General features: G+C 37.2%; 6 protein-coding genes and 1 long non-coding RNA gene across 13 annotated transcripts in view; 1 reads left to right on the top strand and 6 right to left on the bottom strand.

The window, feature by feature from the left end:
- The window catches only part of LOC147556228 (uncharacterized), a 7,377-nt gene extending 5,337 nt beyond the window's left edge, over positions 1–2,040 (top strand). For both annotated transcript variants that reach the window (XM_086664058.1, XM_086664057.1), the window contains exon 2: positions 1–2,040. This exon is cut by the window's left edge. In XM_086664058.1, the coding sequence (XP_086520184.1) occupies positions 1–1,698 (1,698 nt within the window). In that variant the 3' untranslated portion in view covers positions 1,699–2,040.
- A 353-nt stretch (positions 2,041–2,393) lies between these two features.
- PRPL28 (Ribosomal L28 family) lies at positions 2,394–4,644 on the bottom strand. The gene is made up of 2 exons (XM_086664059.1): positions 4,315–4,644; positions 2,394–2,735 (listed from the first exon to the last, which is right to left on the bottom strand). Exons 1-2 carry the CDS (start codon positions 4,535–4,537, stop codon positions 2,503–2,505), a joined length of 456 nt encoding a protein of 151 aa, XP_086520185.1. The 5' UTR covers positions 4,538–4,644; the 3' UTR covers positions 2,394–2,502.
- A 3,045-nt stretch (positions 4,645–7,689) lies between these two features.
- Positions 7,690–11,046, bottom strand: LOC147556230 (uncharacterized). Of its 2 annotated transcripts, none has more exons than XR_015235251.1 (9): positions 10,754–11,046; positions 10,020–10,083; positions 9,804–9,855; positions 9,648–9,703; positions 9,505–9,587; positions 8,962–9,181; positions 8,660–8,820; positions 8,196–8,274; positions 7,690–8,106 (listed from the first exon to the last, which is right to left on the bottom strand). It is a non-coding gene; the product is annotated as an uncharacterized LOC147556230 (long non-coding RNA). The 2 variants fall into 2 exon arrangements; XR_015235252.1 differs by lacking the exon at positions 10,754–11,046 and adding an exon at positions 10,210–10,256 and having other exon boundaries at positions 9,800–9,855.
- A 14,506-nt stretch (positions 11,047–25,552) lies between these two features.
- Positions 25,553–34,796, bottom strand: LOC147556231 (uncharacterized). Of its 2 annotated transcripts, none has more exons than XM_086664060.1 (25): positions 34,212–34,796; positions 33,742–33,926; positions 32,773–32,990; positions 31,306–31,411; positions 31,098–31,199; positions 30,799–30,858; positions 30,605–30,683; positions 30,357–30,504; positions 30,062–30,185; positions 29,736–29,916; positions 28,947–28,975; positions 28,692–28,840; positions 28,228–28,330; positions 28,041–28,133; positions 27,895–27,944; positions 27,688–27,811; positions 27,535–27,597; positions 27,350–27,409; positions 27,093–27,254; positions 26,937–27,010; positions 26,759–26,852; positions 26,537–26,673; positions 26,353–26,433; positions 26,118–26,223; positions 25,553–25,790 (listed from the first exon to the last, which is right to left on the bottom strand). In XM_086664060.1, the coding sequence occupies exons 2-25, from the start codon at positions 33,913–33,915 to the stop codon at positions 25,725–25,727; spliced, it is 2,583 nt and encodes an 860-aa protein (XP_086520186.1). In that variant the 5' UTR covers positions 33,916–33,926; positions 34,212–34,796; the 3' UTR covers positions 25,553–25,724. The 2 variants fall into 2 exon arrangements, with proteins under 2 accessions (XP_086520186.1, XP_086520187.1); XM_086664061.1 differs by having other exon boundaries at positions 33,742–33,931; positions 34,212–34,638.
- A 4,258-nt stretch (positions 34,797–39,054) lies between these two features.
- LOC147556232 (histone acetyltransferase subunit NuA4-domain protein) lies at positions 39,055–47,122 on the bottom strand. 2 transcript variants are annotated; one of them, XM_086664063.1, is made up of 9 exons: positions 46,782–47,114; positions 44,488–44,584; positions 43,725–43,867; positions 43,518–43,612; positions 41,829–41,929; positions 40,763–40,832; positions 39,649–39,676; positions 39,508–39,568; positions 39,055–39,405 (listed from the first exon to the last, which is right to left on the bottom strand). In XM_086664063.1, exons 3-9 carry the CDS (start codon positions 43,735–43,737, stop codon positions 39,294–39,296), a joined length of 480 nt encoding a protein of 159 aa, XP_086520189.1. In that variant the 5' UTR covers positions 43,738–43,867; positions 44,488–44,584; positions 46,782–47,114; the 3' UTR covers positions 39,055–39,293. The 2 variants fall into 2 exon arrangements, with proteins under 2 accessions (XP_086520189.1, XP_086520188.1); XM_086664062.1 differs by lacking the exon at positions 44,488–44,584 and having other exon boundaries at positions 46,782–47,122.
- A 1,191-nt stretch (positions 47,123–48,313) lies between these two features.
- ARPC2B (actin-related protein C2B) lies at positions 48,314–51,680 on the bottom strand. 2 transcript variants are annotated; one of them, XM_086661514.1, is made up of 10 exons: positions 51,538–51,680; positions 50,988–51,054; positions 50,452–50,644; positions 49,843–50,015; positions 49,581–49,658; positions 49,356–49,488; positions 49,009–49,100; positions 48,871–48,927; positions 48,717–48,774; positions 48,314–48,570 (listed from the first exon to the last, which is right to left on the bottom strand). In XM_086661514.1, exons 1-10 carry the CDS (start codon positions 51,597–51,599, stop codon positions 48,377–48,379), a joined length of 1,107 nt encoding a protein of 368 aa, XP_086517640.1. In that variant the 5' UTR covers positions 51,600–51,680; the 3' UTR covers positions 48,314–48,376. The 2 variants fall into 2 exon arrangements, with proteins under 2 accessions (XP_086517640.1, XP_086517639.1); XM_086661513.1 differs by having other exon boundaries at positions 49,581–49,661; positions 51,538–51,659.
- Positions 51,681–52,253: 573 nt separating this feature from the next.
- LOC147556234 (transcription factor GTE6-like) lies at positions 52,254–60,025 on the bottom strand. Of its 2 annotated transcripts, none has more exons than XM_086664064.1 (9): positions 59,573–60,025; positions 57,211–57,366; positions 56,521–56,736; positions 55,242–55,319; positions 54,823–55,047; positions 54,627–54,725; positions 54,284–54,342; positions 53,393–53,543; positions 52,254–52,641 (listed from the first exon to the last, which is right to left on the bottom strand). In XM_086664064.1, the coding sequence occupies exons 2-9, from the start codon at positions 57,364–57,366 to the stop codon at positions 52,447–52,449; spliced, it is 1,179 nt and encodes a 392-aa protein (XP_086520190.1). In that variant the 5' UTR covers positions 59,573–60,025; the 3' UTR covers positions 52,254–52,446. The 2 variants fall into 2 exon arrangements, with proteins under 2 accessions (XP_086520190.1, XP_086520191.1); XM_086664065.1 differs by having other exon boundaries at positions 57,211–58,994; positions 59,368–59,752.
- Between the last annotated feature and the right edge of the window lie 1,862 nt (positions 60,026–61,887).

A 61,887-nucleotide genomic window follows, 5' to 3' on the forward strand; every position in this document is an offset into this window, starting at 1 on the left:
TCAAGCAAAGGTGGCGCAACCGGTAGTGGATCCGCCAAAGGTGGTAGAGTTGGGGATGGATCCAACAAAGGTGCTGAAATCGGTGGTGGATTCAACTATGGTAGTGCATATGGTAAAAGTGGTGGTATCAGTGGTGAATCCGACAAAAGCAGTGGTGAATCCAGCAAAAACAATGGTGGATCAAGCAAAAATAGTGACACAGGGCATGAAGCAAACAAAGGTGGTGTAACTATTGGTGGATCTGGCAAAGGTTATGATACCGGCCATGGATCAAGCAAAAGTGGTGTAATCAGTGGTGGATCCAGCAAAAGTGGTGAAACCAGCCATGAATCAAGCAAAAGTAGTGAAACCAGCCATGAATCAAGCAAAAGTGATGAAACCAGCCATGAATCAAGCAAAAGTAGTGAAACCAACCATGAATCAAGCAAAAGTGGTGAAACCAGCCATGAATCAAGCAAAAGTGGCGTAACTGGTAGTGGATACGCCAAAGGTGGTGGTTTTGGAGATGGATCCAAAAAAGGTGTTGAAACCGGTGGTGGATTCAGCTATGGTGGTGCATATGGAAAAAATGGTGGATCAGATCAAAACAGTGAAACAGGACATAAATCAAACAAAGGTGGTGTAACCAGTGGTGGATCTGGCAAAGGTGCTGACACCAGCCATGGATCAAGCAAAAGTGGTGAAATCGGAGGTGGATATAATAAAGGTGGTGAAATTGGCGGAGGATTTAGCAAAAGTGGCGATATCAGTGGTGGATCTAGTAAAAGCGGTGCAATTGGTGGTGGATTAAGCAAAAACGATAAAACCAGCTCTGGATCAAACAAAGGTGGTGAAACCGACAATAAATCAAGCGAAGATGGTGTAACCGGTAGTGGATCCGACAAAAATGGTGGAAATGATGGTGGATCCAGTAAAGGTGGTGAAATCGGTGGTGGATATGGCAAAGGTGGTGATATTGGTGGTAAGTCCGATAAAAGTGGAGCAATCAGTAGTGGTTCAGGCAAAGGTACAGAAATTCATCATGGATCAAACACAGGTGATGGAGCCGGTGGTGGAACTAGCAAAAGTGGTGAACTTAGTGGTGGATATGACAAAAGTGGTAAGATTAGTGGCGGGTTCAACTATGGTGGTGAAATCGGCGGAGGATCCAACAAAGGTGGAGGATCTAACAAAGGTAGTGAAATTGGTGGAGGATTCAACAAAGGTGGTGAAATTGGCGGTGGATTCAACAAAGGTGGTGAAATCGGTGGTGGGATAAGCAAAAGTGGTGAAATTGGCGGTGGATTCAACAAAGGTGGTGAAATCGGTGGTGGGATAAGCAAAGGTGGTGAAATTGGCGGTGGATTAAACAAAGGTGGTGAAATTGGCAGTGGATTCAACAAAGGTGGTGAAATCGGTGGTGGGATAAGCAAAGGTGGTGAAATTGGCGGTGGATTCAGCAAAGGTGGTGAAATTGGTTGGGAATTCAAAAAAAGTGGTGAAATTGGTGGTGGGATCAACAAAGGTGGTGAAATTGGCTGGGGATACAAAAAAAGTGGTGAAATTGATGGCGGGATCAACAAAAGAGGTGAAATTGGTGGTGGATTCAGCTATGGTGGTGAAATCGGTGGTGGATATGGGGGCGGTGGAGGTTTTGGTATTGGAGGTGGAGGTGGAGGCTATTTTGGAGGAGGAAATGGGCAACCTGTGCAACCTTAAACTTGTTATGTTGCTTGCATGAAAATATCTAGGATATAGCATCATTTTTTGTCCGGAGTCCGACTGTTTTGCTAGTTGAGACTCATGTACATTATTATGAATTTTGATAAACCTAATCACTATAGAGTGAATGAATAAACTTGTTTCAATTATTTATACATGCATGTATTACTTTGAGCAGATTTGCATTAACTGCACAATGAAGTAGTCTTCAGATTTGTTGTAGTGAGAATTCTTGAATTCCATCGTTGAGAGATCTGAATTCAGGTAATTTGAGTGATTTTGGAAGATCCCTTTTGCACTGTTTCAATAGATTTTTAATATGATTATGAATTGTTTGTATATTTCCTCCAAGCTTAGCCTATGATGTGATCTTTTTGTTAATAACAATATTTCATAAATCTCTAGGTAGAATGAAGTTTCGACCATTGAGTCGAAGCTCTGTGGTTCAATTGGTCGATCAACTTTAAACATAACTCTTGGATAAAATAAATATGGGGCTCAGTCGAGTATTAGATACTCTCTCCCCTTAAGACGTTGTTCAACCCATATTTGTGCTAGACGGTCTTTCTTTCTGGATTAAGGCGTTAGGAAACTAGATAACTATGTAATAGAAAATTAGAAAAATTAAAATTCGAAGTAACCTAAAACTTAATCGAGTCAAGAAGGCGAAGGCCCTTGCCCATGTTAGGCCATTTGGGAGGAAGCTTTAACTTCTTTAGATTGAACATAATTGTCATCAACTACAAGCAAACAGTGTCAGGAAAGCAATTAAGATGAAAAGGAAGTCGAAATTCTAAACAATCATTCTTTGCGAAGATCAATTCCAGCCTTCTTGGCAACAGCATCTAACCCATTTTTCTCAATTGTTTTTAGCGCCTTTGTTGATAATCGGAGTTTGACATAACGATTTCCTGCTTCCCACCAAACCCTTTTGTATTGCAAGTTCACAAACTGCAATTTCTTTGTTTTATGGTTTGAGAAGGAAACCTTGTTCGCCTTGTTTGCTTTCTTCCCCGTGAAAGGACATACTCGACCTGTTACAACAACAAGCAACTCGTATCATATACTTAAATTAGTTCACCACTCAAAATCTTTCTGATGCTTCCAAGCAAAATGAGCGAACGAGTTAGGATCTGAAGCCTGGAAATGAAACCGTCCTCTAATTCGTCTTTCATCCTCCCATATCCACTACCTAATTACTGCATTGTGAGCGAAAAGGATTATGCCCATCAGTCAATACACTCTAATCCTTTGGAAGGCGTACAGGATGTTGGCTATAAGATAACATAGGCTCGTCTTTGATACTATCGACCTCTTGGGCGGGCTTCACACCTAGCCTAGTCAAGGAGAAAGTCCAGGGTGGTGAATGGCCCTGCGGAAATTGGCCGATTCGTCCTGGGTGGTGCCTAAGCCAAGGACTATTCAGTGGGTAATATTGAAGCAGATTTTGACTCTGGCACCCTTAAAAATGTGCTGGGATAGGTTACTGTACACTTAAGATTCGAATCTGTATACGAGTAATATGCTGATAATAATACACTGGATTGAAGTTTGACTTACTTCAAAGAGTATAACGCATTATATCGAACAACATATATGATCGAAAATATAGATTCTAAGAGGACAAATAACAGCATGTTTACAAGCCTAAGAAAAAAAAAAGAATGAAGTCAATGAACACTCTGTCATAAAACCATAAATACAACATTTAAACCCGTATGAATGATTATGACTACGACTATGTATGGAGGAATGCTATTAATTTAAAGATCAATCTTCCAACAACGTTAGTAACTAAGAAACTAGAAAATGAAAATCATACTAAGATTTAAACTATTGCAGAAATTTCATCAACGAAACACCCGAATAAATCTAAATAAAGAGTAGAGGAAAGTAAACGGGAGGCCAACCTTGTATACAACAACTACATAGTTTAAGTAATTCCGTCCGAAGCAGCATGGCCAGTTTTATGGTATCTCACTACCCATATTCGCAAACCAGTTCACAATTTATCTCCAATTGTTAGAACATCACCAAACATTTACTTTCGTCAATATGCATTTTATCCGAAACGACTACCCACATTAGTCAGCCCAAAATAGAGGATCAATTCATCAATCTCCCCGGTTTCCCTCCATTTACTACTACAACTAGACAATTACTAAATCATTTGGTAATTGTTTTTCTTTTCGTGTTTATAAGTTCATACGAGAATTTGCTTCATTAAATTCGAGACTTACAGTTAACATGATTATATTGAAGATTATAGTAGAAACTGTTAAGTTTGTGGTCATCCACCTCAAAACCAACCGGCAACGACCGGAGAGGACCTGGATATTAGATTCTAGGTTACTTGACCGCTCTTCTACTATGTGGGACTATTCTAATAGAAACACACATCTAGCAAAAAGAACTTCACTTTAAATGTCTAACTCTTACCCAAGTCATTTTGCATATTTTCTATCAGTAAACTGAGTCAAACAAGAAAACTATATCCTTCCACTACCAAGATTACAAACTTTTCTGGTTCAACAAGAACTTGGCTACCCAAAAACAATAAACAATGAAAACTAAATCAGTAGCATTTGAGTTAAGGGGAAGAAAGAAACTTACGAGCAACAATTGATAGAGGAAGAGGAGAAGAAATGGGTGTAGGGTAATTTCTGGAATTGAATTGATCAACGGATAAGGTAATGCCCTTCAATTGCGATGTTAAAAACCCTAATTCTGAAGAACCCTTGATTTTGAGAGACCCATTTGAAGATGTTTTAAGGTTGTGAAAGGGTAGAGAAGAATGGGTACTGAACAAGAGACTTGCTGATGCTGAAGATGCCATGGTTGGTTTGGTTTGGTTTCTTTACCGACTGACTGGCTCACTCGATTTCTCTCCTCTTTTCTCTCCTTTATCCTTAAAGGATAACCAAGGGTAGTAGTGTAACTTGCACACCACCGTTTTAACACCGCATGTTACACTAAATTTCGTAACGGTCCACAAAAGTACCCTTGCGGCTAGGGGTGGGAATCGGTCGGGCGCGGTCGGGCTCGGGCTACAAAGTGCCGGGCTCGGGCGGATCGGGCTCGGATAAGCCGAACCCGAGGTAGTGAGCCGGGCGGATCGGGCCGGGCGAATCATGGAATTGAAGTGCCCGTAGCCCGTCCGAGCCCGGCTGCCCGAGCGGGTTCCAACGGGCTCGGGTCGGACGGGCTCGGGTTTTTGAGATTTCTTTTTTTTTTTCCTTTTTTTTTTTTTTGAGAAGATTTTTTTATTAATTAACCCTAGATTACCTTCTTCATCTCTTTCTCTTTCTGTCTAGAAAACCCTAAGTAAATTTCATGAAGAAGCAAATCACAGTCACATCATTAGTTGTTAGTTTTATAATTGGTGTTATTTATTGTTTCATACTCATGAAGCTTAATCTCACAACTGGCCTTATTCCAAACCTAAATGTATTTGCTTCACTTTTTTTCATTGATAAAGAACATGAGATGTAGTTCCCCATTGAAGACACAGAGACAAAGATGTACGATTGAGCAACTCATCAACACCCACATCTTCACCCATCCCCATCAAGAAGAAAACGAAGAAGAAGAAGAAGAAGAAGAAGAACAACAACAACAACAAGATCTAACTCATCAACACCCACATCTTCACCTTCATCAACAAGAACAAGTGTTTCATGGATTTTATCAACTTCATCAACCAACATCACTAAATGGTGTTGAATAGATGAGAAGGAATAATGGTTATGGTGTAATGATGTTTGATGAGAAGGGGAGAGAGAGGAGGCGGCTAAGAGAGAGAGGCAGAGAGAGAATGTGATTAGGTTAATATTAGGGTTTCTTTGTTGAGGAGAGGAGGGTTTTTATAATAGATGAGGGTTTGTCGGGCGGGTTGACGCGGGCGGGTTGACGCGGGCGGGTTGACGCGGGCGGGTTGACGCGGGCGGGTTGACGCGGGCGGGTGTCGGACAAACCTAACGGGCCGGGACTCGGAATTGAGGGTCTGTCCGAGTCCCGGCCCAATAAGCCCGAGCCATCGGGCCGGGTATGCCCGGCTCGGGTAGGACTCGGGCTGCGGGTCAAAACGGTCCGGGCCGAACGGGCCGGACCCCGGGTTCCCGGACCGTTTTCCCAGCCCTACTTGCGGCCTTGCCAAGAAAAATAGAACAAGGAATCAAATTTCGACTTCATAAAAAAAAAAAAAAAAAAAAAAAAAAAAAAAGGAATCAAATTTCGAAATATTTCGGTCATTTGTATGCCTACCAAAATTTATTTTCCTTATTACTGGTGTTCTCTTTTGCTCGCTCTCTCACTGACGTTCTCTCTCTCTCTCTCTCTTTCTCTTCCTCTCTCTCTCTTTCACGGTATCTCTCTCTCTCGTGGTCTCTCTCTTATCGTCTCACGTTCTCTCTTCTATCTCTCTCTATCTCTTTCACAGTATCTCTCTCTCTCTCTCTCATGGTCTCTCTCTTATCGTCTCACGTTCTCTCTTCTATCTCTTTCTCACACTCTCCCTCTCTTTCAGGGTATGTCTCTCTCTCATGGTCTCTCTCTTATCTTCTCGCGTTCTCTCTTCTATCTTTCTCAATCTCTCTCTCACACTAATCTTGAAAGTATTATAAGCTTGAGAAAGGCTTCTCAAGATCTCAAAACCGAATATAAGAAAGTGTAAGAAACTCATTCGTTATTAAAGCTCTATTAGAGCTCTCGTGGTTGTTCAGACACGAAAAGTTTCGTGGTAAACCGACCACCGCCGACTGATCGCGAAATCTAAGGAGGGAGATAGTGATATCTATGGTTTAGGAGAGAGATTTATGAAAAGTTCGAGATCTACAGAGAGAAAGAGAGAGACAACGAGAGATATAGATCTAAAGAAAGTGAGGGAGAGATAGAGGTGGATCTAGGGGTGCGGCCGCACCCCTGGCTCCTCCCATTCTTCCTTTTTTTTTAATATTAGTAATAAAAATAAAACTTGTAGTAGAGTTAAACCTTTTCAACGAAGTTTACTACCTCTTCCATGTCCATTTTGGTTGGTCCTAGAATCAAATCCCTTTTTTCTTCTTCCCTTTATTTAAACTAGGTTCCCACCGCGCCCTACGGGTGCGGTAGATCCCTCTTGGCTAACGCCGTTGTGGTTTATTACGCCCCGATTTTACGAGTAAATTGTTTTTGAGCATTCTCGGAGTGCGCGTGTACTGCGGGATCTATGGTCACGCTATTGACATCACGTTGGGTCGAGCTTACCCAAGAATTGCATGCACAATGATGCCCATTTTCACACCTTTTGGTGTCATGTGTTTACTTGTCATCCAAAATCAGTACGTGATTTCATTCGAAATCAGTACATGATTTCGGATCACAGGTACTCGCGTGACCCCACATTGTTTGAAAATGGGCATCATTGTACATGCACTTCTTGGGTAAGCTCAACCCAACGTGATGTCAATAGCGTGACCATAGATCCCGCAGTACACACGCACTCTGAGAATGCTCAAAAACAATTTACTCGTAAAATCGGGGCGTAATAAACCACAACGGCGTTAGCCAAGAGGGATCTACCGCGCCCGTAGGGCGCGGTGGGAACCTAGTTTTCATGTAATTCAAGGTGGAAATCTAATTTTCAGTTATTTCATCGTAATTTTTTTAAAATTATAAGGAAATTGACGTAGTTTACTATGGATGTCTTTGTAATAATACCCACTGAGCTCTTTTGGGTGGACTCCCTGATTTATCGTAAAAATACAGCTAACATAAGGAATGGATGGTCACACTTATACCTTGAGTAACCGACGGGCTTGTTTTAGGGCTTAGGTGGAAACCTGGTTGTTCAAACAAAGTAAAAATGGTTTTGATGGTCTCTACAACCTTATATTTAGTATATCGTGATGTAAAATGTTATTTGTTGGGTGGACTCTTTGAGCTATCGTAAAAATACATTAAAAAAATACTTAATGAAGTTTTTTTTTGTTGAATTTATACTTAATGAAGTTGAAAGAAAAAAAAAAATCTTTTTACATATATTAGTTAACTTAAACTTGCTTTAACAACCTGGAACTTTTACAACCACAAATTTGTATTTACAACCAAAGACTACAGTGAAGCATTCTTCAAACACTTCTTGAGGATAATCATTTTGTATATTAGTAAACTTAAACTGCTTTTGCAACCTCAAACTTCTACAACGGAAAATTTGTTTTTACAACCAAAAACTTCAGTGAAGCATCTCTTCAAACATTTCTTGAGCATAATTCCACAAAATTTTCAGCATTTCTTCAAATACCTCATTGCAATGACAAATACAACTAAGGGGCTATACTGAGATTAAAGTGAAAGTTTATCATATCCCAGCAAGATGATCAAATCTCATAACACAAAAATCTTAAGCTGTAACCAAAAAGCCCCCAACTGCCCAACAGTAACCAAATCTTGTAAAGATCAAAATTGAATCAGTTCGACAATAATTAAAAGAGAGAGTGAGTCATGTTTATACTTACATCTGCATGTGTTTCATTTCTTTCTGTTGGACTCGGTTATTCACGATTTGAAGCCATTCACTTAAAGACTTTATGCCACCTAAAACATAAATATAGTAGAATCAGTCAGATATTTTGTTTGATTTCTGGTTGTCCAAACACTTTCTGTGCGAAATTCGACTTCAAGCATTTCTTCAAATACCTCCTTGCAATTACAGCCCACACAAAAAACTAATCAAGAAAAAAAATCATAAACCGGAATCCATCAAACATGATTCGAAGAGGATAAATAAACTAAAAAGAAATAGAAAGAAAAGTGGGATTTCTGAATTTTACAAAAAAAAATTTGCTACTTACTTTGGGTTATGATGACAAAGAAAATTGAATTTCAGAACTTTCAGACTTTCTACAATATGAAAATTAAAACTAAAGATGCATTCTTGAGAGAAAATTGACCAAAGATGCATTCTTGAGAGAAAATAAACCTTGAAACACAATATGACATTGGATTGAATCTTCTTGCTAGCAAAATATTCAAACATGAGAAGTACACGGTAAGTGTAATTGAGCTACGTATATCAACTTGCATCAAATCATAATGCAGAAAGGGTGTAGAATCCTATGCCACGAATCCAATGAGGAGTATCTGAACCATACCAAGGAGCAATTGTTATGGCGACATTTTGCTTCCACCCAAAAGAGACAGATAATGAGATATAGATGATCAAATTACAAGATAGAAAAACCATATAAGAACACAAAGACAAAAGAGAGGGAGATTATATACCTCAAGCTCGGACAAATCAAATCTATAAGATCAACCTGCTACTATGTCGTTTAAGACTTTCATATTTTGCTTCCACCCAAAATTGATCAATTTTGCTTTGTAGTAAAAGTGATAAGTTCCTGGATTCAATCGAGGCAGTCTGCTGCGAACCTGACTGCATGAAAACTTTCAGGAATGCTGAATGCCTTAAAGCCCATGTCAATCTTGCCACCACCATGTTCTGTGCACCATATGTGGTACTAAGCAGGTGAAGAAAAATTTCAAAAGGCATATGAGTATGCATGAAAATGCAGGTCCTTCTGATACTGGAAGGATAAAATGTAGTTTTGATGGCTGCCTTTGCACATTTTCAACAGTAAGATTCTAACTACTTTCCTAATAAGTTCATATATTATGCATTTGGGGTTTTTTGGATGATTGTTGATGACAGTAGTGATCAAAATGCGTGACAATTCTATGTAAAAAAAATGTGTGACAATTTGGTTTAAGAATTGAGTTTCAACATTCTTTGTCCCATGAGTAGTGTAAGTAAGTCGTCAATGCCTTATCTGTTTGTTTCTCGCCATGCAGAAGTCAAATCTCATTCAGCATGTGACGTCTGTTCACCTTCAGCTTCGACCATTTGCCTGCTACTATGTCGTTAAGACTTAGATTTCATTCACAATTGAAAAGTTTCATCTTCATACCTTATCTTCTTCAGAGGTACAACCGATTCAGTAGCCGTGTCTGTAATGAATCCATTCTGCATTAGAAAATTCACCAAGTTCAGACCTTAGTAGGAAACGTTTACATGTAAAACCCTAGAAGCGTATAACAGAATAAGAGTTCAGACAGTTACCTGCCTGAAACAACCTTAGCAATTTCAGTCCATCGATAGCCGAATAACTTTTGAGCCTGCACAAATATTTGTTGTTAGACTCAAAATCAATTGAAATGATCAGAACAACTTAAGATGTTCAAGAAAAGGAAATAATATTATAACTCTTGGAAAGTTGGAAATCATCAAAAGTTCTTAAAAAATGAAAACCATATTGAAAAGTTCTTATAGAATCAATTACCTCACAAAAGTTCTTCTGGTGACCATCCCCTTTTTTGAAATCTGAATTCAAGTATGTATACCACCTGCAGAAAACTTTGTTAAGAACTTATACATTATCGAACTTTTTTTAAATCTGAATACTTATGAATTTCTATCCTTAAAATTACTTGCGATTATCGTCCAACTGCACACAAAAATTCAACTTTTACCTTCTTGACCATCTGAAGAAAAAAACACCATTCAAAGTAACTAACTCCTAAAACATAAAAGAGATGTAAACATCAATACTTGTTCTCAAAGTATATCGTCTTCCTGTATTAATTTTTGATAAACCAAAGAGAAATTAAACAAATTAGTCTGAAACTAACAAAACAAAATTCCCCTCAAAGACATTCGTAGAAAACCTTATTTGCATACATTGAAACTACAATATTTAAAACAACAAACTGTAAAAATTAATATTTGAAAATTAGCCTAAAGGTCACCTTGGACAGACTCTTGAGAGAGAGAGGTTGCAAGCCTCTAACTCACAATAAGCATTTTCTCATACAATTTGTGTCCAACTAAAAGGTGAGAAATACAAACTAACTTGATATAGATTGAATGGAGATAAAGTATGCTAAAAACCTCTAACTCACATTCGATGTATATCAACCGAACCATAAAATTGTGCCATGTTTGAACTAAAAGTGAACACCTTATTAATGTGAAACTACAAAATTGAAAATGACTGATTTATATTTGTAGACTGACCTCAGAAACATTTCTTCAAACACCTCAACTACAACTTGATTTTGAGTGAGAATTCAATTTTGCCAATGAGAACCAAACTGGAAGTGAATCAAAGAGATGGAGATAGAGGGAGGGATGCACAGGAACTAAATTAAGGAGTGGGGAAAACTGAATTTAGAGAGAGAGAGAGAGAGAGAGATAAATGAAGTAGTAGTCGGTTAGAGCCTTGGAGGGAGAGAGCCGAAGTTCAAATTGGAACTTGTAAGGACAGAACGTGGGAAGAAAAAAAAATTGGTTTGTTAGATGACTAATATAACCTCGGCTAGGGTATTCAATTACTAAAACACTTAAACTGTATAGAGTTTGGAATATTTTCACCCGTCGGATGCAAAAACTGCTCAAAGAATGGACGACCAGACTTATACCCTGGATGACCGACTGAGCTGTTTTATTATATAGGATAGGATTTCTTCAAGTTTTTGTCTATTTATCTTTAGTTGCTTGTTTTACGGTTTTGCCCATCGATTATCGTCGTAATTTGTTTAGCTATCAATTAATATATGCTTTCAACTCATATGAATTTAAAGAATATTTTAAATTAAAATTTTAGTTCCACCCTTAGTTTAATAGACATTTGTGATACTCTATAATATATAGTATATATATGTGTTAATAACTTTCTTTTGTTAATCATTAGGTTTGTGAAGTTTTTTTTTTTGCTTTGGTACATATATACGCGCCCCCTGAGTCTAAATCCTGGATCCGCCACTAACAAGAGAAATCTACAGAAAGAGAGTGAGAGAGAGGTACAGACACTATTGAGTGGTATAATTTGTTACATTAACAAAGGAAATCGAGGATCAAACTTTGGTGGTAAAACTTCCCTTAAAGTCTTCAAAAATCATGCTTAAACTTGAAGAACAAAAAGGAATTTCCATTGTGAAGAGAATTTGAATTCAGTACATCTTATTATATCTAGAGATCGAGAGAGTTAAAATGGTGTTTCTTCCTGACTCAATGTCATAACTCATAACTCATAACTCATCTGGATCGAAAGGGCAAATCTCCGGCACACTGGATTTCATTTTATATTTCGAAAGAAATTAAACTTTCATGATGGGACAAGTTGACAGAATGGTCTAGATGACATAACGTTGGATCGTATCTCTAGCTGCAATCAAGTTAGCCACAGTCCAGATGCCTCATTCAGTAGAAAAATGCTAAGGTTCCACAATTATTCATGTTATAATAGTTTATACTAAACAGATTTGTTATAGCTCCCAATACAACACAAAAATCATTTTATTAAATTAAATTTATTTTCTTCTCTACTTTGATCATTTGTGTTAGAGAGTCAATTCCACTCGGTCACAACCGAGTGGGTCGGTCTCCGTTAGTCCTAATTCTATTAGGATTACTAGTCCTAGTTCTATTAGGATTACACTAGATAAAGATAGAGTTTTAGTTTTTCGATTTTACAAGACTCCTAAGTTGTAAACCTATAAATATGTATCTCTATAGACAATGTAATAATCAAGTTGTAAGTGTTAATAAACAAGGTATTTACCTATCTCTCTCTCTCACACGATCAACTCTTTATCACCATCATCACTCGGTTCACTCAAGCCTCACTGATGTGGCGTGAAAATGCCACATTTAGGTCACTTAACTTTGATGAGTTAGTTCTTTTCGAGTTTTATTTCTAATTATTTATGTGTTTTCATTGCTAGGTAGCTTATTTGAAGTTTGGTGTGTAATTCGGAATAAAGAGAGCGAATTATCACATTTTTATCTTATGCGACAAAAGGGAAGAAAAGAGCACCAGGGGTATTTTTGTCATTTTGGTCAAAATCAGAAGTCAAACAAGTGAAGTCAATGACGAGTCCGACGGTGAAAACGGAAGTCGATTCGGAGTTCGGACGGAGAAGTTGTGAATGAAAGAAGCCGAAGTTCGGTCTTGAAACAAGGATTCTATGAAGGCACTCCCTTGCTTTAGAAATAAGCCCAACCCAAGAGCCCAAAAAGGAAGAGAATAATAGAGATTTTATGGGCACCTTTTTGGTCCAAGTCAAAATGGCCCAAGACTTAGTCAAGTTTGACTAAGTCTAGGGTTGTGTAAACACAAGTTGGAGGGACACTATTCATCTTCTTCAAGCTTGGAAACTAAGAAAGAGAGAGAAGGTTGCTAGGGTTTGGGATTCTTTCTTCATCATCTTCAAGGGTTTAGAGAGTTAAGGAGTTTGAGAGCTAGAAAGAGAGAAGGAAGGAGGAGGATCCGGCCAAAGCATAGGCCGGCCAGCACACTAGGCCGGCCTAGCTTTGGCCGGCCGAGCTGCTGCTCGGGCAGCAACACGAGCAGCAGCTCGGGAGCAACACGGGAGCTACACGGGAGCGGCCGAGCAGCAGCCATTGGAGCACGGGAAGAACGTGTGAACAGCAGCAACCCGAGCTGCTTTGGAGCAGCTCGGGAGTGTTCCTAGCACGGGCAGCAGCACGGGACGCCTCCGGCCATGCACGAGATGCCTAAGCACGGCTCGGGTGGAAGCTTCCTAGCTCGGGATGGATGCCTTTGGCCCGGATCTAAGTCTTCATGGCCGGATTCCATGTTTTGGCCGGATTTCATCAACTCTTTGGCCGGACTTTTCATAGTTTCCGGTCACTTTCTTGATCCGAAACTTTAGGGCTTTTACTCCCCATCATCTTGGTTTGCTTCCTACATGGTTTGATTTGGTTTTGGTTGAAGATTTCTAGAGAGAGAAAGCTAGGGTTTAGCTTTAATGGAGGTTGTGTTCTAAATGGAGAAGATGATGGTGGTCGCTATGGGGAATCCAGAATTTTGCTAAGGGGAGATCGGCTGCACCTTAGAGACTCATATTTTCCGACGATCTTAGCCTCGAACCACATCGAAAAAGGGGGATTCTTTCATCATTTCCTTTCCATTTCTTATTCAATTACCATGTTTAGCTTACTTTAGTGTGTCGATTATGGGATGAAATGTGATGAATTTTATGACTATGTTTGTGATGATTTAATGGTTTGATAATAAATTGATGTTCTCTTATTTTGATTACTTGTTTCAATCGTTTTTCATGTGTCTTATCAAGTACTTCGCATAGTTAATCGATTAGGCAAGGTGATCGATGATTCGGTTTTATTCGTTTAGGAAGTTTATTTGACTAAGTATTATCTCCGGACATACGTAGTGCTTATGAACATCCACCTTAGGAATCGAGACTAGGTTTGTATCAATACATTCGATTAGACCGTAAATAGTTGTAGGTTCACCACAACGGATTCCCGGACCTTGACACTTTTCTCACTTATTTGTTGCCTCCCTACTCTTGTTCCTTCAACTCCTCTCTCGAATCTCTCTCGCCTGTTTACATTGATAATCTAGTTTGTTTTACTTGTTTTCTTCTTTTGTTACTTATTCGATTATAAAACTCCTCATTTACCTTTGTTTCCCTTTTCGTCTTAGTCTAAGTTAGCTAGTAATACTTAAGCCGACGAATAAGACCCTTCGATATCTAAACTACCTTCCTATCCTTGGATCGATCCCGGCTTTGCCGGATTACTACTTGATACCTCCGCTTGGGTGTGCAACCTTTTCGGGTGCATCAAGTTTTTGGCGCCGCTGCCGGGGATAGGTTGAGTAGTTTGGATATAGGTTGTTTGTTTTGTTAATTAGTTTAGGGTTCCTTGCTTACTTAGGCGTTTTTGTTTTCTTTTATTTTCTTAGTTTCTTGCTTTTTCTTGTTTTTTTTAGGTACCTGTTCTTCGAAAAGAGCTAAAAACAGACATTGGATTGGAGGAAAAGAAAGGAATCAAGAAGGGTAGGAAAGTGAGAAGCGGAACAAAGCAAGAGGCTTTCGCTAGTATTGTATTATATTCTCTCTTTCTTAGTTGTGTGTGATTAGTTGGAAAAGTGTTAGTTTCCATTCATAGCTTGTCTGTTATCATCATTGAACATAGTTGCATAGTATCGTCTCATTGGTACAAATGGCACATTATTTTAATGATTGGCCTTACGATGAGGATGGTGACTACATCAGTGATCCCCATGCCATTAATACTAGTCGACCATCTAGAAGTCTCCAAGACAATAGACATGCATATACGCACGACCCGACTAGTAATGGGAATATGCGATTTGAACCTGACCAACCTCGGATGACCATGGGTCAATACCGACAGATGTATAGAGACGGTCAGACTAGAGATGGATATGGTCTTAGGGATTATGAGCATGAGGGTAACCAATCCCGTAGGAGTCTTCGAGACTATCAACAAACATTTGGGTTGACCGCACCTTCATGTAGGAATTTGTCATTTGATGATGCCCGTAGTTGTATTACCAGTGATCGACCATGTCGAAGTCTTCGTGACTATCGACAAGCATATATGAATGGCTCATTTAGTGATGAAAATACCCGACTCGATGATTCCACTCAAAGAGTCGAGCCTATGTATCTACATGAGGGTAGTGAAGAAAGGACCATGGAGACCATTAACCCGGTTTGTGCTATATGTGGGAGCTTAAGCCATTTGACCGAGTATTGTCCCATGCCCCGTGTTCCGCGAGAGTCTTCATCTAGTTATACTCATATGCCTTATGACGAGGAGACTTCTCAAGATAGTCTCCAAGCATTTTTAGAGTACCAGACTAGATTTAATCGAGATGTAACTGAGATCACGGAATGGATGCTCAAAATTGTTGATAGAATTGAGTCGGAGCTTATCGTCGACGAGGAAGGGGTTTTCCCACCCCAAACTCAAGAGGAGACTAGGAATGATGGTGAGGGTAATACACCTAACCCTAGTCTTAATTTAAATGTCGAAGATGCTCCTGGTAGACCCTTTGAGCATGAATTGATCGATGACCCTTATTGCTCGCTACCTGGACCATTATCGTCTCACCATGATAGGATTACACTAGACTTCGATGTTCAGAATGATGGCTATATGAGCAAGTCTGGGAGTGACACTATTCTGAACTTTCTGAGCTTTGACACTTGTAAGGAGTCAGTCTTAGATGTCATGTTAGGAAGGCCTGATATTATAACTGACTGCGAGGCTCTAGATGCCTTTGAAGATATTGATGACGTAGTAGTTAGAGACATGTTGGATAGTTTTTCAGACCATTTACCTAAGGAAATCATGGACCTTAACTTGGTCCCCGAGCCTACTGCATTATCCTTAGAGCCTCGTCTGACCTTCCATACAATCTCAGACTCGATTGTTGATCCCTTTTGGGACATTTCAGACGTCTTCCCGAAGACATCTATAGACATAGTGGATGTTTTATCCACTAAGCTTGCAGATGATTTTATGCCTTCGACTGACCTCTTGACCCTACACTTGTATGTTGATCCTTTCGATGACTTGTTAGCCTTCACTCCTTGTATTTATGCCTACTTAGTGGATTGTGCACCCACTAAGTTTGGGGATGGCTTCTTTTCTTTTGTCGTCTCACGTGCACTTCTTTACGTTGATATTATTGTGAGACGATTAGCACCTGTATATATTTTTATTTGGGTTGATCCCCAAATCTTTCGTCTTTTGCTTTATGATCGTTGAACCGATTAAGATAGGTTTTGATGTTTGTGGGTATCATCTCTGGAAACCCTCCACGAGACAAAACTCGTGCTCTCGTGGATACGAGAGACTCAAAGGCTAGTTGCATAGCTTGATGCAATCGAGTGATCCCGCGTGAGTGGTCATTTTTATATGGTCATGCTTATGTTTCATTATTATTCTATTTATTGATGTGTTAGGAGCGTTTCTCAATTTGTATACTTTTGAGACGTGGTTCGTTCCAAGTTTGGGGATGGCGATGGACTTATCATCAACTTGGAACTCGAATACTTAAGTCTTGGTAGTATCACTTTTTATCTCCTTCGGCTATGGTAATATCCTTCCACTATTCTCTTTAACTTATTGTACCTCTTATCTTTTGGTGAGTATATGCTTAGTACATTGAGGACAATGTTAGTTTTAAGTTTGGGGATGGGGATACGACCATTTAGTCGCATGACATCATGACCTTAGATTTCAAAAGACAAGAGAGTTCAACAAATTCGACCAAATTTGAAATTTTTTGGGTAGATTTGGTATGATTCTAGTGATTTTCTTAAGTATGTTGATGCATGTGTGTCTTTCTCGATAAATCTTATGCATGCTCTTAGTCTTTTCATGAATGTTGAGTCCTTTGGTGTTGGTGTTTTATCATGTGAGTATCATCTTAAGGAAGAAGGAACACTTCTAAGTGACCTAAAATAGTCATTAGTGGAGACTTAAACCCATGTGAGATATCTGAGCCTTTTTATTGCCTTTGAGTGTACTCTTCCGCGCTAACTCCGAGTAGAATGAAGAGCTACTCAACTTCGCAACTTTCAAAAGAGCTTAGACGATCTCATGAGCTCAACTTCCTTAACCACTAGGAGTGACATCAGGATAGCGAATAAACCTTACTCTTTTAGTCCATGAAACCCGATAATAGTGTCAACTTTAGGGAAACGGATACTCCACCATCCATTCATCATACTACTCCCGAGAATGAAGGCATGAAAAGTAAAGAAGAAAGAATGTGAAAGCAAAGTGTGAAAGTAAAGGTGATTTGTTGAGAATACTAGTTTGTACTTTTGTGTTTGGTGTTTGGTTATGTGTGTAAGAAAAGAGAAAAGAGAAAGAAAAAAGAAAAGAAAAAAAAAGAAAAAAGAAAAAAGAAAAAAGAAAAAAGAAAAAAGAAAAAAGAAAAAAGAAAAAAGAAAAAAGAAAAAAGAAAAGAGAAAAGAAAAGAAAAATAAAAAGAAAGAAAGTTGTTTTTGTGTAAAGTTCATGTGAACTTTTGAGTGTTTATGTAAGTATTTGGAATAAATAAAGTATTCAAAGCAAAAAGTCAAGTTAAAGGTTGTTTGAGTGTTCTTTTATCATTGAAGGCGTCGACATTCTCGGGATTTCATCATCTTCCATTCCATCACTTGTATCCGTTTACCTTTAGGAGACATTATTAGAGGGTAGAGTGGGTGAGAAGGGTGAGTGAGCTTCCCCATTCCGTTAGTGGTTGTTTCCATCCCTAAGAGATCATTTCGTTTTAGAACTTGATATCCTCATTTAATTTTTGTATGTGTTGAGTTTACCTTATTCCATGCTCACACATGAGAGTGAACCATTAGATTCCATTTTGAGTGATTTCATGTTTAAGAGCGTATGACCGTGAGGCCAAAGTCGAGGCGAAATGTGCTATGATAGGAAACAAGGTTTTGTAACTTTAGCCTTGGATGATGCTCATGATGATGAGACATTTGCACTTGAGTATGAAACTATTAGTGAGGAGACTCTTAGCATGCTTTTGTGTTTATTGGTTTGGTTCATATGTTTGACATACTTAAGTCTCTCACTTGTTGATCATCACCTTATTTGCATCGATAGTTGAACCCTTATGTCTCTTGGAAATCTAGAACTTTGTGGGTGTATTAACTGGAAACCCTCACGAGACAAAACTCGTCCTTTAGGGGTAACCTAAGGGTTTAAAGGCTTGTTGCATATGCTAAATGCAACCGGGAGTCCTCCGAAGTGAGCTAGATTTACTTTATTGTCTTGTTTTGTTTGTTTGCTCGAGGACTAGCAAATTCTAAGTTTGGGGATGTTGATGTGGCGTGAAAATGCCACATTTAGGTCACTTAACTTTGATGAGTTAGTTCTTTTCGAGTTTTATTTCTAATTATTTATGTGTTTTCATTGCTAGGTAGCTTATTTGAAGTTTGGTGTGTAATTCGGAATAAAGAGAGCGAATTATCACATTTTTATCTTATGCGACAAAAGGGAAGAAAAGAGCACCAGGGGTATTTTTGTCATTTTGGTCAAAATCAGAAGTCAAACAAGTGAAGTCAATGACGAGTCCGACGGTGAAAACGGAAGTCGATTCGGAGTTCGGACGGAGAAGTTGTGAATGAAAGAAGCCGAAGTTCGGTCTTGAAACAAGGATTCTATGAAGGCACTCCCTTGCTTTAGAAATAAGCCCAACCCAAGAGCCCAAAAAGGAAGAGAATAATAGAGATTTTATGGGCACCTTTTTGGTCCAAGTCAAAATGGCCCAAGACTTAGTCAAGTTTGACTAAGTCTAGGGTTGTGTAAACACAAGTTGGAGGGACACTATTCATCTTCTTCAAGCTTGGAAACTAAGAAAGAGAGAGAAGGTTGCTAGGGTTTGGGATTCTTTCTTCATCATCTTCAAGGGTTTAGAGAGTTAAGGAGTTTGAGAGCTAGAAAGAGAGAAGGAAGGAGGAGGATCCGGCCAAAGCATAGGCCGGCCAGCACACTAGGCCGGCCTAGCTTTGGCCGGCCGAGCTGCTGCTCGGGCAGCAACACGAGCAGCAGCTCGGGAGCAACACGGGAGCTACACGGGAGCGGCCGAGCAGCAGCCATTGGAGCACGGGAAGAACGTGTGAACAGCAGCAACCCGAGCTGCTTTGGAGCAGCTCGGGAGTGTTCCTAGCACGGGCAGCAGCACGGGACGCCTCCGGCCATGCACGAGATGCCTAAGCACGGCTCGGGTGGAAGCTTCCTAGCTCGGGATGGATGCCTTTGGCCCGGATCTAAGTCTTCATGGCCGGATTCCATGTTTTGGCCGGATTTCATCAACTCTTTGGCCGGACTTTTCATAGTTTCCGGTCACTTTCTTGATCCGAAACTTTAGGGCTTTTACTCCCCATCATCTTGGTTTGCTTCCTACATGGTTTGATTTGGTTTTGGTTGAAGATTTCTAGAGAGAGAAAGCTAGGGTTTAGCTTTAATGGAGGTTGTGTTCTAAATGGAGAAGATGATGGTGGTCGCTATGGGGAATCCAGAATTTTGCTAAGGGGAGATCGGCTGCACCTTAGAGACTCATATTTTCCGACGATCTTAGCCTCGAACCACATCGAAAAAGGGGGATTCTTTCATCATTTCCTTTCCATTTCTTATTCAATTACCATGTTTAGCTTACTTTAGTGTGTCGATTATGGGATGAAATGTGATGAATTTTATGACTATGTTTGTGATGATTTAATGGTTTGATAATAAATTGATGTTCTCTTATTTTGATTACTTGTTTCAATCGTTTTTCATGTGTCTTATCAAGTACTTCGCATAGTTAATCGATTAGGCAAGGTGATCGATGATTCGGTTTTATTCGTTTAGGAAGTTTATTTGACTAAGTATTATCTCCGGACATACGTAGTGCTTATGAACATCCACCTTAGGAATCGAGACTAGGTTTGTATCAATACATTCGATTAGACCGTAAATAGTTGTAGGTTCACCACAACGGATTCCCGGACCTTGACACTTTTCTCACTTATTTGTTGCCTCCCTACTCTTGTTCCTTCAACTCCTCTCTCGAATCTCTCTCGCCTGTTTACATTGATAATCTAGTTTGTTTTACTTGTTTTCTTCTTTTGTTACTTATTCGATTATAAAACTCCTCATTTACCTTTGTTTCCCTTTTCGTCTTAGTCTAAGTTAGCTAGTAATACTTAAGCCGACGAATAAGACCCTTCGATATCTAAACTACCTTCCTATCCTTGGATCGATCCCGGCTTTGCCGGATTACTACTTGATACCTCCGCTTGGGTGTGCAACCTTTTCGGGTGCATCACTCACCATCATCATCTCTCTCGGTCATAACCGAGAGACGCCATCATCAACTCTCGGTCATACCCGAGAGTCTCAAGCAGTCAAGCTCGATCATAGCCGAGAGCTTATCATCATCATCTTCCTCGGGTTCAACCGAGAGCTTACCAAGTCACTTCGTCTCTCTCGGTTTTCACCCGAGTACTTCCTCCATAAACTCGGCTTCATCCGAGTTATCACACATAGGTATTTATCGTTTCACATGGTATAAGAGCCTTCAATTTTTTTTTTCTCTTGAATCATGACTACTCCCGAAGTCTCCGAAACTTCTCAAATTCATGCAACCACTAATAGTGGACCGTTTGAGGTTCATCACTCGGATTCTCCCACTACTATTATCATCACACCGCTTTTAACCGGTGATAACTATTCCTCATGGTCACGAGGAATGTCAAAAGCCTTACGAGCTAAAGGCAAACTCGGTTTTGTTGATGGAAGTATCGATAAACCTACCGATCCTAACGAACTAGAACAATGGGGACGATGTAACGACCTTGTTTCTAGTTGGCTTATTAATTCGGTTGATCCACCTCTTCGATCATCAATATTATATGATGAGACGGCTTATGATATATGGCATAATCTCTATGACCGTTTTCATCAACGGAATGCTCCAAAAATTTTCCAACTCAAGAGAGCAATTTCTTGTCTATTTCTTGTCTAAAACAAGACAATTTCGATGTTTCCACATACTTTACCAAACTCAAGGCTCTTCAAGATGAACTCAACTCTTTGCTAATTACCGAGCCTTGTACATGTGGTCATGGTCGATCCTTGGTTGAACGAACAAATCAAGATAGAGCTATGGAGTTTCTCCAAGGTCTTAATGACCGATTCTCCTCAATTCGGAGTCAAATTTTGTTGATTGAACCATTCCCTTCTATTCTTCGAATTCATTCTCTTATTAAACAAGAAGAGGTTCAACAAAACATTGTTTCTCCTATGAATATAGATAACAATGTTGCTGCCCTAGCCGTGGGTTCCAATGAATACAATCAAAATCGGTCTTATGGTTCCGATAAACAAAGACCCAAACGACAACGACCGTTTTGTGATCATTGTAAACTCCATGGCCATGATATTTCCACATGCTACAAACTCCATGGTTATCCACCAAACTACGGTCAACGTGGAAGACCACGTTCTCGGCAAGATTCGGCCACCAACTCGGTCACACATCAAAACGATGTGGGGGTGCCTACAGCAACATCTCTCACCCCGGAACAATATCAATCGGTTTTGGCATTGTTAGATCAACACAAACAGCCCACAACCTCTATCCGTCTCAACAAAGATCCACTCGTTAATCTCACCGGTAAGTATACTTCTTCTTCTTACCCTCCTTGGGTTATTGATTCCGGTGCCGCTAAACATATATGTTCGGTTTTATCCCGATTTTCTTCCTATTCTCTTGCTCCTCCGGATTTATTTGTTAGATTACCCGATGGATCAAGAGTTAAAGTACACCATATTGGTTCGGTCTATTTTTCCAATAGATTTTATTTACAAGATGTGCTTCATATTCAATCCTTTCAATTTAATCTCATATCTATATCTCAAATTTCTAAATCTCTTCGTTGTACCGTCTTATTTGACAATGACTTATGTCTTTTTCAGGACCGAACAACGAAGATGGAGATTGGGCATGGTAGTCTTCATGACGACCTTTACTTCCTTCGCACGGAGCGTCAAATTTTTTCCGTTTCCAATTTAGTCCAAGATAAATCTAGTCATGAGTCTTTTTCTTTATGGCATTGCCGTTTAGGCCATCCATCTTTTTCTCGTTTTCAATTTTTTAATTCAAGACTTCCATGTATGAATTTTAAATTTTTATCAAATAAAGTGTCGTGCGATGTTTGTCCACTTTCTAAGCAATGTCGATTGCCTTTTCCTACTAGCACTACTTCTTCCACTCATATATTTGAGTTAGTTCATGCCGATATATGGGGTCCTTTTCCGGTTCCCTCCACCTCCGGGTGTCGTTATTTTTTGACCCTTGTTGACGATTTTTCTCGTTGTACTTGGATATTTCTTCTAAATTCTAAATCGGATTCTACCATTCAAATTAGGAATTTTTCTAATTATGTTCACACACAATTTAATTGTGTGATTAAAACGATTAGATCGGGCAATGGTTCCGAGTTCATAAACCATTCTCTCCAAAGTTGGTTTCTTGAAAAAGGGATTATCCACCAACGAAGTTGTACTTATACCCCTCAACAAAACGGTGTTGTAGCGAAAACATCGCCATATTCTTGAAGTCGCTAGATCTTTACGACTTCAAGCTCACCTCCCTCTTTCGTTTTGGGGAGAATGCGTTCTAACCGCCGTCTATCTCATTAATAAATTACCCACACCAATCCTTGATGGGAAATCCCCTCATGAAATTCTCATGGGTGCTCCTCCGAATCTTTCACACTTACGTGTATTCGGATGCCTTTGCTATGCCCGTATCCCTTTGGTCAAAACCAAGATGGACGCCCGGTCCTCCGCCGGCATCTTTCTTGGCTACCCAAGTGGTCAAAAGGGTTACCGTATCTACGACATCTCTACTCAACGTATTTTCATCTCACGAGACGTTACATTCTTCGAAAACCGCTTTCCAATGGCTTCTCCACCTCCGGCACAAGCTCCTCTCGCCGACCCGTCTCCATCCCTCTCTATTGATGATGACGGAACTTTTAATTTTCCGGTGAATACCGAGCCTCCTCCCGATTCACCATCCGACAGCAGCAGGTTCACCGAAGAACCCACTGTCCCTGTCGTCCCGGTTTTGGATTCTGTTTCAGGGGTGCCTCCAGACACCCCTGCTGACACACCTTCGGGGGTGCCGACAGAACCCCCTGTCACCACTCCCGGTTCGGTCTCTTCTCTTGAACCGCCCGCGACCGGTGTTCCCACTTCCGGCGCTCCCGTCGTTGACTCCGGCAGACCGGTTCGGTCTCACCAACCTCCTAGTCATCTCAAAGACTATGTTTGCTCCAACACCACTACCGTCAAGTACCCACTTGAAAACTATTTTTCAATAAATTCCTTTTCAACTTCTCATCAAAAATTCCTTTCCTCGGTCTTGTCCTCGACCGAACCCACTTCCTTCACCCAAGCAATGAAATCTTCTCATTGGAAGGAGGCCATGGCTAAGGAAATTTCGGCCTTGGAAGAAAACAAAACATGGACTCTCACTAACTTACCACCCGGCAAGAAGCCTATTGGTTGTAAGTGGGTGTATAAAATAAAGTTCAAACCCGATGGCTCCATAGAACGCTATAAAGCTCGCTTAGTGGCTAAAGGCTATACTCAAATAGAGGGGTTGGACTACAATGATACTTTTGCTCCGGTTGCTAAACTAGTAACCGTTCGAGTTCTTCTCTCTCTCGCCGCCATTAAAGGCTGGTCTCTCCATCAGTTGGACGTTAACAATGCCTTCCTCCAAGGCGACCTCCATGAGGAGGTTTACATGAAACTTCCCCCCGGATTTTCATCTAAGGGGGGAGTCTCAAGTATGCCGCCTTCATAAATCTCTTTATGGTCTCAAACAGGCATCCCGTCAGTGGTTTTCCAAATTTTCCTCCGTTCTAATTGAACGTGGTTTCTCTCAATCTAAGAGTGATTATTCGCTTTTTACCTTTCGTTCCTCCTCCACTCAAATTTATGTTCTAGTCTATGTGGATGATATCATTATCACAGGAAATAATGATCATGCTATTTCCAAGTTAAAATCATTCCTAAAAAATGCTTTCTCACTAAAGGATTTAGGACGTCTCCAGTACTTTCTTGGTATTGAAGTTTCTCGTTCGTCACAAGGCATTTTTTTATGTCAAAGAAAATATGCACTTGATATTTTAAAAGATTCTGGACTGACCGCTGCACGTCCCTCTGAGTTCCCTATGGAACAGAAACTTCGACTTAGTCCCACTGACGGTACACCATTGACGGATCCGTCAGTTTACCGTCGCCTAATTGGCCGGCTTCTCTACTTAACAGTTACACGGCCAGATATCGCTTTTGCTGTGAATAACCTCAGTCAATTCATGCAAACACCCAGTCAAGTACACCTAGACGCCGCCCATCGCGTACTACGATACTTGAAAGGTACCCTTGATAAAGGAGTATTTTTATCCGCAAACAGCTCTCTCCATATTACAGGTTACTGTGATTCAGATTGGGCTGGTTGTCCTTCGATTCGTAGATCAACTACAGGATATTTTACAATGTTGGGATCTAGTCCACTTTCATGGAAATCAAAGAAGCAACCCACCGTTGCCAAGTCTTCGGCAGAAGCAGAATATCGAGCTTTAGCCATCCTCACATGCGAATTACAATGGCTCAAGTATTTATTACTTGACTTTGGAATTGATCACTCAGATCCGATGACAGTTTATTGCGACAACAAAGCCGCTCTCCACATTGCAGATAATCCAGTATTTCACGAACGTACCAAACACATTGAGATAGATTGCCACATCGTTCGTGAGAAGATCAAAGATAACGTCATTGCCACGCGCTTTACAAGTTCAGACTCTCAGCTTGCAGATATCTTCACCAAACCACTCGGGGCAGAACCGTTCAAAAACATTATTGGCAAGTTAGGCGTTACTTCCATTCCCGCTCTAACTTGAGGGGGAGTGTTAGAGAGTCAATTCCACTCGGTCACAACCGAGTGGGTCGATCTCCGTTAGTCCTAATTCTATTAGGATTACTAGTCCTAGTTCTATTAGGATTACACTAGATAAAGATAGAGTTTTAGTTTTTCGATTTTACAAGACTCCTAAGTTGTAAACCTATAAATATGTATCTCTATAGACAATGTAATAATCAAGTTGTAAGTGTTAATAAACAAGGTATTTACCTATCTCTCTCTCTCACACGATCAACTCTTTATCACCATCATCACTCGGTTCACTCAAGCCTCACCATCATCATCTCTCTCGGTCATAACCGAGAGACGCCATCATCAACTCTCGGTCATACCCGAGAGTCTCAAGCAGTCAAGCTCGGTCATAGCCGAGAGCTTATCATCATCATCTTCCTCGGGTTCAACCGAGAGCTTACCAAGTCACTTCGTCTCTCTCGGTTTTCACCCGAGTACTTCCTCCATAAACTCGACTTCATCCGAGTTATCACACATAGGTATTTATCGTTTCACAATTTGTCAACCAAAAATAACTTCAACAAAACCAATATAACCTTTTCTCCAACAAATCAAAGAAAACTTACTTCCTAAATTACTTGCACCACTTGAGATTTGCAAGCAAAGAATTGTAGCATTTCAATAAAAAAAAATTCAAATCAAATCATAATGAGATAACTGAATCAAGAATCAATAAGCGTGGGTCTTGTATGGATCGTTGAATGCTGAAATGTTGCCCGGACGTGAGAATACAATCTATAAACAATGACAAACATAACATATTCAAACTTCGGTTTGTTTTTAACCATTCCTCAACATGAAACTATTCAAAAGTAGTAATACGAATATGAGAAACACTTCTCTCCCTTAGAGTCTTACTCAGAATTTGACTCGGATGTTGATGCAACATCTTTATTTTTTAGTCCCAATAATTTAAAATCACACGTAAATATAGATTGTGTCATCAATACATTGAGTGGGACGTCAGAAGTGGGTCACTTTTTTATCCCTAAAGTAGCTAGTTTTGTCGATTCTTACTAACCCAAATAGAAAAGAAAAAATTGCAAAGCATAGATAAATTACCTGGTAATTTCCAAGCGTGCGTGTTTTGAACCCAGCAGCACAATAGATGAAATAATACTCCCATGTTCTAATAAACTTTTCATCAAATCCCAATCGAAGAATTTCACTGAAAGTGGAAGCGATTTAGTATGAATGAATTACTTGATACTTAAGCATAAGCTACTTCAACATAAATTACAATCCAATGAAACAAGTTCTTACTAAAAGTTCGTAATTCCGTTTTCATCATTCATACCTTTGTTTTGCCATGAAGTTATTTCTCCAGCGTATTAGTGTTTCGTAGTAATGTATTCCTATATTTTCGATGTGCTCCACACTTCATATAAGAATAGTTTAGCATGTCAGAGAAATTAAAAAAAATAAAAAAGCGTGGTTTAGAATAAAATAGAGAATTCAACCGTTGATTCTATGAACGTTACCAGAGTCGGGATGAACGAGCCATAGCGGTTGTCAATCTACTCAAAGATGGGAGACAACCACCGGGAAAAATGTATTCCTTTATGAAATCCGAGCTTCGTCTGTACTCATCGTATCGTTCATCTGGTATCGATATAAACTGCAATCCACAAGCAAGCTATTGAAAAGATTCTAACTAGTAATAAGAAGTCCTAGTTGCTATCTTCTTGGTTTGTCTTTGTTACCTGAAGAACTAGAAGACCATTTTCAGCTAAGGCAGCTTCACAGCAACCGAAGAACTCCTCCATGAACTCGTGTCCAACAGCTTCTATCATCTCACTATCAAAATGTCAATTTGAAATTTAAGACAATTTCAATAGCACCTCAAAACTAACGAAATTTGGTTCGTTATTACGAACTCACCAAGATATAATCCTGTCATATTTGTGAGAATCGGGTAGTTGACGGTAGTCACACAAAAGAAAACTTATCCGATCCTGAAAGTACCGAAAGCTCTCAAGTTAGATAAGGAGGAAATGACTAATAAGACGTCTAATTAGTACACACTGCAAAAAGCACCTGAAGGCCAGCCTGTTTTACTTTTCTTTCAGCATATTTCAGCTGTTCCTCGGATAATGTTATACCAGTGTATTTGCATCCAGTTCTTCGGACAACCTCTATAGCCAGGGTGCCCCAACCGCAGCCGATCTCAAGAACTTCATGATCTTTCTTGACTTTAGCCTGAGTTTATATATAAACCATTAGGACAATAAGAAATACATACTCCATAATTACATTTTGAATCCATTTGATAATAATGTGTAGCAATATTTTACCTTTTCGATCAAACGAGAGATTTTTCTGAACTGTGCATCCTTTAAATCTTCGTTTTCACTCTATATACGATTTTGGACATTAAAGCATCAAATAGCAATCTAAATCATGGAGTAATTTATAATTGAACAGTTTAATTTCTTTATTAGTTAACTATTTTATGTTCTATAAGAGCGTTGTGACGAACCTCAAATATCGCACATGAATAAGTCATCGTATCATCCAAGAAGAGAGAAAATAGATCGTTGCTCTACAAGGACAAATTTTAGAGCTTTTAGATTAGGTATAGAATCAGCTATGATCTAAGGAACAAGGATATCGGTGTGGAATAGAACCATACCAAATCATAATGTCTAGAGATGTTTCTCCGAGCTTGAGTAAGAGTGTTTTGCCTTAAAACATGCTGCAAAAAGTATTTCGCAGAAGCAATTCCAGCCGTAAATAACAACGGAGTCCACCAACCCCTGAACCAATAACATGTAAACTCAGTTGAAACCAAGAGCACTATTTCGAACAACTAGATGCATTTTTCGAAAAGCTGAGCTACCTTTTGTTCTTACTAACAGAGTTATCCATATCTCTGATGGCAATAAAAATCTGCATCAAATAAATATTGGTTTGAGTTAATAACTTCAACATAAGTAATTGAAGCAAGGAACGAAAATAATAAGGTTCGGATGATTGAACTTTTACCATGAATAAATTTAAAAGACCATCTTTATCGACAAACGAAAAATCACCATTAATATATGCATCCGCGAGGCCTAAATCACTTTGCGTAGCAATCTGTTGAAGAAATGATTAGACAGTTTTTCTTATGAAAAAATTATGTAGCATGTCGTGATTGAAGAAACATTGACTACATATTGAGGTAGTTTACCTTCCAGTAGAACTGGGGACTGTGAACTCGAAGAACAGCCTTTAGATGACACTTTTCATCTGTTCCTTCGAAGGAGAGAACTGTTCCACCGTCCTCCAACAAACTGTGGTTAACGACAAAAAGAAATCAAGAAAAGCAGTGAAAATAAACAATCACACATAACACAAGAGTTTTACGTGGTTCGGTTTATTAGACCTACTCCACGGCGAACAATGGCACTATGAATGAAGGACAAGTTACGTAGATATCTCTAAAGGGTTTCAGTTTAAATAGCTCACTGGAAACACCCTAATCCCACAGCATCACCACCTCTCTTTCTAATTCTGGAAATACATTGATAACCGGCAAAAAATTTGTCGCAAACCAGGTCGGATATCAACCCACATTCAAGACACTTTCAACAACGTGTAATATTTGCACAAATAAATGCGAAAAAATACTAACTATTCTAAATGACGACTTACTGCAAACTGCCTGTAGTGATAAAATGGCCAAGGAACCTTGTAACGAGGAGACGTGCTCCTGTTTCTGTCAGAGAAGGTACCATTTGATCTTTATTTCTCAAAAGAAGGCAGCTCTTTCCAAGCACACTATTTGCAGCAAGCATTCCTGCCTGCAACAACACCAGATTTATCGCTAAAAGGATGAATCCAATTCGAATGAAATGATTAGACCAAACAATAACTATTGAAGTGAATGAAATGATAATTATATATTACCTTTAATCCATCCTCATGGAAGCCATATCCTGTCAATAAAAGTTCCAAAGTGTGAGTATCAGGCAAACCACTACTACAATGAGAGAAAGTAAATCATACATGAAGTTTCTGTTAAAATTAGGTTTTAAAATTAGGTTTGACCTAATCTTTAGGAGTTGCTTTTGTTAGTTATTTTGTGAACTGAAGATTAGTTGTTTGTTTTCTAAGTCATTAACCACTTTAGTACAAGTGTAAACCTGGGTTTGTTTTTACTTTTTAATTCTCTTGTAAAAATGTTACTAACAAATATTTTCGGTTTTTATTTCACACCCGTTATGCTATAATATTAAAAAAGTTTTTGGTTTCCAAGGCTTCGACAGAAAATCAATTAGCCATCTTTCGGCTAACCTAGCCTCCTCGATCCCACAGGACCAACAAGGGGTAGTACAGGAATATTCACTTATTGTCCATCGACTACACCTTTCGGCCTGATCTTAGGCCCTGACTCGCCCTCCGTGGAAGAACCTTGCGGAGGAAACCTTAGGTTTTTGGGGTCATTGGATTCTCACCAATGTTTGCGTTACAACATTCTCGCTTCCGTTCTCAATGAAAACTTTGTAGCCAAGACCAAGTATGGTCATTTTGTAACACGTTAGCGGTGCCAGTGGGGAAAGGAGAGGTACAAACTGAAGCGTTTAGGAATTACTACGAATATTTCGGTTATAGAAGTAACCTAGTTCATTAGGAACTGCAACTCCCTGGGGATTCTCTTCTTATTAAACATTAAGAAAACAGAAAATTATGTCTTACCTTGATATGCTCCACAAAACCATATTCCTCTCTTGCCCTGGATTTCATCAAGCTCAAGGGAAGCTTTTGATGCAGCAACGGAAGGAATTGGATGACTTGTTGACCATTTAAGTGAGGTATTTTGTGGTGTATAAGGTGGGTTCAGGGTCACAAGGAACGGTTCACTCGTTTCAGGAAGATTCTGCAATTCCAAGAGTCCAATGTAACAATCATAAGACTTTTAATTAATAATTTGATATAACACAACGTTGGTAGCTACATATGATTGCTCGAAGTCATATTACACAAAATCGAGCGCGGAAAATAGAACGGAACATCTTACAAACCTGCAGTACATTTAGCCAATATGTCAAACAGAGTCTGTTTCCAATGTTCCCAAGAAAATTCCATGCACTCCAGGCTGTTGGGTTTCTCGGCATCAAGGTTTTATCACGATGAAGAAAAACGTCACTGTCAAGTACCAAAATAGTATCAGAGTGATTGTGCACATATACAATGAAAATGCAATTTGGAATCATCAATGACATCGTTTCGTTAATTCCTTCTAAACAACGAGTCTTCTGCACGAAGCCTTCACCAAAATAGTTATTACTCATGACAAAGTCAGACCCTGAATTGTACCTGTTGGCATATTGAAAAGCACCAAGTATTCGTCTTTCCTCGTATGTTGCTTGTTCGCCTAATATACTTAAAGCATCGGGTGCATGAACTCCCAGTATGCAACCGTCATAATTTTCCACCGAACCATTTGTTTCTAATACAGTGCAACCTGCAGAGAAACAAAAAAGGTCACCGTTAAATGTCAAATAACTCACAATTCCGACATATGCCATAAGAGGAAAACAAAAACAAGATATCAATAGCTTTACCTCCATCATATGTTGAAACCGACTTTACTGGACACCCTATTTTTATCTGACAACCCCTGTTCTCTAACTCTTCTGTCATCTGCTTAAATTCATTCACACTGATTCATATTTGTGATACATGTACAAATTTATCCAATTAATGACTACATAGTTTACCCTAGAGAAGTATATTCTAAATGAAAACGAAAAAGCACCTTCTTCACGTATGAATGTGAGCGCCATCTAACAGTAAGCCACTGAGGCCGACCGAAGAGCTGCATAAAAGTAAAATAAATTTAACACCCAAACTTTCTTTCGGAAATGCTCAAGAATAATTCATATCCTTTTGTCTCAACTACCTATGAAGGGGAAGCACCAAAAAACCTATGCATCACTTTTACATATGTAGACCATTCGGTTTATCCGTCTATATTATTAAGGAGCTTTTAAACAAGATTATGCCACAAGTGTTGCTTGACATAGGTACCAACATATGAATTTATAAAAAGTATACCTGAAGCAGATGATGGTTGCGACAAAACGAGAGTACAGAAAAGGCTGAAAAACTCATTACTCCCTCTGAAGAACAAGACCAAATTGAACCACAAAACGGAATCTGCACGATTCATGATTCAAACACCAACACGGTTCAGTTCACGTTGAAATTTGAATTAAATTACAAATATGTAAAGTTTGATAGCTTGGGTTTTTAGTAATCTCACAAGATAAGCTTTCTGAAATAGTTCAGAATAACCATGTGACTTAATAAAGCTCCCCAAGGTTTCATTCCGATCGATGTCAGGATTGCTTTCAAGATGCTCAAGGTACCTGTTTCAAATTTTAATGACAATGTATAACAATAAGCTTTAATCAGTAGTTATATAGCTGATGCTTCTACTCAAAATGTTCAAGAACTAAAGACTTGAACATTCTAAATTTCGTTGAACCGCCTGAGATTTCTTGCTTCCTTTCATTCATATTATCATCCAAATGAAAAATGAGAAAAAAAAACATCGGAAATTTTGAAAAGTGGTTGGATAACAATGGCCCCATCAAATTAGTGACAGTAACCAGGGAATGAAATTCCGGTTTCGGTGGAAATTTTGGTATACATGGAAAGGAAAATATTTCGGTCGGTTGGACTGAAATATTTCGAAATTTATTTCCTTGACAAGGCATTGTTAAAAGAAACTTAATTAAATTTCTATTTCGATAGAAATTTTGGTAGGCATGAAAATAGAAATATTTTGGTCATTTCGAAATTTAATTCCTTGACCGTAACATTGAATCTCTTCCGTGAAACTAGTGTAACCAACTTAACTATAAACTAGGGTTTATTCGTATAGTCAGCAGAACACTTCCACTGGACTGAGATAAGATCGAGTCTTTCTCAATTAGGGCATTCATTTCATTTTTCATCAGATTTTACCCTGTAAAATTACTTCTTTCACTTAGGGTTTGTTTTACAACAATAATACTTTTGTTGGGTTTTATTTTTAAATTAGGTAGTTATGGTGAATTAAAGATGGCCCCCTTTTAACTGAGTTGTTACTATTCACCCCCCCAATTTGACCGACTGTGTCAAAAGCCAGTTAAATTATTTAGCGTGTTACCAATCGACCGTTACAATTATTTAACGTGTTCACATCCAACCTTAGTAGTTTAGTCACATGAAACTGGCTTTTGAAGAATTATGTCAAATGGAGAAGGTAAACTCAATAACCTTTAAAAATGGCAAATGAAAAATTCTTTCAAATAGTTTTTGGAGAGCTCTGTTAAATTGATACAAGCAACAGTTAAGTACAAAAAACACACAAAATATCCAAGAGGAAATGATGTCGAAGGTCCTATTACACCCTCTATAATGGTCTACTGTGATTTATATGTTTGTATGTATAAATAAAATACAGTAGTTCGTAACTATGAATGAGATTTGTTTTGGATTTTTGCTTTTCCTAGCTTGTAGAGCTGTTAAGAAGTTATTCTCATCTAATGACATATTTATGCCACGTTATACAATGATGTAATAAATCCTCGTAATGTAATATCGGATTGAATATCTTACATTAGTAGTTTAGATATATGACGTTTTTTTATGAAGTAGAATTACACAAGTTTGAACTTTTTAGAGAAAGAAGTGGACCCAAAGGTGGTTAAATTAGAAGGAAGAAAAAGGGATGGTGACTTACTTGGTAACATCGTTTTTAAACTTGGTTATTTCTCGAATCATTAGCCAGAAGTAAGGATTGAAGAGGTTCTTCTTTTGAGCAAACAAACTCGAGAGACCATTTCTACTTCCCCATTCACAACCTTCCCCTTTCTCTAAGCTCACTGAGAACGACATATCTGATTCTTCCATATCCACTCCAAGATTCTCAAACAATTCCATCATGTTTGGGTATGTTACCTGTCCATTCAAATTTGGATTGTGATGCAATAGTATATAACAAGACTTTTAAACCATAATAAAACAAAAAATATGTTATCGTAAAAAATGAAAAGAGATCAAGAAGGTGGAGAAGATAGAGAAAGAAAGAGGAGAGAAGGGGGGGGGGGAGATGGAAGAGAAGAGAGAGAGAGAGAGGATAGAGAAAGAACGAAAATGGGGAAGAAAAGAGATAGAAAGGTGGAGAAGATAGAGAGAGATAAGATTGAGAGAGAAAGAATAAAAAAACTTGAAGGTCGCAGGAAAATGTCACCAGTCGGCGACCTCCAGCAACCTTATGTTGAAAAAGGTGAGGTAGAATACAAAGAACGGCGAGATGGACAAAATGGAAAAATATATGTCATGATAGTAGAATTGGAAGGCTAGACAAAATTTGGGAGCCAAAGAGGAAGCTCAGACACTTATGAACCGAATCGATCAGTTAGTCACAAATTGGGAGCCAAAACGAAATTAATCCTTACTATAATTAGTATTTGAATATCTTCCTTAATTAATAAACTATACTACACTTCAGTAATTTGGATACTATCAAAGGCTATTATAGTCTTTAACTTAATTGATTTAAATAGTCAAAACCAGTCAAACATTAATTTAGGACTCAAACTTAAATTTGAACAAATTTAGAAGTTTATGTCTAATAAACTAATTTATAAGGACCTAACTTATACAAGATAAGAAATAGTAGCTACTAGTCAGAGAAAGAGAGACTGACCCGATTGAAGACCATGAAACCCAAGTCAAGATCTACACCATCAAGAGTGACAGTCTTAGCATGACCTCCCAAATAATCTTCTTTTTCATACAAAACCACATCTACTCCAGCCTTTGCAAGAACATAAGCCCCTACCAAACCACTTATTCCTCCTCCTATCACTCCTATCCTCATCCTTACCTTTTCTGTACTTCATACATATAATTAAATCACTACACTTTTTTTTTTTTTTTTTTTCGAAACAGTAAGATTCGAACTCTGGTCTAATCAGGACGTATGTAAGTAAGTGGGTTTCACAAGAAAATAACTTTAAATCATTCTTACCATTTTCACTAATGAAAACAATAACTCAAATGCATATAATATTGGAAGACATTATTTCCATTTCTAGACAAACTATAGAAAGAAATGAAAAATTGAAGAAGAAGAAATGAAACCCAATTTAAAGGTAAAGAGGTGAAAATATATACCTGAGTTTGGAACCTAAGTAAGATCTTGAATTCTTGATATTTGGTTGAAGAGAGAAAAGTGCTTCAAAAAAACAACATTGTGTAGTGAAACTTCAAACCCTTTTTTAAATCAAAATGAAGAGATTTCTTCTCTTTCTCTCTCTTATCCAAATGAAGAAATGAAGGTTTTTACTAGTATTGTGTTTCTATATAAACTACTGGTACAAGATAATGTGACGGTTCAGATTTAGGAGCTATAAAGATTTTGACAAATAAATAAATAAATAAATGTAGTACTAAACTAAAGAGGGAAAGAATTGAAAATTCTTGTGAAAAATGGGTAAGCCACGTCCTTGGTTTTTTGATTTTTCTTCTCATATTTGATTAGGGCATCCTCTGTAAAATTCAAACAGTAGTGATCTATGACACCAAAAGTGTGGATCTGACCACATGCTCACGCCCAATCTGGTACAAATTATAGGTCAAAATTCATTTTTTAAATAGAAAATAATTCCTTCTTCTACTGATTCACCAATTTTTTTAATAGGAAATAATCATTTAGAGGTACATTGAGAGATGTCTCGTAGCCTCGTACCTAACTAATGTAATATACATAAGAAGGATATGCAATGCTTTTTATTGGCGTCGTTAAGTCAAACGTTGGTTGAAGCATTGCCTCTTAAACACACATTATCTTTAACCAAACTAGGAATTGTCTTTAGCAAGATTGCTTATAACAACTTTGAGCATTGCTTATAAAATCTCCCATTTTTAAATTCAATTTCTCTTTTTTATGTTAGAATTTTTGAAGTGGTTATATCTTGTAGATGGTGAGGTATTTTATTGTAATTGGCTAATAGGTTTGGAACTAAATGAATTTTTTTTGGTTGAAAGTGGAACTAAATGAATCAACTCCTTGAATAAATTTAAGCACGACTCTCCAAACAAATGGTCCAATAAATAGCACCCAATAAATTTAAGCACTTTTTCTTTTTAAAAGCCTAAAAATGGTCAGAGAGAGAGAAGACAATTTTTTTTTTTGAGTTAAACCAGAATTTCGTTCGTACGAAGGAATGCAATCTAACACATTACATGGTTTTGAGAGTTTTGATTCCTTTGAGTACAACATGGATTTACTAAAGTAAATAATAACATGAAACTTACAAAAGTAAAGAAAACATGAAGGAAAAAGAGTAGTGCAAAAATAAAATAAAAAGACCCTAAAGATTACAAATTAAAGATCACGAAAGAGACCCTAAAGGTCGTGAACCTTATTATACTTAATGAAGAAGAATGAACCAAGTAGAGACGCATGACGGTTGCATCAAGAACACCACACAACCATGGTGATCAAGAAGTTGGTGATCAAGAAGTTCATACTCTGTGTCTATTGTGACGTCAGATCCCATAAGTTGGTGATCAAGAAGTTGATACTCTGAGGCAAGTTCCTCTTAGTCCCTCTTAAAAAACCACACAACCATGGTGATCAAGAAGTTGGTGATCAAGAAGTTTATACTCTGTTTCTATTGTGACGTCAGATCCCGTAAGTTGGTGATCAAGAAGTTGATACTCTGAGGCAAGTTCCTCTTAGTCCCTCTTAAAAAATCGCACAACCATGACCATCATGATTCAAAGATCTTAATGAGTCTCAGACCATCAAGTCCTGGCACAAATTTATCCTTCTCTCTGATGACGAACAAACCAACAATGAATTGTTATGATGAAGCCATTATCTTTAAGCCAAGAAGAACCCTTTTAGCGTTATGAAGATTGATGATGAAGAAACTAGTCGGGGTAAGTGATGAAGGCCGACAAAATCACGTCGGATCGCACCACAACCGTCTCTCTCACACTCCTTACTAAAAAATTCCTATCTATAGTCAGCAACATGGAGGATTGGTTTCTCTTGTTAAGAAGAAAGATATGATCGATCAACGTCGAGGAAACCGTTACCCATACCACCATCTTCATCCCTGTCTCTCTGTTCTATTCAACATGATAATATTAGATCTAAAAGATAATATACAAACAAAGAGGGAATCCCGACATAAGGGTCCCTCCCTTCCTGGAAAATCTTGAAGATCACGAACTCTCTCTCATAAAAGACTAAGAGAGAGAAGAGATAAAAAGATAATTGGGCATGGGCCATTAGGCCGCGTATGGCCTAGTTTTTGGGTAATCAATTTTGTCTATGATACTCGGAAAAAAACTGATAGCTCAGTCGGTAGTATACGAACTCCAGAACTCTGAGGTCTCATATTCGGTTCTCATAAGAGGTAGAATCTATAGTTATTGAATTTGGACTATAAAGGTACATATAAAATAAGTTAGTTAGACTTTAGGCTATTTGATATGTTAGTTGGATTTTAGGCCTCTTGAGTTGGCATGTAAAGGTTTATATAGGCAATTATCGGTGATTATCGTGTTTATCACATCTTGATGATATATCAACGCCTTGTAATGACCATTGTAGTCCATTTCCAAAATAAAATTGGGAAAGTACAATTTTTTTTAGTAGTCCGTTGTGATCAGGGCCCAGCGCAATAATACTCTGCTCGAACTACCATTCCGGTCAACCACCCATGGCTTTGCCTCTGTATATGTTCAACTTCTTTATGAGTTGTGGTACTATAAAATTCCTAACTTTTTTTGATGAGATATAAAATTGGATTTATGAGCGAACAATCCAAATAATGGGGGGTAAATGAGAACCCAGACCATTTTTGCAAAAAATGAGTTTCCAGTCCAAATGTCAGGGACAGCTCATTGTTTCCTGATTTTTATTTTTTTTTCTCCCCCTCTTGCCCTTGGACAGGACATGCTGACGTTTTCTGACCATCTGAAGTAGGATAGTTAATTATTTTGAAAATCTAAAATTTTTGGCCGAAATTTTGGGATCCCGCCCAGCAACCCACTCTTCTCGGTTTCTTTCTCTCTCTAAAACCTTAAGAAAACCATAGATGTTGATTATCTTCTTCCTCTCTCTCTAAACTAATCTTCCCCTTTCTCTAATTTTTTTTTTTTTGAAAATTCTTCCTCTCCTATACAAACATTCCGAAATTGATTATATTCTTGCCATCTCTATGTTTTCGAAAGATTATCGACTTCTGAAAGTCTATCTTTTTCATTAAAAATCCTTAGAAAAATATACCAACATATAAGGCGAGAATGTTTGAGAAAGGAAAAGTAGTAAGTTAGAGAGCATTCCCAATAAATAAAATAATTCCCTGTAAACCAGAAAATTTCCAGTACAAAAGTGTCTAGTACAGAAGAAAATTTCTACTAAATAAAACAATTTCCCATACACAAGAAAATTCCCGGTACAAAAGTGTCTAGTACAAAAGAAAATTTCCAGTAAATAAAATAATTTCCTATAAACAAGAAAACTCTCGGTACAAAAGTGTCTTGTACACAAGAGAAATTCCTAGTAAATAAAAAAATTTCCAGTACAAAAGTCTGATGGAACGGTGCGTCAGACAATTTTTCAAAAAAAATTCGTTTCCCAAGGATTTTTCGGTGGTAATTCCGTAAATTTGTGAAAAGTACAAAGTCTGATGGAACGGTTGTCAGATTATTTTTCAGAAAAGATTTCGTTTCCCGAGAAAATTTCGATGGAGATTTTGTAAATTTCGATGGCATGAAAGGCAAATACTAAAATTTAAAAGGTTGCTTTCGTCATTTTCCCCCTTAACCTGACACTTTGGACTTGGCGTTCATTTTTTGGCTACTTAAGATGGGGAGTCTATTAAGTGCCCCATTTTGGATATTTAGCTCAACCCCCTATAAAATTCGTAACTTGCAAAAGAAAAAACTTGAAAACAAAGTAGCTTCATCATGTCTCAAGGACACATGATAGAGGCAGTTTATGTGGTTTTCAAAAATATATTTTAAAGATCACAAGTTAAGTATAGTGTTCTTTGTTTAATTAGTCTTTCTTCATTTCAACAAAAAAAATTAGTCTTTCTTGGCGAAGGTGTCTCTTAGTGAAACAAATCCGTAAGAAAATTTGTTATATTATAACATCCTCGAAGATGATTTTGCACCAAACTCTTCAAAGGCAGGCCAGACCAAGCACCGCCCAACCCGCATCTGGCTACTTTTTTTAATTCAAAGTGTAGTCTAGCATGATCGAGTTTGAGTCTTTTCTTTACCCTAGGATTTTTCACTTACGGAGTATTATAAATTTCAATATCAATATTATAAGAGAGAATACTGTCTTTTTCATAATATATCTTCATTTTCAACAATCAAGATTATACTTCCCAAACTTATCTTTGACGATTGAGATATAGAACTGTCTCGTGATTCTAAGTAAACAAGGATGAAAAAACATTAAGAAATATGTATAGATAATAATAATAAATGATGAGACTAAAATATGCACTTCCTTTGTGATGACATAATTGATAGGATATGACCTACCAATAAGAGAAAAATATGAAAAAGTATCTTCTTAACCACACATACAGGGACTCTTGTTTCAATGTTTTTGAATGGCTTCGTGGTTCAATCCCAGACCACCTACAAATTATTTTTTATTATTAACTTTCAATTATAAGAGTGAGAGGAGGAAAGTCAGGACAACATTTTTCTTGTGTGGGAACAATTTATTTCAGTCAACACTGAAGATCCCATGCATTCTGTGCCCACCAAGATAGTGTTTTCATAGTGATCTCATGTGGTAGGTATGGCTCCGGAATTTTGCCATTAGGTAGGATTATTTCATTAACAACATTAACGTATCTGAGTGAAACTTTTTTCATCAAACTCTATCTTGACCATTTATGACATTTGAAGAGGCAAGTCCATTTACGAATTAAGAAATGTGCATCTCCATAAAATCAACATGAGCATACATGCACAATTTGGAATTGTTTGTGGCTTGTCATTGAAATCAATTTATAGCAAGAGAAGAGGTAAAGTATCAGTATTTGAAATCATAATTTCTACGGAAACGAGCCCGCTTGTAACCAGCTTGATGTCCATAGACTTACAAGCAAAAAACTTTGGCTTCTAAGAACTAGTTGAAGTCCAAAAAGGACTTGATTGAAAAATTAAACCAGCAATTTCAAATGCAGCTTTTGATGCAGATAGTTTAATTGATCATCTCAAACTCATATCTGGATCATCTTCGTCATCAATATCATGTTCACTCGATGGCCTGGCTCTTTTTCCATCTCTGGCCCCCGTTCTTCCGCCCTTTTTTGGTTTTCCCCTAACAAAAATATCCTTCTTTTACTACTTCTATTCGATTACAGTTCAAATATTTGGTACTCGGAAATTTTAGATTCTATAACGGAAACTCTAGTGTACTTACTGTCCGTTTGCAGGTGTCCCGCCACCTTTTGACCGACCATGACCATAATCTGACCTTCCATCTGCCATTGAAATAAAGTGAGTGGTCAAATTCTTGTAATCTGAAATTATTAGCTCAAACTTACAGGTTTTACTGACTCACCATCTCGTCCGGCCATATGTTCTTCTACCTGCAGTGATGAATTAAAATTGTTAGTGTCACCACATCGAATAATCGTTCTCAACGACTCTAGTATGGAACCTAATACCTCGAAGGACCCTTTGTTATTATAGGTGATCCACCATAAGGTTAGGAATTTCATGACACAGAAAGAACATGCCAAATTGATATTACACCAGACAACTCTGCACCATATAATGTGGAGAGGTCTCGTTAGAGTATTAGAACACAAATTTCATGAAAGTTAATACAGAAGTCTTTGGCAGGGAGTGAGATGGAGAAACCCCATCCTTTACTGCCTCGTTGCAAACTTACATTTCGCATAAATTGTTTCTGAGGCTATCCAGCTGCAGAGCCCCACCTCTATACACGTGTATTGCCATTCAAGTGAGTTTATTCTATAGAATAATAATATATCATTTTTTTTGTTAAATTGACTAATTTATGATTTGTAATAAATATTAGATACGCATAATACCATATATACTTAAAAGCCGGCTCGCTCCGCTCAACTAATTTTAGAGTCCTAGACTCCTCTCTTCTAGGCATGTTTGTCACACCTGGGGGACCATTCTAACTAATAACTATGCATGAAGTTGTTTAAGCTCACACCATATGAAGTTACACAAGTTCCTGCACCTAAACTCTACTACAAATTGCTGAAGCTGCAGAAAAATTTATCTCCTTTAGGAGCTTAGAACTTGCTTGGTATTTTCTATTTGCAAGAATAGTGGTCAGTGTAAATAAAATTTGAATCATCGCCACCCAAAATTTCGTAATCTATCATGTCCAGCAATCAGCGTCGGCTTATCAGATTAAGATGGAGATATGAGTTAGGTACAGTACCAGATATCAATATGGTGTTGATTTCTAGCATACATGAATTAGGCAGATCTAAGTGCTAATGATTTCATAAATGTGGATTGTCCAATTTCCTATGTATAAATATCTAATCATTTAGTCACTACGTCTTAAAACAAAATCACATATTTGAACTCAAAATGATCTCATTTTTTTTAAATGTAAATCAATATAATCTCATCAGAAAAATCCAGGAGTCTTATAATATTGTGATTAGATATTTCAGGATACATACAGCTGGTGATGTAATCGATGACAGCGAGAACAGCCTATCCTCTGGCTGGAACTTCCTCGAACGCTTGACACTGCAATCACAAATTTACGGAGATATATAACTTATACTTCACTAGACTAATATTAATCTTCTAAATCATAATTACATTGAGAAATTAATACGAGTCTCACAGTAGAATAGACTATACGACAAGAAGAAACTAGAGAGATAGCAATTTAAATTTAGTAACGATATAACATCATATCCATGATTTTAAGTTCCAAAAATATTCCGTTTATAGTGTTCTAGTTTGGTTCATGTTGTGGTCCATGAATGGAAGGGTAAAGCACGATCTCTTTCATTGAGACAATATCATGTTAGTGCTGCCACAGCAGCTGGCATCTGCATCAAACCGCCAAGGATGCCCCAGTAACTAGGCATTGCTCGTGTCCGAAACAATGTAATTTCTTAGTCTTATTTAATTAGCCATAATATGCCAAATGGAAAATGAAGATAAAGTGCCCCAAAATAAGCATTTTGTGGTTAATAGTGAAAGTAGAAAAGGTTTCATTCATTCTGTTCTTCTTCTCAAATCTTTATGCAGCAGAAAGATCTATTTGGGTTTCATGAATCATAATCATACAGTAAGTATGAATGTAAAACAAGCACATCCATTCCTGAAAGTAAATAAAATGATCTGGGACCTACAGTACCCTTTATCTGGGATCGCCTGCCCTGTTCTTTGTCTTCTTATCGTGTTCATCTATATAGCTACAGCATATTTTTAGATGCTCTAAATATTAGTACTTCTTTTAGTATCATATTAGTTGTCAAACATGACAAGTATTTCTTTTAATTTCACATTTCTTCACAAGTTGACTTGTTATCCTCATTCCTCATAAACTGAAGTCACAGGATTTATAATGATCTACTCCACATCCTCCTTTGAGTCCTTCCAATTGAGTACGCAAAACAGTTGAATTTCCATATTATCATTAATAGTTAAGTTGCAAATTTTAGTAAGTATTACGAACCCAGGTAACAACGAACACATACACATTTAAAAGTAAAAAGTCCATAAACGTACTTCGCTGTGCTCTTCGATGAAGATAGAAAGCCTTCAAACCCTTTTAAAACGTTTCCACATTGACTCGAATCCTGCAAGTAGCTTGTCTCTAGGTCGTACACCTGGATAGTAAGAGTTAAGGGGTTGCCATATCGTTAGATCATCAAACAAGACTACTATGACCAAAAACGCATCAACATACAAAAATATGTAGGTTCAATTTTGAAAAAGTATATGTATAATATACACACTAGTAAAAACCAAAAGAGTGAAGGTATTGAAGAGGCAAGGAAGGCCATAACTGATGGTCTAATATATGAGACCAGATCATTACATTTCCCCAGTAAGACGGCTTTATATAAAAGAGAAAGACCAAGCTAAACTCCCTTTGTTGAGGCAATGACTAATGTTTAACTAAAGAGTAAAGAACAATGCCTATATTTCTCGTCTCCAACAGAAACCTCTACACATTGGCTAAAATTTGTTCTCTCCTCAATGAAATGACAAGTATCTGACACTCTATTGCCTTAAAGAGACTAGCAAGTAGTCATTGCAAATCAAACACGATGGAATTAAGGTGGGGGCTGGGGGGGTATCCGAACTAAAATAGATACAGAAACCTTTAGTTTTGGGGACATATTGGTAAACTAAGATCCTGAAGATCTATATAAACACATTGTATAATTTAACTAAATGATCATTAGCAGGGTACAGTAGTACACAAATTCAAGTTATAATGTAATGTAAAATGGAAGTTTTATGTAAAGGGAGTAAGGGACGTAGTCCCACATGCTTAAGAAGACTTTTAGACTTAGGTTAGTACTTGCGAGCCTTTTTTGGTTGGTAACTTTCTTTGGGGCTTAGATTGCTCAGATGGAGAAGCCTGGGTTGATCGAAGGTGGGGCCATTCCAAGGGAGAACCTTGCACCATGTGGAACTCGGCTATTGGGCCTAGGTGGTGCCTAAATAAAAGACAATAGTTCTAGTACTGAGATAGCACTACAGCCTAGAGAGTTTCGTAAGCAATGGTGGATGATGTCAAACGGAAGTTTCATGAGGACAGGACTTGGTCCCAACTAAGTCTTGGTTGTAGCATTAAATCTTGTATTACATATTTGCTAGGTCTTTTGGGTGGGTTTGGTGCCTTAGAATGGCCTAGTCTGGGTGGTCCATGGCGAGCCTATGCCAAGGAAAACCTTGTATCGTGAAGAACTTGGCTAGTAGTGATTCGAATGATACATCACAAAATGACGACATAAGCAAACAAATACTAATACCAATACTCTTCCTCATTTTCCTTCCCACGCCTGAGAGAGACAGGTAGTAAAAGTATGGAGCTCTCACAAACTACATAAGAAGCATTAGTATTGGCCAAGACGAGGAGTCAGCCTCACCAATCAGCCCATGTGGGGCATTGTGGGCCCTCAACATGTACAATATTGTTTTCAGTAGGCCACCCACTATATGAGGTTTTGTACCACTTGTAAAAGCCTTAGCACGAGTTCATGTTGAGCTTCTCTTTGTGGCCATGCAGTCTAGGAGCTCCTCTAAGCTATGTAAGACTACCAAACATAAGATAAGAAAAATGTACACTTCAAATCTAACAAGAAGCATATAGAGAAAATAACGATAGTTCCTCGAGTTCCATCACACATGCTAAAGCTTATTCATATCGGGACAAAGCAACAGATTCACGATAACAATAATAACCTGTTTTTCAATGTTTCTCAGCTCATCTTGAAGCTTTTCTCTCTTGCTCATTAGGGACGTGAGCATTGCAGAGGGATTGGATGAGCTTCTTTGTCCTGAAAAGGAAAGTAAACTCAAAGTTGCAAAAAGAGTTCACATCTACTTTCAATTGGCGAAACTAAGTTACTCGACAAGAAAATAAATTGATTTTCTTCCTGTCAAAGCTACCTTCCGGCTCCATTTCTGCGTGAAACTTTGAATGTCAAAAAGGACTTCGCATTAAAATATTCTCTTCACTCAGTGAGAGTAATTGCACACAGAAATCCCTTGTCTCTTGGACTCTTAGACCCCTTTTATGATGCTGCAAAAGCCTAGAAAAAACGGAATAAAAACAATATCAGTTCTGAAACCCAAAAGTTAAGATACTCTTAAAGACACAATTCTTTTGGAAAAGAAGTCGAGATAATTATGTATGAAATTATTAGTTTATTTTATGCATTTTGGCTTTTGCTTCGCGAGGTACTTGCATGAAACTAAACTTAGATGATTGGTCTCTATAAGTGGAATGAAATGCTCAAAACCGTAACAGCTAAAAATTGAACTTCTAACTTCTGATTATTCTGACAACAACTTTAGGCAAAATACAATTACAGTGTTTAAAATTGTATATTTATAAAAGGTCAAATGAAGAAAATTTTGGAACAGTGAATTTTCAAAACAAATAATAGAGCGTAACCCCCACTAGAGTTGAAAGTTTAGGTTATAATAACAAGTAGTTAACAGCAACAGAATACTAGAATTCAGCGATCACATTAAAAATTATGCCCTAAGAATCAATATACGCCCAAGAAGTGAGAACGGTACACAAGTTGGGGTGTGCCATTAGAAATGCAAAGCTTGAACAAAATGAAAAGAGTAATGTTCAGAACAATCAAATGAAACCATTCCTGGTTCCTAACCCTCAAGTATAAACAGTTAAGGAAAATGATACCAGCAATTAGTTGGAGAAGATTTGTATCAAACCCTAAAACATAGCCAAATTCGAGATAGGAGAGTTCAGAAGTGCCCTATTGACGCAACGGAAATCTCTGAAAAGCCATAGAACTTCGTCTAAAGACTATAGAACCGAAACTTTATGATGTAATACTAAAATACTGAAATTTTATTAATTGAATTGAATGACTGAAACAACTTCTAGACCCTCTTTATATAGGCCTAGGCCTAGGGTTTCCTAATCTTAGTCAAACTCAAATAACAACTCTTAAAAAATAAAATACTAGAATAGCAGAAATCCTTAACTGAAAACAATTCCCAAAAATAGAAAAACTACCAAAAGTCCGTTTTGAGGCCCTAAACGATGAAATTTGACCCTCAAAGTGGGACAATTGTGGCGAAGCGACAACGAATGACCGGAAGGCTATTTCGCACCATCCCTCAAAATTTTGTTCAATTCCGACACCCATAGCTTCGGTTTTGACCGTTTTAGTCTGTCACCTTTATACTTGGCCGCATCTATTTGTTCCATGTATTTTTCGACCAATTCCTCTACATCACCTATGTACCTGAGTTTGGTTAGCAGTTGGCGCTCTCTCAGGGGAGCAATTACAGTGGATATTGGAATGCACTCAGTAATTTTGCACAATTCACTTTCATTCTTTAACGTGAAACTGGTTTAGTGAGAGAGGTAAGAAGGAGAGGAAGTTACTTGTTTGGGGTCATGGATAACTGGGTCAAAATAAGGCAGTTAGCATTTATAGAGCAAATTTTGGTATTAATTCAAATGATTCAAAAAAATAGAGCAAATGCTTTTCACTTTTTGCTCTTTCTTGTAAAAAAGACTTCGGTATTTTCATATCACTTAACAGACTTATATGAAAATCCTTTAAGGATCAAACTGAAAATATATTATTAAAAGATATTTTTATCTGTCATCTCAAACCCCACCACAACACCCTACTACCACCCCTACAATCACCACCACAACTGCTCATCACAAACACCACCAAAACTTAAAACATCATTTAGGAAGTTCAATTTGACTACGTTAATTGAGGAAGTTGACAATGATGATGCCCCACTAATGGAGAAAGATGTTCTAAAAGTTTTATTAGTGGAGGAGGTTGACATTCATGAATCCAATTACCAAAATCATTGGGCTTATGTAACAACTTTAGATGTAAGATAAACTTTTTTATAGTGATTCTTTAAAAAACTCCAATTTCTAGGTCAAATTGTTTTCTTTATTTTTCAATACGATCCCAAATGTTGCGAAATTGATGCTTTTAACGATGAAGATTTTTGGTTGATATGCATCTAACAGTGAAGATTTCGGTGTGTCATTCTTTTGAAATTTTCGTTCAAAACTACCTTATTTCTTTCCAAATTTTCGATCAATTCTACTGTGTTTTACATATTATTCAAAAGAACGACATCCCCGAAAACCTTCATCGTTAAAAGCATCTATTGACCGATCTTCAACATTATAAGCATTTATCTACCAAAATTTTGGGTTGTTAGCTAAAATAAAGAATCACCATAAAAAGGGTTCTTATATCCAGAATTGTTATATGAGTCGAATGACTCTTGGTAGTTGGATTCATGAATGTCAACCTCCTCCATTAATGAAACTCTTTTAACATCAAATTTCTCCATTAGTAGAACTTCATCACTGTCAATTATTCCATTGATGTAAAAAAGGAACTCCTAAGTGGTGCTTTAAGCTTTGGTAGTGTTTGTGATAAATGATCGTTGATGGTGGTGGTTGTAGGCGGGGGCGGAGTCAGGATTTTGACTTGTACGAGGCTAACTTTAACGTCATGGTAGCGAAAAAATTTAACGCAAAGTCACTATAAGATGGTTTGTATCTAGAATGCATGTAATAAACGTAAAAGTAAGATGGTTTGTATCTACAATGCATGTAATAAAAGTAAAAGTGCTATTTAAAGGTAATTTCTAGTGATAACAATACGTTCTTAAGTAAGAATCATAACTCAATTGATTGAAGTTTTTAATTTGCAATTTCTAACCTTCAAGTGGTCAGCAAACAAAAACTTAAAAGGAGGAATTTCATCAAACAGTTGGGCCACAAGCCTACGACCTAAACCGCATCTCTACAATTCTGAAAGCTCGTCAATTTCTTGATGAACTTCTTAAAAGGGAAAGCAAATTTATATCTAAAACCTTAAGAATAAGGATTAATAATCTCTATGAATCAAAACAATCAAATTTTTGAATCTTTTACAACTTATACATGGAAGTGGTTAGAATCAAGTATCAAGTACTAACCAGAAATTTGAGTATCCCCAATGTTGGAGTATTCGAAAATTGAAAGTCCAATCAACCGATCATTGAGAGAGAAATTGAAGATTTAGGATAAAACCCTAGTTGCTCGGCAGCTCGGCTTCTTACTGTGGTTACAATCAAACCAACCAAATCCTTGAGAGAGAAAGTTTAAAATGAAACCCTCACCAAAAATCTTCTGAGAGAGAAAGTGAAGATTAAAGTCTAAAGATAAACCCTAAAACTAGTTGCTCTCGATTTCTCCTCCTTCCTGATCTCAAATTGAGATGTTAGAAACGCTCCATTTCTTTCCCGTCCCCAAAAAAATTACAGCTGGTCAAATACCCAAGTTGCCCCTGCTCTTTTAAGAAATCTAATGAGCTATTTTCTTTTCGGCCCCTTACTTTGTGACCAGATTCTTTTTGGGCCCCTTAAGTTTAAATTTGACCCCATTAATTAACGCCATCAGTTAACTTTGATAGTTAAATTTTTTTGTTTCCGTAATTGTCCTTCTTATGAAAATGATTTTGTAAATTCAAAATTGGGCTCCTTTTCAATATTGGTTCATTTCCAAAAAATTCCAACTATTTTAGAACAAACTAGGAGACCAAAATAGAATTCACTTAACAAAAACTACACACAACTCATATCTCCCTCTCTCTCCTCCATTTTATCACCTCTATCTCCTACATCATCTCTGACCACCTCATTATCTTCTCCGACGAAGGTCGCCGACCAGCTAAATTTCCGGCGACCTAATTTAATCTTTTGAAATCTCTTCGCTCTCTTCTTCTGCTCTCTTCGCTGAAGGGGAGGATATATAGAAACATATATATTTTGGCATGTTTGGAACGGACCCTTTAATATTCGAGAGAGGAGGACAGATAAGGAGTTATTAGAATTGATAATCCTTCATAATCATTATTTTATTTTCTTTATTTTTAACACAGAGTGGTATCTCAACTTTGTCACTAGAGACAACTCCCATGTATGTACATCTCTCATAGTCTCATGACGGGTTTTTTGAGCTTACCTCCTCATCGGTAATTCGTAATTGAGTTTACCCCCTTCAAAGATAGGTAATTGAGCTTACCCCCTTAGACTTACTATTATTGACAAAAACACAAAGGTTGTGTTTGGCGTACTTGAAATAATTGTGACTACCAAGAACAATTATTCTTCAATATGATTTCTAGTAGAGATTTCACCTTACTTTATTGTTTGATTTGGTCGGGAATATATTAGTAAAGATTAATTTTGTTTATATATTATTTAATTTATGATATATTTATCATATGTCAAACATGTCCTTAGTAGTTATGACAAAAAATCTAAATTCAATGGGGTAAGCTCAATTACCAATTACTGAAGGGGGTAAACTCAATTAGCAATTAGTTTTGAGGGGGTAAGCTAATGAAACCCTTTCATAAAATCAAACTTGAGTCGAGCTCAACAATGTCTTCTCTCACTTTATATTATTATTGCCAAGTCCTTGGTTGTGATTTCTCTAAATAGTAAATACGAACATGCGCCATAAATACAAAAAAAATGACTTGCTTTTTTTATTTTATATAATAAACATGTCACATTTTCAGTCAGAGTTAGAGTTTATCTAATTTTGAATATCTTCTAAAGGAATAAAATTGAGGAAGTCTTAACCATCTTCGGTACATAAACTGCTTGAATCTATAAATTTTAATTTTGGAACGGATTTGCTTGATCTTTTTAGTTATATTTCCAAATCTTTTCTTGAGAGGTTTCGAGAAGCTCGTTAAGCTCTTCATCAATTTGGGTCCTGCATCAAAAGATTTCAACATATAAGATACAAATTAAGGAAATGCTATTTATACTTAGCAAATGCTTGATTGGAGTTTTATTCGGAGATTTTGGACCAAACTTTCAAACTATTGAGACCGACTTTATGACTGTGATGGTGCTTACCATTTCTATTCATCTCATTGTTTTCATTTTTCTTCGACACTGGTTGGTTCAGTAGTACCTGTGAATAGCCAAATAACATTCATAATAATCAATTTCTCTATAGTGTAAAATCTCAATTGATGGTAACAAAAGATATAATGGAGTAAGCTAATACTTGTGATAAATTTTCGACACGCTTTCTCATTCTTCTTTGTATAAAACTCCTTGTGCACTGGATTTTACACAATATTAATCTTGTTAGCTTGAACTTGATTGATCCAAGTAAGTAAGAGGAAATAAATGGGTTGTTTACCTTAACATAATATTTGACATAAGTGTGGAAGTTCAATAGATTCCATATAGTCTTGTTAAGTTCTGAACCTTTAACATGCCTCCAAAATATATCTGTACCAAAATATATTAACCTAAATCAAATTTAATTATAGTTCAACCAGAGGTAGCGAAAAGAAATGTCTATATAATAAGGAAAATGCTGAAATCACAAAGGATTTTGACAAAAGAAGTTACCCAGCTGATGTGGCGGTTGTGATTTGAAACTTTGACTAAATCTGGGCCGTTGAGAGATAAATATCACAACCGCCACATCAGCTGGGTAACTTCTTTTGTTAAATCCTTTGTGAATACATATTACATATTTACCGAAAGACACAAATCCGCCATTGGTTGATAAATCTTGAATGGACTCCCCTCTTAACTCAGAAGGTGGAACAGGAGACCAACTACATGGTGGTGCTTTGGCTAAGCCTCTCCAACAACCTAACCCCATTAATTCCTGAAATTAACCACACAATTTTAAAGAATTTTTTAGGTTTTAAGTTTTAAAATAAATTACATTAATTTAGTTGTTTTGATGGATGGCAAAACCTGAAATAACGTTCTCGCGATAATCACATCTGATTCATCTCCGAATCGCATCGGAAAAATTACTGTAATTTTCTCTTTCTGCTAAAAATAAATGTATATATCAGTCATATATGTAGGGTCTTTGTAATATACGTTTTTTTTTTTTCAATTTGTAAACATTAAATTCAGTACAATCAGTGAATAGCATTAGACGTATGACTGACTTGTCAAAAAAAATACGTCTAAAATTCCGGGAACTGTGCGAAAACTTTGTCAAAATTACCTGTCTGATAATAAAGAATTGATCTCTTTGGTTGAATTCAAATTTAATGGGCTTGTTCAATCCTCCATGCAAGTTGTTTTGGAAACAAATGAGCCAAATTATGTCTTTAAGTTGTGAGCTCAGTATGTCAGCATGCAATGATGATATATCTGTAATGAGCTTTGAGCTTGCTTCTGAAAAATAGTATCATATACAAACTCATCTACTTAGAAAGAACTATCAAAACACAAATGTACAACTTTGATCCATATTTTGGCCTTAAATTTTATCATTTGCAAAAATCTTACGAAAACTATCGAACAAAAATCCTGGTAAAATGTAGTGGTTGGAAAAAACTCTGACTTAATTTTATTTTCTACCGAGGACCAAGTCTTCAATAGGTAAATATTTTTTTTCTTCTCAGAATTCTTTTATCCAGAGCAACTCTTGAAGTTGTACAGAATAATTGATCTGAAGTCAGGACACTAAAATAGTCAATTTGGTGTGGGTTTTGTTGGTTTTTTTATTATATGGTCGATAAGTTTCTGCCCAGAAAACTCATTTATGCGAGAAGTAAAATATTCTAGTAAAATTTAAAAAATTAAAAATGTAAAAGAATTAATACTAGACCTTTGGTTTTTGGAAATTTAGTAAGGTCAATTTGTAAAGTTAGTTGATATCCTGTTTCAGGAGGCTCAACAATGTTGACCACTTGAGAATAGGTTGCTTGTGAGATAAACTTTGAAGGTGAGAAGGGTATTTCTTGGGATAAGACTGGTACTGCCACTGATAAGTAGATTTGATGGGACTGTGATGAAGAAGCCTGCATATAAGCGTAGGGGTATCGGTTGTTAGAATATCAGTGCTACAATCACTTAAAATTTAAATCACAGTTTAGTCAAAGTATTAAAACTTTAAAAACAACCGATGACAGTATATGGTAGAAAAATGTCACGTTAACATCTCAATCAAATCCTACGTAATAGCCTCTATGGAAAAGAAATACTTCCAATGTTATAAAAGTGAATAGCGAAATAAATAGTTGAATTAGTTGTTGTGTGGTTAGGAGTTTCTAATTTCGATTTGTGCTAGTTTAATTGGGATATATATTATGATATGGTATATTATGATGTCAAAAAAATTCATATAACTTATATGAAAGGTACCTGAATATGATATCTCACTGATCCAAATTCATATAATTTATAGTCGGTCTCTGTAAAATTCTCAATGCTGGAAAACAAAGACAAAATGTGTTAGTAATTAGTACAACCTCATTAGGAAGAGGATATAAAGTAAAACTTTATTTGGTTGTTCGGGTTTTACTCTCCTATATCGTAATATTCCTCGTTTGAAAGTGCACCGATAATATTTTTCCTACTTGAGTCTGAATCTCTCGAATATCAAGTGATACTCTACTCGACCAATGTTTCAATTGAATCATGGTCAACATATGCGGCCGGACAAGATTTTAGTGAAAGTAAAACACAATATCTTTAAATCTTGTCTGACTACATACTCCTGTCGCAGTTCATCTTGTATATTAGCCATACAGAGGAACATTGTTTCTCGATTATTATCTATCACATTGACTCTTTTTACGGATTAAGTTTAAAGAACATTTTGACGATAGTGAACTTATATTATTAAGATAGGAATACTAGTGCTGATTAACATGAAATATTTCCATGAATTAAATGCAGAAATTAAAATTACCTATGTAGTTTGAGCAAGATTTCCTTAAGAGCAGGCGAAAATCTATCAAAACAATAACCCATCTCTCTCTCTCTCTCTATCTCAATTATCTTTCTGTCTCTACTTTCTTAATACCACTCCACTCTGCAATCACTTGAAAAGTTGAAATAAAAGAGTAGGTCAGCTTGGTAAACAAGTCAGCTACTGAAGTCTGAAAGGAACATCATATCCAACCTAAAAAATCTTTGATTCAAAACCACTCTAACATCATTCCACCATTGAAAACTAACTTGTTGGTTGCTTCATTCAAAATACTAATAGGAGGAATTGACATAGTAGCCCCTTTGAATGTAAAACAAATTGCTTAAATATGACTATTTATGGCATTGGACGAAAGAAATGTGTCGGTGGTCTTAGTCTTTTTTTTGAATGCCCTTTGCGGCCAAAATTCTTACAATCACGTAGTTTTACTGTTTAGTTTCGTTCAATTTAGTTCGTGTTACGTAGAAAACATACTTATTCCTACACATATCTACACCTTTACTAAACAATTAATGCATTAATAATGCATTGTGTATTTGCCTATTTGTACGCAGAAAAATCAAAGATTCATACAAATTGGTTTATTCTCTATTTTCATTAAGTTTGGGCTTCAAACGAATTATTTTTTTTGGACGTATTCGCCCACCAACTCTATAATTATTGTAGTAGCAAAAACCTACAAATAGAATCGAATGTGAGATCAACTTTTGTTTCATTAAGTTACATAAAGTTATAACCCATTACAAGTTTTGCAAAACCAAAACCCAAAGCATATGTCATAATATTATGCCTACAACATACAATCCCAAGATACAAAGCTGAAAACATCATTTGAAGTATTTTTTTTTATGGACATAAAGTTAATGGACAACATAGTATACTTGCAGGTCAAGAAGCAAGTTTTTTGCTTCGTTTTTTCGCTGTTTTAACTATGGCATCGCATATTTCCTTCTTACGTTTAGAGTTATTATTGCCTCCTGATTTGATATCAGAAACCTTGCCCGCCTTGGTAGCAGAACCCTTGCCGTTAACTTCCATGGCCTCCTTCACAAATATCTTCAGTCTCCATAGTGTCGATTCACTCTGAAATAAAATAACACAGACCAGATTTTAATCCACAGAACATACAAAAATGTGCACCATAGAAATGGGCCTATGACCTTATTCTTATAATCAATTAAACACCTGATGTGAGCTTATGTAGAGATAGTTCTATTTTCACTAAGATTTGGAAGAAAAATTGCTATAAAATGGATTCTCAAACCGATGTTATACTCTTTGATCTGAAATTCAAAACTAGTTTCAAAAACTAAGCAAAAGAACAATTTCTTCCACCTTATGCTTGAGAAGATCCTCCTTATATATTTCTAGAAACAACAAAAGACCCAAATTCTCAAAATTTAAAACAAAATTTTTTCTTTTTCCGTTCTCAATTAAATCATGTAGAGTTTTGTGGCAAGGATAGCTAACAGTTTTTGCTGTGTAGAAGATGTATAATTAGTTTATATTTTAGCGAAGAAACGTGCTCTAATACTTCAATAATCTTTTTCCGCGTCAATAGATTGTTCAAAAGCCTTTTCTTTTAATGATCCATAAGATGCAATCAACCTTACAGATAAAATGTAGGTGCAATACCAAGCATACAATAATTCCCTATTTCAGAACTTCTAAATTATTTAAGATGGACCTATTGATTATGGGCCACTTTTATCAAAAAATGAACACATAAGAAATTCTAGACACATAATAGATTGCTTAATATGATACGAAACCTATAAGATGATGGAATATATGTGAAAGTTTTCTTTCTTGACAAGGAAGGAATGATTATAACCTGAGCATCCATGTCAATATCCACTTCCTCATCTGTAGCTTGGGAGTTTGGATTCTTATGAGAAATAATCTCCACAACCCTACTTAGATCCTCGGGAGACAAACGGCTAAGCTGTGACCCCAACCTCATTTTTTCTTCTGCAGACATTTTCCTGCACAAATCATAATAGACTTTGATGCAAATGATTCTAGAATATGGTAGAAATTCTCTAGGGTCTGGAGCAGTCTAGTTAGTAGTCCAATTAGTCTAAGAATATTAAATTCCAAACATTAATGAAGTGTCTAGCTAATGTTGAGAGTTATCTAGTTGCTGTGTAGTGGAAGGGTTTGTATCTTGGATTCTGGAATTCTATAAGTAGGGAATCTCTCTAGTTTGTAAGTCAGTCTACATCTTTCTAAAAACCAAGTAATAGTAAAGTTATTTTCTAGCAAAGGGTTCTCAAAGTCTTTTCCTTGGTTTCAACTCAAGAATCGGGACTTCGACGGTGTTTGGAATAATATCCTTTCGATTCTAAGGAAGCAAGTACTAATCTGTTTGCTTTTTAAACTTGGTCTCAATTTGAACAGCAAGTAGCACGACGCACCAAGATATAGCTAAATAATGAATGTATAACCTTGGCTATTATATCAAGATGAAACTTTTTGTGGTAGACGTTGAAGTTGCAACAATAAGGTCCAAACATATATAGAACTTGATGGCACATTTGAGAGACCTCCATTTACAGGAGAAGCGAGGAATGTAAGAAGATTCGAAGTATAAAATGATTAAAATTACCTATTGATCGCGAAAAAACAGAACCCCTCAAATTTGAGCGAAAAAATATTCAATCTAGATGAACTAAATGCAACATAAATGAATTCCCAAATATACAGAATGTGTGACATAGTGAACCTGCATTTGTGAACCACCATTTCCCTGAGTTTCTCCAATTCCATATCGATATCCGAAAGCTGAGAAGAGTTCAAAGTAAGTATGTCAAGGTACATTCCCATCATACATTAATATTGCAAACCTTTTTCTCTTGGAAGGCTCAAATGTAAACATGCAAGGAACAACTACTAAAGATTAATAATTATCCTTCCATTAAAATATGACAGTTTGTTAGGGTAGCATCCAGCACAAAGACAAAGGTCAAATATGGTACCCAGTACCCACCCAAGAGAAGGGCTTTTGTTATTGCTATGAACCTATTTTCATTTATATTTGCTTATTGAAAGAAATGAAACAAATATACCTCGTTACTAATAACCTTTGCCAGTTTCACATTAGCAGCTTCCTTAGCAAGTTGCATAGTCAACTGTGCCTCTGCTTCCTCCTCTTTCCTTTTTGTTTCCTGCAGTAGTAATGATTAATATATGTAAGAAGATCAATTTTGAACATTAAAGGACCACATAGGAAAACCATAGGAAGTTGTGACAACCTAGTATTACCTCTTCAACAACTTTAGGCAGAAGCTGCAGCCATTTCTCTTCGAATTTTGCCAACAAGGTTTTGGCCATAACATGAACATCACTTCTCTCTTCGTTATATGTCATCGCATTTTTTAACACCAACCTGACATCAGCACATATTTCCCGAACATTTTTATATCCATTGCCATCCTTCGCTTCCATTTGATTCTTGATTGTGCTAAAGTCCATGGGTTTGTCAATAACCTAATTTAAACCATCTGCAAGTTAATGATGTAGAATTGGTCTGGTAGTAACTGGTGAGAAGGAGACCAGGAAGAGTGCATCATCAGGGAAAAATATTTCCGAAAGTGATCGAATATGAATCGCACTATCCTTCAACTTTACGGACAAAAATCTAGGCGAGAAGACGACAACCATGAAAAGATATGGAACTTTACCTCATAATAATCATGTAATCCAAGGCCCTCCACATCTACAGGCTGCATAAAAGGCCAAGCCCACTTGTGCTGTGTGATCTGGCAAGTGCATCGTATTTAAGACACAAGTACAACTTATGAGACAAGAATGAAATCTATAATCCACTAGCAAAATGGGTATGAATATTACATGGTTATATTATGCCTACGCAAATTGAAGAATGGTCATGTTACGCACACAAAATTGCAAATACAATGTTTGGCAAGTGGAGGCATGCCTCAATGCAAAATGAGGAGCTAAATCCATTTGGATTAACAAATCCCGAAAAAAAAAACTGCCTACTTCTTTTCATCTGGATTTTTATTGTTTGTATTACTTGGGGTCCAAAAATTAGAGTTAGGTTTTTGTTCATTAACCACTAATGTACTTGCTACTTGAAGTGCCTACTTGTATACAAGCATGTAGACAACTAGACATATATACTAGCCATTGTGTACTTGTGTTATTTTGATTTCTTGAAACAAGGTTATCTGTCTGCAGCCTTGAGGCTACACCTCTATCCTACACCTTGCCTTGCCAAGCAGGACAGCACCGAGGCTAGAAGAGCTTCTCTAAACATGAACATCACTTATGTATATTATACACAATAAATATCGCTTTCTACATTGAATCCGTTGATCACCTATGCGGATTCTGGAATAACTATGGAAAATGAGAGGTCGATACGTTTCTCGCATAAGAAATAAAAAAACAAATGCTGAATGTTCAGACTTCAGATGATACTATATGGAGGAGAAAGAGTTAGACGTTAGAAATAAATGTAAGGAGGAAAAGTGAATTTGAGAGAAGAAAGCAGGAGCAGCAGGACCTACGGGCTAAGCAGTTAGAGGAGGGACCGTGGTCAGACTCAGACGTCCACTCCGAGTCGGCCGAGTCCTCGCTGAACCACTCAATCGAGTAACCCCGCGACCCCAACTATATAAATTGAATATCGGTTTAACTCAGCTAAAATCCGCAATTCACTCACTAAATCCCTTATGTGTTTGCTCTGACAAACTGCCCAGCCTACAGATTTGTTGTGGCGTTGTGCCTAGGTGGAGGCAATTTGATAGTTAACTTTTTGATAATACTAAATATGAGATATTAGGAATTAAGGAAGACAATAAATTGTCTGAGAAATAATAAAGAAAATTTGATTTTCAATGACGACATATCTACTTCATGTAACTATGTAAGAGGCAGACTCGAAATTTGTAGATATATGTAGTTAACGAAAAAAATTCAAGGTGTAGGAATTGCCTGGCGCAATATTGTCGCAAATTGACGCATAAGCTCCTGCATTCTCTTTGCACTAGCTGCATCCCTTCTTGCTGCCTCTTGTTGTTGCTTCTTGATGCTCACAATCTGCCTTTCCTTATCTTTATCCTTCACTCCTGAATTCGATTTAGAATTGTTTGGCAGCTTTTTATTCAAGGAGTTGTAGAACTCAGACACCTGATTCACCTTTTTTTCAAGCTGCACAAGATAAATGAAACCGATGTGCAAGATCAAAACCCAAAAGCTATATATTCTTAAGTTTTGTCCTCAGTCCCCACCTACAAATATGCTTTCTACAATCGTAAGAATGTGCTTATACATTGTAGAAGAAATTTATGGTAAGTGGAATCACCAAACCATCTTAATTGTTGGAATTCCACAACTGATTTGGCAATTAAGGCCCATCAATGTAACAAAGGCTGCTAGTAGTCTCTAATAAACACTACTCACTAGTCACTCGTAAATTCTCACAATCTCTTGGAAGAATTTTTTTGCATAAACTCCTACATGAAATAAACCCATTAAACTCGGAGGCAAAGCCCTTCGATCTATCAATTAATAGTTTGGTATGTTTTACAGCCTTAACCTAATTGCTAGTTTGATACACAACTACAAATAACAATTTTAAAACGAAAAAGAAACTGGAAATGACTAATCTGAATAGGAATTTACCTCATCGACTTTTGTAACCATTTCGTCAACACTGTGCTTGAATCTTTCAATTCCTTCTGGATCATCTTTGACCATTAATTCTTTTCCATTACCCATCTCGAAACAGTTCCGGTTCAAGGGAACTGTATCTAGAAGTGATGCATTAATTGTTTCCATCTGTTTTATCATACCATATAATCATCATAAGCACCTAGACTGACAATTAGTTATTTGATTGCTCAATCTACACTTTGACAAACAACGACATAGGTTCATCAATTAAGCACTAACAAAGAGATATAATGGAGAAGGTGAAGAAATGGAAGGGGGAACATGAAATAGCGTGAAGAAAGAGAAGTTAACAGAACATGAGATTTCAGAACATACGTTTAATGTTAAAACTTTGAAACAAAACTACAAGTGATCCTCAACCCTTGAAGAGCTCTTCCAACACGGCTACATGTTCATTCCGATAAAGTAAATTCAATTTTATTTATTTTCTCATCATTTCTCTTTTATTTTAAGAAACCAAACCTAATGGCATGTGTGATGGATTCATATTTCCAATAAAGAATCCTTTGGGAACAAGAACTCTAGGATTGTAAGTAATCCTAGGTATCATGAATCGCCACTGCAAAATCAAATGGATGTTTGACTGCTTTGTTTTATTCCAGGAAATTTACTTTTATTTGTTCGATTATTTATTTATAGACCAAATCTACAAATCTATTCTTTTTCACCATTTTGAGCATTGTTTTTCTTTTTAACAATTTCATTCAATTAAAAGAAATGAAAGCAAAAGATGCAGGATGCTATAGTGGCAGACCCTAGCAATGGGCAACAGCAAACTCAATCTACGAAAAAAACTTTCGAGATTTCATTGTCCTAATGAAAACCTCCCAGTTAACAGTGAATCTAAAAAGACGGACTTTTTCCCAGTTAATTTACCTGCTCCAGTGAAACAAAGTCGCCTGAGCCCTGAACATTGTGGATTGTTTCTTAGTTATGACAAACTTTGTCCCCAAAGATGTCTTCTTTTCTATATTTCCACAGCCCCCAAAATAATAGAATGGGGGTTTAGGATCCAAAGCTTTCTTCCTTTTCATTGGAAGATTAAGACCCTTCCCGGATTTTCAATCCGATATAAAACGAAGGAAACTTCAAAAAACAAGCTTAAAATGACTAATTAAAAACAAAACATCAGCATCATTATTGTATACCCTTTCGTATGTATGGCGCAAACCAATCTCTGCTTTTCAAGTTTCTAATCTTGTACTTTTTTTAAATCTAAATATCTAAATAATAAGAAATTCACTCTTGACAGTGCTATATGTTGTATATGTAAATCCTAGATGTAAAAAAAACCGGAATTTGTACCTGAAAGGGAATAAAAAACCCTGGTTGATGATAGTAGGCACTAGGCACAATGCAAATAATCTCTGCAGCTTTAACATCTCCCTGAACCTTTTGAAGTCCAGGCGCGACATGGTACTCTTTCTACCACTATGTTAGTATGGAGATGGTTTCAAAATAAATAGTTGGCATGGTTATTTACTAAAATCGCCTTTTGGGGGAGAAGGATGGTAGCCATACACTTCACATGTTTCTAGTGATTCACATGGCATCATCAAATGATACAAGCCTCTTCAAATACGGCTTATTGCTATTGATTCGATGATCAGTGTAGGACAGAGAGACCGGTAAAACATCAGCAGCCACAAATACTATTCTCAATGAAAAAGGGCAAAATGAGATCTACATCAAGGGAATCACTAATGTGTCAGGAGAAATGAGTGAAATTACTACTTGAAGGTAATACATGTAAAAGTAAGTTACTATTACAAGTAGGTTTGCACCTACGATACATGTAAAAGTGTTTTAAAGGTAATCGACGCATCTCGCATTTACGTGGAAGAATTTGGAGGAGGTTGTTCACCAACATTAAATGCAGAAGGTACGTCTATATTTGTTTTCTTTCTCTCTTTTGGTTTAACAAAAATAATTTATTGGGTTTCTTCGCTTAGGAACTTTAGGAGCTTACATGTTATCCTAAACATAAATCAATATCAACCAAACATGAATGATATACAACAACGGACAACCAATATCAATCAACAACGAAATAAGCTACATATCAATCAATAAACAATGTCAATGGACAATTATTTAGACATCAACTAATGAACTAAATTTGAACTTATCTAAGATTTATAACAAAGTAAGAGGAATTTCATCAAACAGATGGTCTACAAGACTACAACCTAAACCATTTCCATAATTCTCTGAAGGAGGGTCTAGTAATAAGGATGCATAACCTCTATGAGTCAGAACATTCAGGTTTTAGAAACATCAAACATGAGCAAAATTATACTAAGTTACTCACCGAATCCTTAAGTGAGAAAGCGAAGATTTAAGATAAAATCATAAAACCCTAGTTGCTCAGAAGCTCGGCTCCTTGCTGTCTTCGATTGAAGAAAACCCTCCCAGAAATTCTTGAGAGAGAAAGTGTAGATTAAAGATGAACTCATAAACCCTAGAAGGCTAGACCTTTTGCTGTCGATTTGGGAAGTTAAAACTTTCCCTTTCTGTTTTCCGTCAACAAAAAGTTATTTCCTTTTCGGCCCCCTACTTTCTAACCGTTCCTTTTTTGGACCCCTATTTTTCGTAAACTCAAATTTGATCCCATTTTGTTAACACCGTCAGTTAACTTTAATGTTTAATTTTTGTCTCCGTAATTGCCTTTCTTATAAAGAGATTTTTTTAATTCAAAACTGACCCCTGTTTAAATATGAGTTAATTCTAAAAAAAAAATCAATCTTTTTAGAACAAACTAGGAGGCAAAATGGAATTCATTAAAAAATAGGGTTATTTCCCTAATGGCCCCCAACTTTGTGACCAGCTTCCCGCCTGGCCCCCTACTTTACGAAAAATACCCATATCCCTTCCGTTATAACACAGTCACTCTCTCTCCTCCATCATGTTTTCTCTCTCTGCCAACTCACGCCACATCATCGGTTACGCCACCTCATCACCTTCTCCGGTAGAGGTCGTTGTCCGGCCGGCAACCTTCAATTTTTTTTTTCTCTTTCTCTATAAAAATTTTTTTTTTTAATTTCCTCTCTCTCTAAACTCCGGCGAAAGGGGTTTCCCTTCTCATCACGAACAGACCTCCGGCGAAGGGAAACCCCCTTCGCCGGAGTTTAGAGAGAGAGAAAGATGTGAAAGGAAATTTTAAAAAAAAAAAATTGGAGAGGGAGAGAAAAAAAAATTGAAGGTCGCCGGCCGGCGACCTCTGCCGGAGAAGGTGATGAGGTGGCTTAACAGATGATGTGGCGTGAGTTGGCAGAGAGAGAAACACATGATGGAGGAGAGAGAGTGACGGTGTTATAACGGAAGGGGGCCATATGGGTATTTCTCGTAAAGTAGGGGGCCAGGCGGGAAGCTGGTCACAAAGTTGGGGGCCATTAGGGAAATAACCCTAAAAAATACTTAAATAAATAAAAGAAACCTCATCTCTCTCCTCCATTTCATTACCTCTCCTCCACATCATCTCTCGCGCCCTCATCATCTTCTCCGGCAAAGGTCGCCGGCCAGCCAAATTTCCCGGCGACCTTCACACTTCAAAAATAAAATAAAATTAATCTCTTCTTTTTTTTCTTCTCTCTCTTCTTTTTCTTCTTCTCCTTCACTCTCTAAATTGTCTTGTTGTAGCCTAGATTGTCTGGTTGTAGCCTATATATATATATATATATATGACTGAGTTCATAGTAGTTAGGGATATGAATCTTCAAGTTATTAATAGAGTTTTCTATTAGTATTACGTTTATCTTTGGCTGGCCTTGAGTAAGACCTGAAGGTTCTTATCAATTGGTATCCAGAGCAGACGCTCATATCATCCGCATTACTTTTGTCTTCGTTAGAGAACCTCGTTTATGGTACAAACTCGAAAAGAGAAAAAAAAAATGGAGAAACAATTAGGTGAACTGGCAGCGAAGATGACGGTAAAATAATCATTATTGATTGAGAAGATTGGTCGACAATAGACAGATTGTATCTCAATGAGGTGATCGTTTTAAAGGTGAAAGGTTATATTTTACACGGTTTAACGGATCAGATGTGGAAGGATGGATTTTTCAAGCTGGACAATATTTTGAGTTCTATGACACTTCGCAAGACCAAAAGATTCAGTTTGCAATCAGTTACTTGAATAGAAAAGCATTGCAATGGTGTCGTTGGAGTAAAAGAGGTAACTATTCTCGTTCATAGGAAGAGTTTGTCGAAGCGGTTGTAGGTCGCTTCGGGAGAACGACGTATGAAGATGCAGGGGATGCACTAGCAAAATTACGACAAACAAGGTCCTACTATGAATATCAAGAAGAGTTTGAGCGTCTTTCAAACATGGTTAAGGAGTCTGGGAAAGGTAAGGAGAAGACATAGAGAAAAACAACCAAAGCAGAGGAGAAGAAAGCTCGCAGAGAGAACAAAAAAATCTCAGAAGAAGACAACATCGATGTCATCCTGATGAATATACAAAAAGAAGAATCCAAAAGGAAGGAAATTCACATTGAAGAAAATATTCCTAGACCTTCTCCTCGATCAAACTGTTCGATGAACATCAATCCACTGAAGGAGACAAAACTGATCATATATGGAGGATACTCCAAACAAGTAGCATCTAATAAGAGTAGCTGCTCTAAG

The sequence above is a fragment of the Eschscholzia californica genome, unplaced genomic scaffold, assembly GCF_041429995.1.
Source record: "Eschscholzia californica isolate CP2 unplaced genomic scaffold, dmEscCali1.0.p SCAF_2, whole genome shotgun sequence".
Classification (NCBI taxonomy): Eukaryota; Viridiplantae; Streptophyta; class Magnoliopsida; order Ranunculales; family Papaveraceae; genus Eschscholzia; species Eschscholzia californica.

Excerpts from the sequence above, each read along its gene's own strand:
- LOC147556232 (XM_086664062.1), bottom strand. Across the intron at positions 40,833-41,828 it reads TCATCGAAGAGCACAGCGAA|TGTCAAGCGTTCGAGGAAGT; the intron begins GTACGTTTATGG and ends TTGTGATTGCAG. Across the intron at positions 39,569-39,648 it reads ACATATGGCCGGACGAGATG|ATGGAAGGTCAGATTATGGT; the intron begins GTGAGTCAGTAA and ends TTTCAATGGCAG.
- LOC147556234 (XM_086664065.1), bottom strand. The coding sequence starts at position 57,378 with ATGATAAAACAGATGGAAACAATTAATGCATCACTTCTAGATACAGTT. Across the intron at positions 56,737-57,210 it reads TGGTTACAAAAGTCGATGAG|CTTGAAAAAAAGGTGAATCA; the intron begins GTAAATTCCTAT and ends TATCTTGTGCAG. Across the intron at positions 52,642-53,392 it reads ATATTGACATGGATGCTCAG|AGTGAATCGACACTATGGAG; the intron begins GTTATAATCATT and ends ATTTTATTTCAG.
- ARPC2B (XM_086661513.1), bottom strand. The coding sequence starts at position 51,599 with ATGGGTTATTGTTTTGATAGATTTTCGCCTGCTCTTAAGGAAATCTTG. Across the intron at positions 51,055-51,537 it reads ATCTTGCTCAAACTACATAG|CATTGAGAATTTTACAGAGA; the intron begins GTAATTTTAATT and ends TTTGTTTTCCAG. Across the intron at positions 48,928-49,008 it reads ATGTCAAATATTATGTTAAG|TGCACAAGGAGTTTTATACA; the intron begins GTAAACAACCCA and ends TGTAAAATCCAG.
- PRPL28 (XM_086664059.1), bottom strand. The coding sequence starts at position 4,537 with ATGGCATCTTCAGCATCAGCAAGTCTCTTGTTCAGTACCCATTCTTCT. Across the intron at positions 2,736-4,314 it reads TCCTCTATCAATTGTTGCTC|GTCGAGTATGTCCTTTCACG; the intron begins GTAAGTTTCTTT and ends TTGTTGTAACAG.
- LOC147556231 (XM_086664060.1), bottom strand. The coding sequence starts at position 33,915 with ATGAGGATAGGAGTGATAGGAGGAGGAATAAGTGGTTTGGTAGGGGCT. Across the intron at positions 27,011-27,092 it reads TAAAACAGGCTGGCCTTCAG|GATCGGATAAGTTTTCTTTT; the intron begins GTGCTTTTTGCA and ends CGGTACTTTCAG. Across the intron at positions 25,791-26,117 it reads GCACGCTTGGAAATTACCAG|ATTGTATTCTCACGTCCGGG; the intron begins GTAATTTATCTA and ends CATTGTTTATAG.